Consider the following 65,958-nt stretch of genomic DNA (forward strand, 5'->3'; position numbering starts at 1 on the left):
TATAAGTCCAAACGAGGCAAAATGAGGTAATTAGTCTGGCAGGGCAGGAAAAGGAATTCCAGATGTGAAGGCACGGCAATAACTCAACACAGTTGGGAGGATGCCAGGAATGCAGATAACCAAAGTACACACAAGATAAACTCACGTTTGTTCCCAGCAGATGCCACACTCAGCATGCATCTCTTTTAAACTCTCTTCCCAGATGTGGCTAATGAAGGGAATCATGGCCCTCTCTTCCCCCATAAGCCATGCAACTCACGTTGCTCTCTCCTCTGTTCCTTCCTGTGTGCCCTAGGATGAAGAGAGGGTGGGCCTGGGTCTTCCTCTGAATTCCCTCTCCCTTGCTCTACCTTTCCCCTGTTCTGCTCAGCCAGATGTTGCCCTTCCCCAATTTCCTCCACAGCCAATGGAGCCACACTCCCACTCCCTGTCATCTGTTCATCTTCCTCCTCAGATTCAGACTCCGACAGGGGCATGACAGTTTGGCAATTGGTTCTTATTTATGAAGCTTGCAGTGCCCTGGGGTCATGGGTTCCCCATTTGTGACCTTCTGACAAGCAAAGTCAATGGGGAAGCTAGACTCACTTAACAACCATGTCACTAACATAACATCTGCAGTGATTCACTTAATAACCATGTTACTAACTTAGCACCTGCAGTAATTCACTTAACAACTGTGGCAGGAAAGGTCGCAAAATGGGATAAAGCTCACTTAACATTGGTCTTGCACAGGAACATAAATTTTGGGCTCCATTGTGGTCATAAGTCAAGGATTACTCGTAATGCACATTGTATTCCATGTGCTAAATAATTTGGGAGAGTCCAAGGTAACTGGATTTAGGAATAACATTTAGAAACGTCTCTAATAATTTGTCCCAAATCAGTTCCTCGATGAGAAAACAAAAATGTTAGAAGCTGAATTTCAAATTTAGGTCCTTTTTAAAAAAAGAAGAAGAAAAGGTAAAGTCTCTTTGGATACATATTCAGCTTTTATTGAATGGAAGGTCAAGACAATGAAAGTAATATGAAAGCAGTTTGCCACTATTTTTTTCTGGGATTTTTAAAATTATTATTCCTGGTAGTCACCCATCTATATACCAGTATTAATCATCTCCAACTGCGCTTAGCTTTGTAATATCAGTTAGGAACTCTTAAGCCACAAAGTGATTTGATTTTAATTTTCCTTCGGTGAACATTTTATTTCACCTTCATTGTTCAGTCACCTGATTCCTTGATGCTCTTGAGATTTCAAAATGATCTATTTCCTACGATAGTAAAAATTGATCAAGAACCCTAATAATTGGGCTATCCACTTGTAAGCATAAAATCAATATCGGTTTGGGATTGAGCGAGGTAATTACCTCATAACACTAAGATCAAAACTTCCCTGCTTTGAATATCAAGTGTAGCTTCTCGACATCTTGAAGAGATGTGGACTTCAGCCCCCAGAATTCCCCAACCAGCATTCTGGGAATTGAAGTCCACACCTTTTCAAGTTACCATAGTCAAAAAATGCTGCACTAGAGGGGAAGCAAATAGACACATAAAACTTTAACTCCTCTGGTCAACTAGTAGTTGTGCTGATTTTTGCTGCTCAGTTGGAAGTCATAATTTTAGGAAAGCATTGCAGATGTTTTAAGAGACAAATGGTTATTTTAAACTTCTATAAGGCTTATGATACTTCTTAAAACCCCTAATTCTAAAAATAATTCAAAATTCTAAAATTATTGTCGTCGTCCCCAACCTGAGTTTTCATTTTTTTTTTCAGAATAGAATAGAATAGAATAGAACAGAACAGAACAGAACAGAATAGAATAGAATAGAATAGAATCCTTTATTGGCCAAGTGTGATTGGACACACAAGGAATTTGTCTTGGTGCAAATACTCTCAGTATACATAAAAGAAAAGATACATTCGTCAAGAATCATAAGGTACAACATACCTGGTGACTACATACCAGTATTAATCATCTCCAACTGCGCTTAGCTTTGTAATATCAGTTAGGAACTCTTAAGCCACAAAGTGATTTGATTTTAATTTTCCTTCGGTGAACATTTTATTTCACCTTCATTGTTCAGTCACCTGATTCCTTGATGCTTTTGAGATATCAAAATATCTCAAATAGATATATTTTTTATATATCTCAAATAGATATCTAATAGATACCGTATTTATCGGCGTATAACACGCACTTTTTCCCCCTGAAAATAGGGGCAAATGATGTGCGTGCTATACGCCGATATAATGTTAAAGCCTTCGGTGAATGCTGCTGGGATCAGGGATCAAGGACACAAATGAAAGAAGGGGAGGGAGGAAGCAACCAAGCCTGTCCTTCTCTCTGGGTCAGCTCTCTCAGTCGCTCTCTCGCTCCTCCACCAGCACAGGAAGAAACTGCTTCAAAGAAGCGGGGGGGCTTTTCCTGTCGCCGCGCCCGTTTCTCCCCACCCCGTCCGCCCGCCGCCCGCCCGCAGTGCTCCGTTCTGCCTGCCTGCCTGCCTTCGTTAATGGTTGAATCGGAACAGCTTCGGCTGAGTAAAAGAGGCGAATAGTTATTATTCTCAGCCGAAGCTGCTCCCAAACAACCAGAAACTAAGGCAGGCAGGCAGGCAGGCAGAATGGGACACTGTGGATTGAAGCGCGAAATACGGTATCTATTTTTTTTCCTGATGTGTGGCTTATTGATTGTTGCACAATGTCATAGGGTACAATGATAGTCATAGGGTACAATAAGCAATCAAATCATACTAGGAAACAATCAATATAAATCGTAAGGATACAAGCGACAAAGTTACAGTCATACAGTCACAAGTGGGAGGGAATGGGTGATAAGGAGTGATGAGAAGATTAACAGTAATAGTAGTGCAGACTTTGTAATAGTTGAACAGTGTTGAGGAACTATTTGTTTAGCAAAGTGATGGCATTCGGGGGAAAACTGTCCTTGTGTTTAGTTGTTCTGGTGTGCAGTGCTCTATAGCATTGTGTTGAGGGTAGGAATTGAAACAGTTTATGTCCGGGATGTTAGGGGTCTGTAAGTATTTTCACAGCCCTCTTTTTTACTCGTTGCAGTATACAGGTCCTCGATGGAAGGCAGGTTGGCAGCAATGGTTTTTTCTGCAGTCCTAATTACTCTCTGAAGTCTTTGTCTGTCCTGTTGGGTTGCAGAACCAAACCAGACACTTATAGAGGTGCAGATGATAGACTCAGTAATAATAATATAGGACAGCAATGTCCAAATAATGACCTTCAGAAGTGTTGGACTTCAACTCCCATAGTTCTCAGCTGGCACATGGTGCTTAGATTGACCCTGCAAGAAATAAGGAGAAATTTCCTAACAATTAGAACAATTAATCAACGGCTTGCCTACAGAAGTTGTGCATGCTCCATCAGTGGAGGGTTTTAAGAAGAGATTGGATAATCCTTTGTCTGAAATTATATGGGGTCTCATGCTTGAGCAGGGAGGGGTTGGGCTAGAAGACCTCCAAGGCTCCTTCCAACTCTATTACTCTGCTACAACAAACATTTGCTTCCTCCAAACAGTGTTATTGATTCTCTGATATATGTTCCTGGTGGGAGTGGGAGTTTTTACTGTTTCCATGTCCAGAATTAAATTTCTCTCTATAAAATACCAGTTAATGTTGGTTAACTGTTCCTTGTTCTTTAATATTATTAGCAAGATATAGATGAGCCAGTGAAAATTTGTTTACCAATTGACCTTACCTTAACACAAAAGCAAATTTATTCACAGGCAAACATGCTTCCCGTGTAATGTTAATTAACAAATGCTGATTGCCAAGTCTATTTTTTTCCCCTGATGTGTGGCTTATTCATTGTTGCACAATGTTTGTGCACAACCCATGCTATCTCAAAATGCACCTGGTTGCTCCTGGCTTAGGCTTCAGTGCTTGGTCTTCTTTTGACATCCCCAAAGAATAACAGGTGAAAAACCTTGCATTCCTCCATGAAATACCAGACAGCACTGTCAATCACCAGCCAGTTTTACAATATATCTCATTGTACTGTCTGAATCTAGGCAATGGTGGCTTATTCAACAATCCATAGTTAAATAAACAAGGGTTTTGCATGTTGTCTAGGCCCAAGCAGCTGAGAGTATTGAACAAGACGGACCAATGGCTGATCTCAGTAGAAAGCAGATTCCTACTTGATTATGTTCATATGGAATGAAACTCTGAGAAGATAAGATTTGTGCTGGATTACATGAAAGATCTACATGGTCCATCAAAAGATTTTAATAGGAGCCACCAAATGTCCATTGCAATCCAGCAAGGGTATCTATCCAGGGGTCTTCAAACTTGACAGTTTTAACACTTGTGGACTTCAGCTCCCAGAATTCCTCCTCCAATCATGTTAGCTCAGGAATCCTGGGAGTTGAAGTCCACAAGTCTTAAACCTGCCAAGTTTGAAGACCCTAAGAATAGCCTTCCATTGCATGGGGGTGAGGGAACCAAATACAATCCTTGGTTGTATAAACAGAGGCATAGAATCAAAATCATGTGAAGTATTCGTACCACTTTATAAATCCTTAGTAAGGCCACACCTGGAATACTGCATCCAGCTTTGGTCATTACATTACAAAAAAAGATGTTTAGGAAAAGTGCAAAGAAGAGCAACTAAGATGATTAAGGGCCTGGACACAAAAACATATGAAGAATGGTTGCGGTTCTAAAAGGTATGGTTAGTCTAGAGCAAAGAAGGACTAGTGGGACATGATAGTAGTGTTGCAGTATTTACAAAGAAGAGTGGGGTCAACCCTACTTTCCAAAGCACCAGAAGGCAAGACAAGAAACAAGGGATGGAAACTGATCAAGGAGAGCAGCAACCTGGAATTATGGAGAAACTTCCTAAGTGAGGACAATTAACCAATGGAACCACTTGCCTTCAGAAGTTGTGGGTGCTTCATCATTGGAGGTTTTTAAGAAGAGACTGGACAGCCACTTACCTGGAATAGAACAGGGTGTACTGCTTGAGCAGGGGGCTGGACTAGAAGATCTCCAAGATCCCTTCCAGCTCTATTCTGATTGGTTGATAGTCCTTAGACTAAACACTAAACATATCTAGTTCTCTTAAGCATTCATCGTATGATTTAACCTCCAGATCCTTTATCATTTCTGCTGCTCTTCTCTGCACTCTTTGGTGGTTTTAATATTGAACAAAAGCAAAGAACAGACGAATTGTAGTTTATCTGATCTTGAATAGCAGCAACAGCGATCTGTGTCTCCATGCTCTTACTTACTCACTGGTTCTACCATTACCTATCCATGCTCTCTGGAGGAAACACAACCTCTCTCCTTTCCCATGTAAGGATCCTTTGTAATGTTATGCAATAAACTGGCAGCAAAAGTGAATGACTCATTGATTCCCGGTAGTATTTTATCCTCTGCCAGATGCAAAGATGCAGCCATAATGTCTAGCATTGATGCTGATGATGGATAGCAGAAAGTTTATGAGAATAGGCAATGGGAAGAGTTCTTTACCCCACCTCCCCTGTTCTCATATAGCAGAGAGGTTCAAGGTTGGCATCTTTAAGACTTGTGGACTTCAACTCCCAGAATTCTGCCTGGCTGGGGAATTCTGGGAGTTGAAGTCCACAAGTCTTAAAGTTGCCAAGGTTGGACAACCCTGCCGTTCAGAGGGCAGCGTGTTGGAGAAGCAAGATGTTGGAGGCCCAAGTACCAAGTAACACAGGGGTGGGATTCAAATTTTTTAACAACCGGTTCTGTGGGCGTGACTTAGGTGGTGGGTGTGGCTTGGTGGTCATGTGACTGGCTGGGTGTGGCCAACTCAACATCACTCACATCGAGGCACGCATCTCCTCGCCTGGCCTCTCAGGACTGTGGGGATGCTGCAACAGTTGTAAGTGTGAAAAACGGCCATAAGTCACTTTTTTCAGTGCCATTGTAACATTGAACGGTGACTCCACACAAGCAAAGTACCAGCAAAGGAGGGGGGGGGGGAAACTCCAGAGACGTTCCTGAGACAGGAAGCCTAGTCCTGCCAAGAATGTAATAAGGGTTAATGGAGAGGCAGTTTCTGTAAGCAACACCAGAATGTTTCCTTCCTGCCTTCCTTACAGGATTAGGCCAGTAATTTCTTCTAACAACCGGTTCTCCGAACTGCTTAGAATGTTAACAACCGGTTCTAGCGAATAGGTGTGAACCTGTAGAATCCCACCCCTGGAATAACAGAAAAACAGAGTTGCAAAGGACCTCAGAGGTCTTCTAGACCAACCCCCTACTCAGACAGGAAACCCTATACCATTTCAGACAAATGGTCGCCCAATCTTTTCTTTAAAAACTCTGGGGTTGGAGGAACCACAACTTTTGAAGGCAAGCCATTCCACTGATTGATTTTTCTCAATGTCAGGAAATTTCTCCTTAATTCTGGGTTGCTTCTCTCCTTATTTAGTTTCCATCCATTGCTTCTCGTCCTGCCCTCAGGTGCTTTGGAGAATAGCTTGACGCCCTCTCCTTTGTGGCAGCCCCTGAGATATTGGAACACTGCTATCATGTCACTAGTTGCCCCAAAGATGCTTTTTCAAGAGACAACTGGACTTTCTGGGGGTTTTCTTGGAAGACATTTTGCTTTTCATCCAAGAGGAAGAAGCTTCTTGGATGGGAAGCGAAATGTCTTCCAAGAAAAACCAGAAAGTCCAGTTGCCTCTTGAAAAAGCACCTTTGGTGACAGCCATGACCTGGATGACTGAGAATCTCCATAGACAATCACCGCTAGGCCTTCTTTTCATTAAACTAGACATACTCAGTTCCTGCAACCGTTCTTCATATGATTTAGCCTCCCGTCCACTAATCATCTTCGTTGCTCTCCGCTGCACTCTTTCTAGAGTCTCCACATCGCTTTTCTATCATGGTAGCCAAAATCGGATGCAGTATTCCAAATGTTTTATTATAAGGTGGTATTAACTTTCCAGCCTGCTCTGCCCCACACATGTTCTGCTTGTGCAGCCAACTTGATGGGGCAACCCGTCAAGAAGGAACCTGTTGGAAAGGTTTGTTGCAAAATGGCAAGAATTCTCCGTTCACGCTATAGCTTTATTACGTGAAACAAAGGGCATCTCAGCTTTCTGAGCAACGCAAAAGCTGTTTGGTTTTCGCTCTACTCTGTAACTGAAAGCTCTGATACTAGACAGATAATCCTTGACTTATGCCATGTTACTTAGAGGTTCTGGCGGTCACCTCCCTTCATGGTCACATGACCACTCTTTATGCATTTATAGCCATTTGCAGTGTCCAAGGGTCGCGTGACATTTGATGATGGTTTTGCCAAAAAAAACCTGCCTTTCTTTCCAGTTTTCAGCGAAACCGCACCTGTAATGAACCAATAATTCTCTTAACAACTGTTGAGGTCAGTCAACAACCAACAAAGGTCACAAAATCAGGCAAGTCATCTGACTCGCCTAGTTTACGACTGTCACAAACTACAACCATGATGGGCTGGTTCCATTACAGTCGTAACTCGAGGACTAACTGCGTTCTGAGAGAACTTAACACTTGACAAGGGGACTAATGAATCTCCAGATGATGTTGGACTTGACCATGTTGGGTGGGATTGACAGTAGTTGAGAGCCCAGCATCATCTGGAAGACCTTGGATTAATCAGAATTCTTAATTCTTCTCCCCACTATCCTATCAGAGCTGAAGAAGCTTCTTGGATGAGAAGTGAAACATCTTCAAAAGAAAAAACTTCAGTTGCCTCCTGAAAAAGCACCTTTTGGGTCTTGTGTAGATGTTTCCCACCGAGGCCGTTAGCATAAAATGATGGACATGCTTGAGACCTTATACCAGGCTTCCCCAACCTTAGCAAATTTAAGGTATGTGCACTGCTGGCTGGGGAATTCTGGGAGTTGAAGTCCACATATATTAAAGATTCTACAGCTGAAAAACCCTGGTTTATAGTAAGAAGCAGGAATTATAAAGAATGAGTGATGCCTATTTTGCAGCTACTGCATGTTACACTTTCCAAGCAACAGCACTGACTTAAATTGACACAGCTCTTTTTCCCTTCTGCTGAAATAAATTCCCTGGGTTTTTATAGGGGAAAAATGTTCACAATTTGTCCCAAACATCATCCTGATAATGTATGACTGTTCAAATATTCCTAGAAACATTCTGAACTGAATTTTAACATTCAGTTCAGTTTGATCTTGGCTATGACTAAGCGGGAAGAAAAGGAGGTGAAGCACCAACAGTTTGGAAAAGAAGCAAAATAGTCAAATCTCTCGAGTTTCTAGAATTTCATTAGAATTCCAGAAAAGATGTGTAGTCCTAAAATCACTATTCACGTTCCTACTTAACCATGCAAAGGCATTTTTTTTCCAAATGCAAATGCAATAAGAATGCTCCGAGGGAGCTAACCAAAATACTAAATTAGTACTTTGTACAAATTATTAGTACAGGTTTTATCATTCTTGGGAAAGATCCATTGGAATCAATGGGGCTGAATTTGCTCATTCCTACTTAACTGTGACAAAATTTGGAATCTACCCAGTGAATCTTGGTCTCAGAGAATTCTAGAATGCCCTGCATTGCATGGATGTTGGCTAAGGAGAAGAAATTGGACATTGGTTAAGCTACAGAAGATAGAAGGATGTTGAGAACAATCTTGGAAAGGCAAGACAAAACAATTTGGGGGTGTAGAAAGGGTGGTGCATTCGCAGCCCAGGGACTGGGGACTCCTGCTCAAAAATGCTGGCCAAGGCCCAAGTTTTGCCGCATCCCCTGTGGAGTGTCACTGGAAGTCACAAAATGCTGGTAAGACTTGTGAAGACTCTGCACTAGGCTGCGACATGGTTTGCTTGAATTGCAGGGGGGTTATGATTTATTTAGGATTGTGATACATTCACTGAATCTCAGGGACATGCTTGTTATTCATGGATTCTATATTTGTGAACTCATCTACTCTCTCAAATTGATTTCTAAAGCCAAAATCAACATGTGTGAGGCTTCCAGGATTATTCATGGGACATGCACAGCGTGGCAAAAATTCGAGTCACAATTCTTTGCATATCTGCCTTCCCTCAGGGATCTTGCTGGTTAAAATGGCCATCAAAAGTAAGATTAAAAAAAAAAACCTACAAATCCTCAATCTTTTTCTTTCTTTCAGGAGATAGACGGGATGGATGGATGGATGGATGGATGGATGATAGATAGATAGATAGATAGATAGATAGATAGATAGATAGATAGATAGATAGATAGATAGATAGATAGATAGATAGATAGATAGATAGATATAGATAGATAGATAGATAGATAGATAGATAGATAGATAGATAGATAGATAGATAGATAGATAGATAGATAGATAGATGATACATAGATAGATAGATAGATAGATAGATAGATAGATAGATAGATAGATAGATAGATAGATAGATGATAGATAGATAGATAGATGATAGATAGATAGATAGATAGATAGATAGATAGATAGATAGATAGATAGATAGATAGATAGATAGAGATAGATAGATAGATAGATAGATAGATAGATGATAGATAGATAGATAGATAGATAGATAGATAGATAGATAGATAGATAGATAGATAGATAGATGATGATGATAGATAGATAGATAGATAGATAGATGATAGATAGATGAATGATAGATAGATGATAGATAGATAGATAGATAGATAGATAGATAGATAGATAGATAGATAGATAGATAGATAGATGAGATAATTGTGTCTTTAAATTAGGCAGACTTTCAACCAGATTTCCAGCTGACAAGCTCAACATCTTTAACCGCTGAGCCCTCGCACCCCTTTTAATTGAATCTGGTTGATATCAAAAAGTTCAACCTACTGTACTTAGATAAGAAATTCAGTTTTCTTCTGGCTGCCTACTTGCGATCATTTGAACACTAAATCGGATAGAAATGAATAGGTCTTCCACTTCCTTCTACATAAAAACAGGTTTAATTTATTTATTTGTCAAAAATGTACAAGGTAACAAGTATAGGTATGAAAATAAACATGAACAAAGGGAGTAAATACAGATAAATGGGGACAGTAAGACAGGCATGGTAGGCACGCTGGTGGGCTTATGCACGCCCCTCTTTAAGGACCTCTTAGGAATGGGGTGAGGTCCAGGGTAGACAGTTTGAGGTTGAAGCTGTGAGGGGTTGAGGCTGTAACAACGGAGTCGGGTAGGGTGTTCCAAGCGTTGACCACTCTGTTGTTGAAGTCGTATTTTCTGCAGTCGAGTTTGGAGCGGTTTACCTTGAGTTTGTATCGGTTGTTTGCCCATGTAGGAGCTAGTGAAAACTATAATTTGGATTGGGAGCATTGGGCGGTGGGGACAGAGACAAGAGAACCATTTCGCCTCTCCCCTGAATTCAAGTAAAGCTCCAAATGTGGGTAGTTTAAAAATATTTAAATTCTGTCTCCCTCGGTATTTAATAGATTTCCTGTTTAATTTTTATTACCCTTGGGGGCTTCAAAAGCTGGAAGGAGTCCAACTCTTGCTCAAGAGTTGAGAAGACTGGTAACATGCAGTTAAAAACTTTAAACTGAGCAATAATGCAGACATATTAATTAAAGTCTACTACTCCACACTGAGTATTATTTTAAAATGTTAGCAACCAGCAAAGATTTATAAACAAAGTCATCAAAGGATGATTATAGAGGCCATTCACATAATTCTAGGTTTGCAAATAACTTATGGCCTGGCAAAGCTTTTCATGTGATACCATAAGATGTTTTTTTTTTCCCAAGGATGGTTCCTTCATTGCTATTTTTAAATGATGTTTTTTGCACGACGGAAGAGGCTGGATCAAGGCCTTAAATGGCCCCTGTTAAGATCTGGTGATTCCTCATTTTAAACAGAAGACTCAGCCATGATTGTGGTCAGTGTTAGCTGAAGGGCAATAGTTCATTTGCAAAACAAGAAGCTTTCAGAACTTAAGTCTGCTTAGGAACGATCCAGGCTAGATAGGAAATATCCCCAACTCAGAAAAAAGGAGGAAAACATCAAACCACAATCAGTGAGTCACAACACTGTGCGGAATAAGCAAGCCCAAGTTATCGGTCAGTCACCTTCTTTATTAAACAGGCAAGTTTTCCCAAAAATCTCTCTCCCTGCGAAATCCATAAATTGTATAGAAAATAATTTATCACAGAGATCGCAGATAGTCCTATCTGCTGAATATAACTCCGTACTGGCGACAGGAAGGGTATTCGGCCAATAAACACTCAGCTCCACTCACTTGCCCAGACTCCACCCTGCAAGGGACTGTGGGGTCATTAAAAGGAGATGATGATTGCAGGTAGTCCTCGCTATGCAACTGCCCCGTACAATGACCGCTCACTGTTAACGATGGTGATGAAAAGGTAACTTTACAAGCAAGCCTCACACAGTCACACTGATAACCTTCACAGATCGGTAAAGCAAAGGAAAGCTGGTCCGATCATAAGCAGTCACAGTCAGTTTCATTTATTGACTGCTTCGCTTAAGGACTGAGCTGCAGTCTCCACTGTGGTCACTAAATAAGGACCACCTGTACTGCATTAAAGTTTTTATTTTTGATACTCTGGCCTTCTGTGTGCAAGGATCATTGTTTTGCAGAGAACAGCACCCAAATCTTTGCAGCCTAACTGGCTAACCCATTCAATGCATTCATTTCCTTTTTTATTACTATTTTTTAAAAATTGTTTTTTTTATATACAACAAACCATTCCGTTTCAATCGTGCGTCAACTTGGGTACATATTTCAATTATTTGAACATTATAAATGATATTCTTCTTATCAAATCTAACAATACATCAAAATATTTGTGTGTATATATTCCCATATACATAATATCACACATAATTTTGCTTATATTTCTCTAATTGCTCTATAAATACATCAAATCTTTTTTAGGTTGTTCTATATCCATTGATAAAACATATTCCATACCATGTAATATTCCGTTTCTTCTTTTTCTTTAATTTCTAAGTGTCAATCTATTCATTTCTGCACATTCAAATATTTTTTCAATTACTTTTTCACTCTGTTGGTATTTTATCACTTTTCCAATTTTGGGCAAAATACAATCCTAGCCGCTGTTAGAACATGCATAATTAAGTAAATATTTTCTTTACCATAACCTTCAGGTTGCAGAACTATATGGTGTTTAATCATTTTTTCCAACCATGTGTGTATTTTAGTCCAAAACATTTTAGCCTCTGTGCAAGTCCACCACAAATGATGATACGTTCCTGGTGTTTGGTGACATTTCCAACATTTCGTTGATTTATCTTTAAACATTTTCGCTAGTCTTGCTGGCGCTATGTGCCATCTATAAAACATCTTATACAAGTTCTCCTTATATGCTGTCAATATTGTCAATTTATTATGTATTTCATTTCCTGATTGTATGGCTAATTTCCCTCACATTTATTCTCCTCTCCCACTCATCTGTGATGTTTCTTGTGGATAATGGTTCCTTCCTCGGAGGCCTCGAGGGAGAATGAGAGCATTCCTGGCATCTCCGGTGTTGCTGAGCCTGAGCTGCCAGCACAGCATGCCTCGCCTGGGGAGAGCTCACAGGCCAATGAGGAAGAGGGGGAGGAACTGCCTGCCTTGATGGATGCGAGAGCCTGAGGGCGGAGAGGTGGAGATCTGCCAGATTGATGGGGGGAAAGCCCCGGCCCTCTTAATGGGCTGCACCAGGACTATTTAGCATGGCAGGCAGAGGGAGGCATTGCTGGAAGCAACGTTTGTGGGTCATGCCAAGATGGTTGTTTCTGTTTCCAGGACTCCGCAGCTCGTGGATTTAATTCAGCTGCAGAGTGCATTTATGTTTGCGTTTGGAGCAGCCGGTTATCTGTCGAGTGGACTAATTAGCCATTGCAAGTCTGGAGCTTGTTGGTGGCTGTCTTCGCTGGAAATGACCCCCCAAACTCCTGGCTTGAACAATTCCTATGACTTCTCCTTGCAAGCCCTGAAACTCAGACCACTGAATTTGTTGATAAACTTAGTGGAGGACCTGGATCTCGGAGGAGAATTGGGCTGTTTATTTTTGGAACCTACCCAGGCAAAACTTTCATTTCCAAGACTGTTTTTGATTTGGCTGTGAGTTTGTTTTGCTTTTGATTATCTACTTGGACGTGAGCCAATTACTATGCTAAGCTTGCAGCTGGCGGGGTTAACCGAAAATCTAAAATAGTTCTGATGGGGGAACGGACTGAATAAAGCTCTCCACAGCAGCCCTGATGTGCGGGTGAATGGAGGCAGCACACCATCTCTAGATCGCAATGCATCACATAAGAGATTGGGATTTCCTAAAATTGGAATTAAAAAATGTGTCTGGAAATGCAGAGAGTGGAGACAACAACAATGGAACCCAAAATTTCTGTGGCTAAGCAAGAAAGTCGTTAAGTGAATTTTGCCCTGTGTTATGATCTTGCCACAGTTGTTTAGATTCACTGCAGTTGTTAATAGCACTTAGCAATAGCACTTAGACTTATATACTGCTTTAGAGTGCTTTACAGCCCTCTCTAAGCAATTTTACAGAGTTAGCCTCTTGCCCCCAGTAATCTGGGTTCTTGCGTGGAAAAATGCAGTGCCATCTGAGACTAATGACAGTCACATCCCTGACCCCGGGAGAAAGGGAGGGGAAGGGGGCCAAATAGCCACAGGCACTCAATCTTGCCCAGATTGACCCAAGCCTGTTCCTCCAGACCCACAGCCAAAGAGCCGCAATCCACCAGGCCACTACATCAAAAGCTTCGCCTAAAGAGGGGTAACTATGTCGAGTTGCATATTATCAGGGTACTAATGACGCTGAATCGAGAACCAGCAGATGACCTCATCCAGTGGTCCCATGTAGATAGTAAACAGGAGAGCATTGAACCCTGAAGAACACCTGAGGGGCCACAAACACAATCCACCCTCCCATTCAACACCAACTCCAATGTTGTTCCCCATTAGAATACAGCAGTAAAAAAAAAACAAGCTTCTTATTCCATAAATCATAGAAAAAGTAGAATTCTTCCCCAATCAGGAAATTTGGAGATGAGGCTGAAAGGTGGAAAGAAAAAAAAAGAGTCAGAAGTAACAGGTAACAGATAATCAGAGTTGGAAGGGACCTTGTAGGTCATCTAGTCCAACCCCCCGCCCAAGCGGGAGACCCTACACCATTTCTGACAAATGGCAGTCCAATCTCTTCTTGAAAGTCTCAAGTGATGGCGCTCCCATAACTTCCGAGGGCAACTTCTGTTCCATGGGTTGATTGTTCTCACTGTCAGAAAGTTTCTCCTTATTTCCAGATTGAATCTCTCCTTGTTCAGTTTCCATCCATTATTCCTTGTCTGGCCTTTAGGTGCTTTAGAAAATAGTTTGACCCCTTCCTCCCTATGGCAGCCCCTCAAATATTGGAAGACTGCTATCATGTCTCCCCTGGTCCTTCTCTTTACTAGACTAGCCAGGCCCAGTTCCTGCAACCGTTCATTGTATGTTTTAGCCTCCATTCCCCTAATCATCCTGGTTGCTCTTCTCTGTCGTTTTTCTAGTCTCAACATCTTTTTTATAATGTGGTGACCAAAACTGGATGCAGTACTCTAGGTGTGGTCTTACTAAGGTTTTATAGAGTGGTATTAGTACCTCCCTTGATTTTGATTGTATCCCTCTGTTAATGTTTTGGCAGCTGCTGTGCACTGCTGGCTCATATTTAGCTGGTTGTCCACTAAGACTCCAAGATCCCTCTCACAGTTACTGCTATTGAGCCTGGTTTCACCCAGTCTATATGTGTCCTTTTGTGTTTCTTGCCTAAGTTTATGCCGCTGCATGGCAATTCATTATATGCTTATTAATTAGCTATATCTAGTTAACCATTTAATTTCAGGTGTGTACCAAGAGGTCAATTTTCCTGGAAATGTCCCTTCTTATTCTATCCAGATAGGAAAGCACGCTTCATGACGTTTCCTGTAAGTGCTATAAGCTTTAATTTAATGAGGAAGCCAAGACTATTATTTCTCTGAGGTTCATGCTTCAAATCTGTTTTTCCAGCTAATGCAACTGTTGCAAGTCACTAGTTTATATGGAAAAAGTAGCAGTGTGAGTCTTCCAATCACCTTTTAACTCTTACCTCTGATATACTGTACAATACAGGATGTAAGACATCCCTGCCTTTGGGCACCAATGTCATTTCAAAAGGCAATTATCTATCTGCTGAGATCCTTGAATTGTGCATATAAAACGTGAGCCACTAAAGGTCCTATTTTCCAGTAAAGAGTCTTTTCTTTTAAAAAGCACCTTCCCAAAAATGCCAGTAAAGCAAGATACTCTCATACTCAAATCAGTCCTAAAATCCAAGTGAAATAAATTCCCTTGTGCTAATAAGTGTTTTATAACAGGGGTCCCCAACCACCAGTCCGCAGACCGGTACCGGTCCGCGGAACAACTCCTACCGGGCCGCTGGCTTGCTGGGCGCCGCCATCTTTTTTGATGAAAAAATGCTTCCGGTGAGCTTTTTCGGGTAGAAAGCTCACCGAAGCACGTTTTCATCAAAAAGATGGCGGTCAAGCGCTCGTGAGCTTTTCCGGGTAGAAAGCCATTTCTACCCGAAAAGCTCATCGAAGCGCTGTGCCGCCATCTTTTTGATGAAAACGTGCTTCCGTGAGTCACCGGAAGCACTTTTTCATAAAAAGATGGCGGCGCCCAGCTGATGCCGGTACCGGGCCGCGGCGCCCAGCTGATGCCGGTACCGGGCCGCAGCGTCAAAAAGGTTGGGGATCACTGTTTTATAACATCATGAAATGCACAGCAAAATCAAGATGCCCATTTGTAAAAGGTAATTAGATTTCATTTATTTTTGCATCTGTATTTCCCCTTCCGTAGCACACCTTTATGGGGGGCAGCCCCTTAAAAACTGAACTTATTTTCCAAGATATTTGCATCAATAGCTTTTGTCCTGGATCCTATTATCCATGGCATTCACATATTGGTGTTTGGTTTGTGCAGCTGTTGGGACACAGCAATGAGCAATGAAAAGAAGCATTTGCAAGATTGGCATGACCCTAAGGAGTATGAAGTCTACAAACATTTTCTCCGTGGAGACAGCCCTTCTGAACCAAGGTAAGACATTAATCTTACATTTAATTGGCTCCAGTGTCCTTGGTACAGTACAAGAAAGGAAAGGGGGAGGGGGGAAACTAATGACATCAGAAAGTGGAAGTTTGTGAGTTCAAGTCCTACCTTAGCCATGAAAGCCAGCTAGGTGACTTTGAACTAGTCACTGTCTGTCAACTCAAATCATCTCATAGGGTAGTTGTTGTGGAGAAAATAGGAGGAGGTGTGTTGGATATGTTCATTGCCTTAAAATGTATTTGTAAAAATAATGAAGGCGAAATATCAATGAACAAATGAAATGAAAAGCATTTGGCTCTATCTAACATAGGACATCCTGCTCTCTTCCCGCCCGGTTGGCCATCAGTCACCACTGGCAAGATTATAGTCTTATTCTTAAGCCCCACATAGTTTTTCAAAGTTTATTACCCATTAATTGAACGTACATAAATTCACATTTTTATTTTTTTTTTTATTAAGACTTTTAAAAAGATAAAAAACAAATGTAAATCAATGCATATTAAGGAAGAAAAAAGAAAGAAATCAAAGGGAAAGCTAAAAGTACAAGAAAAATAGAAGTAAATGCTGGTTTCTGGCAAAAAATCGTATCATAAATTGCAGTCAAGTGACATGGAAAGCTGCAAACACCTGTAAATATGGCCCAGGTGACAAGCGCTCAATATGCAATCATATGGTCATAGTGGGGTGTGGGGGAGCCAATGGAACTTTGAACCCAGGTAAGTATATTTTCGGGGTGTCATAACTTCAAATGATTGCTAAGGAAAGAGTCAGATGTTGAGGACCCGCCCTCAAGATTAGCAAAGATGTTTAAGGATAAATCTGTAAAATGTTGGAAATGCCAGCAGATACCTGGTATGTACTATCGTATGTGGTGGACATGCCAGAAAGCGAAAAAATATTGGACTAAAATTATATACATGGCTGGAAAAAATGATAAAACAGCATATTGATTTGAAACCAACGACATTTTTGTTGGGCATTTTACCGGACAAATATATATCCTTTATTAAGGGTATATATATGTTTCTACATGTAAAATCAGACTGCAGCTAGAATAATTTTTGCACAACAATAGAAAAGTGAAGAGATCCCAATAGACGAAAAGGTAATTTAAAAAATACTAGAATGTGCAGAAACAGATAGATTAACACTTACAATTAAGGAAAAGGAAGGAATTGAATATTTTTTGACTTGGGACTTACTTTATCAATGGTTAGCAGACAAAAACAGGAGCTAGAAACAGGGAAATAGATGAAAGGATCAGTGATACAAGGAAGGTGTCAAATTGATTTAAATATTATTGTTGTTATAACTGATATTAATGTAATGAATGTTGTTGTAAACACTTTATTTCCTAAAATGATTTGTACCCAGACAAGACACTGTTCAATTGAAACTGGAATTTATTGATGTTATAAAATGAAAACATATTAAAAAAAGATGAGGACTAGTGTATTACATTTTGCCCTATTTATTCCTCACTAAGATGTAAATGCATGATAAATAAAATTGCAGTTACTACATATGCAAGTAGTCCTAAACTTACAACAATTTTGGGTTCAATCTTCATAAGTCAAGGACTACCTCATATGTAGTAACTACAATTTACTGTTAGAAATTTTGTCTAGAAATTAAGACAAGATGGAGCTTTCCCCCATTTTACAACTTTTCTTACCAGTTGAATGAATCACTAGTTACAAATGGTTGTTAAGTGAATCTGGCTTCCCCATTGATTTTGCTCGTCAGAATGTCACAAAAGGGGATCACAGGTCATAAATATGAGCCAGTTGCCAAGCGGCTGAATTTTGATCATGTGACCACCAGGATGCTGCAATGGAACAATAGCCATAAGTCACTTTTTTTCAGTGGTGGTGTAACTTTGAGCAGTCAGTAAACGAATGGTTGTAAGTTGAGGACTACGTGTAGCCCATTGTATGGATGCTGCTTGAAAATATAGCGGCATGCAAGCTGCTGAAGATGTAAATTGTCTGCAAAGCCCAAAACACCTGCAAGCATTTTGGTATTCAGGATGCAACAGCTTTAATACGTGCAACACAATGTTTAAAGCCAGACTGGCCTTAAGAGTGTGTTGGTGTTTATCCAAGAAATTTTTAAGTATAAAATTACTACAAAAATTGCTATCTTTTGAAACTATATTAGCATTTAATCTTTTTTTTTTTTTGGTCATCCCCCAATGGAATATAATTCTTCTTTTCAAAATCTGGCTATATGCTTGCGTAGAATGAACAGAAGTGTGACTCAAGTCCATATAATTCATATTAGCAATCTCTTAGATCACATTAGATATCCCTGAGCAGCTAATTCAGATGTCTTTGACAACGAGAAGAATGTGGGCATTGAGCCTCTTGGTATACATGGCAACTATTATGTGATCATTTAATCACATGCCCAATTTTTGAGGCGAATTGGCATGCCATCAAGCAGTTTCTGAAAGTTAGTCTGTGAAGCCTGGTAAATTGCCAACGTCTACTGAGCACTAACCAGTAATCATACGGTGGCAGGCCATGCAAAACAAAGGCAAATTGTTAGTGTAAAAAAGTATATAGTATATCATAAAAATGTAGCACGGTTACCAAAACCTTTTTTAGACTTAAAAGATTAATTTGAACTCTTAAAAGATTAATTTGAACTCTTACCAAGAGTGTTACGAGCTTGGCTTATTCATTCAATTATTTATATGTGAATTGGGAATAGTAAACTCTGTAAGTTCCTGTATATCCAGAAAGCAACTTGCTTTTTGGATTTACATATTTCAACTTTGCGTAATTCGTATCTCCTAGACCCTTATCCATCCCCACTGCCTCCCTGTTTATTGCCAAAACTCTGGAAATATTTTTAAATGTGTACACCAATTATTTGTATTCATTTCAAAGACTGTGAATCACCGTTCAAAGCAGCATACAAAACCCATAACAGTAAATAAGTCCACCCAAAATGCTTACTGAGAGCAAGAAAAAAGGGCTGAATTCATAATTCATAAGTTTTGTTTAATGAACAACCCCACCCCCCAAAAAATTAAGCTACTCCCCTGTGTTGAAGACCAATTTGGCAGTGGGGGTGTTGTTCCCTTTTTTTAAAAAACCTGATCAGATTTGGGCAGCTAAAGCATGGTTTAAAAACCAAGCAACTTAAAGCCATGGTCTAGCCATTAGTTTAAATCACCTGCATCCTTTCCTATTAAAAGAAGCAAGATGACCAGACACTATATATGGCTAGATTTTAAAAAATAAAATTGTCTAAAAGATAAATGATTTTATTTCCCACTTCTCTTATTTAGCAGCTCACAACACAGTGAGACATGTATGTTATTTAAACAGATGCAAACTAATTATCTCTTGTTTTCAGTTGATACGATACATTAAAAGAAAAGAAAACCTTGCCGAGGACATAGAAACAGTGCAAAGAAGAGCAACTAAGATGATCAAAGATCTGGAGGCTAAATTGTATGATGAAGGGCTAAGGAAACTGGGTATGTTTAGCCTAACAAAGAGAAGGCTTAGCGGAGACCAGATACAGACTTCAATACTCGAAGGGCTGCCACAAGGAAGAGGCATCAATTTAGTCTCCATAGCACTTGAGGGTAGGACAAGAAGCAATGGATGGAACCTTGTCAGAGGGAGATCCAATCTGGAAATATAAAGAGGAATTTCCTGAGAGTGAGTATAATTAATCAGTGGAATAGCTTGCCCCTTCTGGAATTGTGGTTGCTCCATCAATAGGCTCTTTTAAGAAAAGATTGGACAACCATTAGTCCAGTATATGGACTCCTGCCTTGAGTAGGGGGTTGGACTAGATCAGTGATCCCCAACCTTTTTGACGCCACGGCCCGGTACCGGCATCAGCTGGGCGCCGCGGCCCGGTACCGGCATCAGCTGGGCGCCGCCATCTTTTTGATGAAAAAGTGCTTCCGGTGACCTCACCGGAAGCACGTTTTCATCAAAAAGATGGTGGCGCCATGCTCGGTGAGCTTTTCTGGGCAGAAATGGCTTTCACCCGGAAAAGCTCACCGGAGCGCATAGCGCCGCCATCTTTTTGATGAAAACGTGCTTCCGGTGAGCTTTCACCCGGAAAAGCTCACCGGAAGCACTTTTTCATGAAAAAGATGGCGGCGCCCAGCAACCAGGAGTTGCCCGGACCGGTCCTCAGACCGGTGGTTGGGGACCCTGGACTAGATGATTTCCAAGGTCCCTTTCCAACCCTATTATTTATGTTCTAACATTGGAGATAACAATCTGGGAAGAGCTTTATATTGGAAAGGGGCTTGGTTAGTTGCCTCTGAGCCTACTACCTTAGAGAAGAGGAAAGCTCAAAACTCTCCTAGATCAAGATCAAGTTGAAAATAGGAGAAGGTTCCAGAGACATTACCAACCTAAAGAATGACTGAAGTAACTACTCTCTGATAACTCAATCCCTGTTCAGGCCTGCCAGTGCTGTACTGTAAGTTGCATGGATTTCACTGCTATCTGACTCATACACATAAGCACATACAGGTAGTCCTCAAATTAACGACCAAAATTCAAACGACCATAATTTCTGTTCTTAAGCAAGACATTTGTTAAGTGAGTTTTGCCTCATTTTACGACCTTTCCTGCCACAGTTGTTAAGTGAATCCAGCTTCCCTACTGACTTTGCTTGACCTTGCGGCACATGACCTTGGGGCACAGGAAGTGTCATAAATCCAGGTGCCAAGCCCCTGAATTTTGATCACATGATCACTGGAACGCTGCAAAGGTCGTAACTGTGGAAAAACAGTCATAAGTCACATTTTTAAGTGCTGTTGTAACTTAGAACCATCAGTAAATGAACTGTTGTAAGTCGAGGACTACCTGTACATACAGACACACAGACCCACAACCCTCAGGTAGCATTCTAGTAGCCCTGGCAAAAAGCAGAACCAAGTGGTTTTTCCTAACATCAACCCAGCTGCCCTAGGCTTGGAAACAAGTGGTGGTATTCAACCGGTTCGGCTCGGTTCTGGCGAGCCAGTAGCAACAAGCCGAACCGGGTCTCTCCACCGCTTTGCTGTTGGGCCCAACCCACCCACCTGGGCTCCCATATTCACTTTTATCCTCTGAATTTGAGCGCAGCTGCTTTGCGCAGCACGGAATAGTGCCGAGTGGCAGCTGCTGAAGCAACCGGGATCGTGCAGGCTTGCAGGAGGAGAGTTAGAACGCCTCTGCGCCTGCGCAAAGTGCGTGTTTGGCGTGCGGGTGCACGCAAAGTGTGTGCATGCACGCAAAGCACGCCCACCAAGCCACACCCACCGAACCGGTGGCAACAATATTTGAATCCCACCACTACTGGAAACCATCATTACCAGTTGATGGATGGGTTGTGGAAGGAACACATAGGGATCAGGAGAACGTGTTCAGAGCATCTCTTGCAGGGGGGGGGCTTCTCCCAGAAGCCCCCCCTCTGAGCACCCAAAGCTCAATTTAGGCACACACAAAAAAATCGCCTTTTTTAACGTGTGTCTTTTTCAACCCTTTGAACACACCTTCCCCATACACTCCAACAGCTCCATTCCCACAACCCACTGAACCTGATTCACGCTTAACCATTGCTTGGGGCGCAGAAGGTGCAAACCCGCCCAACCAGCCAGCCAGCTGAAATGAAGAGAGTTCCCTGCCTTGAAGCCTGCAAAAGAGGCCGGTTTCGGCCTCCAGGTCCACGGGGGCCGTCTGAAGACCGCCCCTTTCCGCCTCCCCGACCTCCACAGGGCCGGTTCCGCGCCCGGTTTTCCCGCCTTTGCGCCGCTTTTCCCTCTCCCCGGTTTTTTCCCCTGGCGCCCCGTCACAATACCCGCCGTGCCAACCCAACAATCCCGGGCCGCCGCCGCCGCCGCCCTCCCCGCAACCGAGATTGGGCAGAGCCGGCAGGGTGCGCCGCGTGTGGATGCTGCCCGCGGGGACCGGACCGGAGGCGGAGAAGGAGCCCGAGAAGCCTCCGCCGCCGCCGCCGTCAGTACCACCACCCGCCGCACTCGCCGCTGGCCTCGCGCCCGCCCGCCAATCCCAGGCGCCGCCGCCGCCGCTTCCCGCCGAGCCCCGGCCCCTGCTGCCCCCGCGCGGCCGCCACCCAATCGCCCGGCTGGGGGAGCGGCGCGGGGCGGGGCTGGAGTTGCCCGGGCCGTCACCGCCGCTGCTGCCTGCGGCCGCCGCCGCCGCTGCTGCTGCTGCGGCTGGAGCCGGCGGGGAGAAGCAGCAGCAGCAGCAGCAGCCGCCATGGAACAAAAGAAGCGCTGAGGCGAGCGGGCCGTGGCCGTGGCGGCGGCAGCAGCAGCGCCATCAGCGTCGCCGGCGGCGGCGGCGGCAGCAGCAACGCCCAGGCCGCCCCCAAGAGACAGCGGCGGCGGCGGCAAAGGAGGAGGACGAGGAGGAGGAGGAGGAAGCAGCGGCCGGAAAGCCCGCCGCCACCGCCGCCGCCACCACAGCATGTCTCCCGGGCCCGCGTAGCCGGAGCGCCTCGCCGCCCCCTTCTTCTCCGCCGGCCATGCCGAGCGGCAGCGCCTCGCCGTCGCCTCCCGAAGAGCCTCCCGATCTGGGAGCGCGGCTGCTGCTGCCGCCGCTGCTGGCGGCGGCCCCGCCCAGGCCGCCGCCGGGCCTGCTGCTCCAGTACCACGCTCAGCCGCCGCTTTCGCCTTCGCCGCCGCCGCTGCTACTGCCGGCTTCCCCTCAGCCGCCGCTGCTGCCGGACACGGGGCTGCTGAGGGAGCGCCTGGCAGGCCTGGGCCTGAGGAGGAGGGAGCGCGGGGACGAGGCCGACCGGGAGCCGGAGGAAGAAGAAGACGAGGAGGAGGAGGAGGAGGAAGAAGAAGAGGAGGAGGAGGCGGCGCCTGAGGAAGGAGAAAGAGGCGGCGGCGGCGGCGACTTGGAGCTGGATTTGGAGGAGCCGCCGGAGGACGAGGAAGACGAGGCCGCCGAGGAGGAGGAAGAAGAGGAGGAGGAGGAGGAGGACGGCGGCTTCCTGGAGCCCCGGGGAGGCGGCGTCTGCGGCCCGGCCTCGCTGCTGTTGCTGCCCCCGCCGGCCTCCTCCTCGCCGCCGCTTCTGCCCCCGGGACTGGGCTCAGTGCTGCTGCCGCCGCAGGTCTCTGCTCTGCCGCTCGCCGCCGGCTCGGCCTTTGAGGTGGCCGAGGCGGGAGCGCTGGGCGGGGCGCTCTACGGGCCCGGCGACGATGTCCACGCCGGGGTGATGGCGGCGATGCTCTCGCAATCCTACGGGCCGCCCGGAGCGGCGGCGGCGGCGGCGGCGGCGATGGTGGCCGGGATGCCCCCGGGTCGGTCTTGAACGGCGAGCAGGCGGCGCTGCTGCGAAGGAAGAGCGTCAACACCACCGAGTGTGTCCCGGTGCCCAGCTCCGAGCATGTGGCCGAGATCGTGGGCCGGCAGGGTGAGTTGAGGGCGGGCGTGGGCCTCGGGGTCGATCGGTCTCTGGGAGGGGGAGTCGGAGGATCACGCAAGCCGGAATGGCGAACTTGGGACAGCGATTTCTCCCAGAGTGGGGACTTCAACTCCCATCGATCGCAGCTGGGGAGGAAGATGGGAGTCCGATCCCAAAGCACTGGACGGGCACTAGATTATTTTAAAAGGCGGTGATAAAAGAGGAGCGGGTGGAGGAGAAGGGATGGCAGGACAGCCCCCAAAAGAAAGTTGGGAAATTGGAATTCCTTCCCTTACGCCTGTTCATTTTAGGAGTTGTAAAGGTTTGGTTTTGAGTGTCTTCTCGCTGTGAAAAGTTTGGGGAAAGGGTTGGGTCTGAATGGGTGAAAATAGGGTGCCCTTGCAGCGATCTGGAATAAATGAGAGGCGATCTGGAATAGAGAAAGAAAGAAAGAAATGCGCTGCCTCTCTTTGGGGTTTGGATAATGGTGTTCAAAACTTAGCTCTGGATTGCAGCATTGCATGCTGAATAACAGGAAGTTTTGGCCTGGGATCGGGACTGTTAGGTTGGGAATGTGGCCGGGAGAAGTAGAGAAATAAATGCCCTGCCTGCAGATGGGATCAACCTAATTTGACAAAAGGATTTTTAACAGAAGAACATATCTGGATAGGAGGAACTGGAGGGGAAACATGTTGAAATTGTAGAGGAAGCTTGGTTTTTCAAGGGATGAGAAATGGTCTTGCAGGTAGAACAGCTAAGAGCAGTGACACTTTGAAAAATGGGTGTGGTTTGCAAGGAAAGGTCTGGGAAACAAACCTTTTTTATCCAGGAGGCTTCCACCATGTTGAGCAACATTTGTTTATTGTATTTTCAGAACAATGGTTATAGAGTGCTAGGGAAACTTGAAATTTCACTACCAAATAACTGTTCAGTTAAGTGGTCCCATGTTTTGGGGAGGAACAGCCAGACAGAATATTCACAATCCATCCCATAAACATCAGCACACAAAGGCACAGAAAATAAATAAGAAATATACGGTATGGGATATACCAAAGATTATGGTATATCCATATTCTTTGAATGGATAGAAATGAATGGTATGGACTAAGGAAAGGATATATAGCTAAATAAGTTTACACCAACACAATTCACTGTACTTGGAGTTGTCATGTAGTGACCACAATTGAGAGTGGCAACTGGCAATTGAGTTGTTAAGCAATATGGTCGCTAAGTGAAACCATGACTGCTTGTGATCTGACTTCAGTTTCTTTTGCTTAGAGACCTGTGAAGGTTATAAATGTGATGTTTGAACTGAATTGAATTGAACCTTAATTTGGCCAAGTGTGATTAAACACACAAAGAATTTGTCTCTGGTACAAAAACACTCAGTGTACATAGAAAGCAATAGAATAATCATAATCATAATACAGTAAAAGGGGAGGCAGTAAGGAAGATAAAAAAGATAAATAATAATACTAGTTTAGTCGTAAAGTTATTTTTTCATTACTATTGTTAACTGTGAACAGTTATTATATGAGTCAGTTGCTAAGGGAAAACTACCTCTAATAGCTATGGTAAATTATTTTCTGTGCACAATGGTTTCAGAAGCACCAATTCAGTGAAGGGAATCTGGGGTTGAGAAATTTTTGGGAACTTGCTTGTTTAATTGAGAAGCTGACCTATAACTTGGATTTGCTTATTCTTTACAGTGTTCTGACTCACTAATTGTGGTTGGATGTTTTCCTCGTTTTTTCTGAATTAGGAATGTTTTCTAGCTAGCCTGGATTGTTTCTAAGCAGACTTAGGCTCCTTGTTTGCAAATGAACTATTCTTCTGTTTAAAATGAAGAATCACCAAATCAGAAGAATTCTTGCTAGGCAAACAGCCACTAAATGAGGCAATCACTAGAGCAGGGGTGTCCAACCTTGGCAACTTTAAGACTTGTGGACTTCAACTCCCAGAATTCCTCAGCCAGCTTTGCTGGCTGAGGAATTCTGGGAGTTGAAGTCCACAAGTCTTAAAGTTGCCAAGGTTGGACACCCTGCACTAGAGGGAATGGGAAAGGAAAGAGGGAATTTAATTTTCATGGGACCTATCCTTGGATTTTCTTGATAGAAAGCACCCTACAGATTGGGCCAGGTGATGGTTGAGCAGAGCAGAGGGACACAAGAAGAAAGCGCTTTGTGAGATGCTTCATGGAGTATGAAGTTTCACCAAAAGTGGCTGTCTAGCTCATGAATGGAAATCTGGGAATTGATTCAGACCTCATCCAAATTCCTAGCCCCTCTTCTTGACATATATGTGAAGTACTTGTCCAGTAGCACTAAAAGTAACTTATTCTGATGCAGTCCATCGAGAGAGCCAGTTTGGTACAGAGGTTAAGGCACCAGACTAGAAACCAGGAGACTGAGTTCTGGTCCCACCTTAGACATGAAACCTTGGGCTAGTCTCAGCCCTTCTCAAATATTTCTGCCAAAAAACCTGAAGGCACTACTATTGTGCAGATACTGTTGTGCAGGAAAGTACGCTGACTTGAAGACACACACACACACACACACAGTACATATAAAGCAGAATGCTCAAACACTAAAAATAAAAGAATAGACTTAATATAAAGTATCTCCTCATTTTTTCCACTTTCATCACAATTTATTTATTTATTTCTTCAACTTCTATAGCTGCCCATCTTAATCCAATTGACAAATATAGTTGAGCCAACATAGAAGAAAAATTCTAAACACACCTGTGCTACTTTTATACATTATATATGTAGTTCTTGAAATTACAGGAGCTAATCACATCCAGCAATTGTGGGGAATGAAAACCTATATTTAGCTGCTGTTATAATGGCCTCGTCCTCTCTAATGTTTCTGAAAGCACCTAAAATGATCCAGGGACTGTGGCCAGTAAGATCCCTCTGCCCTTATACAGTGTAAGAAAGAAATGAAACTACATGAGAAAACAAGAAGTAAGAGATTTGTCATATACTGCTAACATGAATATACTGGTAACATGGAAACTGAGTGGCTAAATTAAGCAGTGGCTAAAAATTGTGATAAGGCCCATATTACAAGTAAAAGCAGAATGTCAAAAGAATGTTAAAAGAGAAACAATAAAGAGGCCAGGGTAGAAATGTAATCTGAATAGAATTTGTTCTAAAAATGAGGAAACTAGCATTTTTTTATGTTTGTCCATTTTTAGCATTAAGTTGTATTGTGAGGGATTGGGTGGCTAAAGACATAGGCTGGTTGCTTTAACTATAGTTAGAATATTTGTTAAATCCCTTATCGAAACTTGCCAATCTGTTGGTTTCAGAGGAAGGACTCACAAATTTTATTTTTATAGTAAATAATATATGCCACTTAGAAATATATCTTTTAATGGCTTAGTGAGAGATAGTATAGAATTCTTTATTGGCCAAGTATGATTGGACACACAAGGAATTTGTCTTGGTGCAAATGCTCTCAGTGTACATAAAAAAGTCAAGGGTCAAGAATCATAAGGCACAACACTTAATCATAGTCATAGGGTACAATAAGCAGTCAAATCATACTAGGAAACAGTCAATATAAATTGTAAGGATTTTATTTTAAAAAGGAGATTAAAAAAGGACTTTCATGGCAAATTACATTACATAATACATATTCTGCTACAGACACAAGTACAGAATACCAGGCCAGAGTTCACATCAAAGTGGAATTACAATATTTGGCAGGAGCAACTTCATTCACTTGGTTATGTGGGTGGAGAGGGTCTGTATCCAGTCACAGCATTTCTAGCAAAAAGAATTTCCAGGAAATGGGATAGACCAGTGATTTGACTTTATATAAAAATTCTTCATATTAGTGTGGGTTCAGAGGAGCATTCGTAAATCTAGAGACCACTCATACCTTGGAAATTAAGGTGCTACTGAAATCATAAAAGAAATCTCAGTGGAGAAAGTGTAGGCCTTTTTCACCCTGAGTCCAAAGATACCTTTAAAGGTACAAGGCCTTTTAAAAACTTTTTCCTGAAAGGTCATTTTGTCTATGGCAAACTAATCTAGTTCTAAAAAAAGTCAGTACAGGAAAGCAAAGGTCCCTGTTTCTAAAGTTCACTGATAATTTGAAGTAAGTGTTTCATGAAAAACTAATGTTGCTACCAGTACACCTGACATGCTCTGGAACCTCGATGTTGGACACAGTTGAGGCATATGAACTGTTTTTTTGTAGCAATTCCAGTGGAAATATGTCTTGCCTGTGTGCACAAGAGCCTCTGAGTTGTGGATTTGAGAGGACAATTTATAGTTCGAATGGAGGCAAAATGCCTGGCAGCTTTTCTAAGAGCCCATAATGAGTTCTCCATAAAACAGATGAAATAGGTATGGCTCTTAATTTCTAGTTTCTCACAGGACGATCCTATGAAAAATTAGTTCATTCCAGTCATATTTAGCTTATATCATTACATTTTACCAAGTCCTTTTGTTCACTTTTTGGGGTAGTGATGGTAAACTTAAAATTCTACACAGGGCATTTCAGAATATGCTTTTAGGCTAGCTATAATCCAATAGACCATGGTGTTCTATCTATTACAATTGTCTAATTCTATTTCCTTGTTATTAGATGTAATTAGAAAAATTAGGGAATCCTGTGCCGAGTTAAGAAGTGTTCAAATGTAAATATCTAAAAATTATGTACATTTAAGGGAGCTTTGCATTACAGGGAAATTTGAATAAATATAATAATGGAGGAGAATTTGCAAAAAGAATTACTTATTCATTGCCGATATCTGCTTTAAGCAACATAAATGACGATTCTACATCTGGATATCACCAGATGGACAACATTAGCTAAATAATAGGAAACAGGAGATGGAGAAATACAGTTCAGTCTGAATACAACATTTTCAGATGATGAAAACAAACATGAATTATTGGGGACATATATGGACTTAGAGATATGATATATATGATGTATATGAAAAAAAGATATTTGGTCTTGTGCAAAATAGAACTTGAGCTATGGAAAAGTAAAAGTCAGATTTTTTAAAAATCCTAAAATTTCAAAGGAAGAAAAGATCCAAATAGTTTTCAGAACATGCTATACGCTAGTTAGAAAAGGTGGAGGGTAAATCTTGAGCAATAAGAATACAGGCAATTATCATTATTCACAGTAATTACATTCTGGGAAAATGCAGCAAATACCAAATTAATTGGGCAATTCCAGTGTTTTGTTTCTCTGCATGTCCACAAATAGCAATAGCACTTACTTATATACCACTTCACAGTGTTTTTACAGCCTTCTCTCTAAGCAGTTTTACAGAGTTAGCATATTGTCCGCAACAAATTGGGTCCTCATTTTATCTACCTCAGAAGGATGGAAGGCTGAGACAACTTTGAGCCTACTGGGATTTGAACTGCCAAGTTGCAGGTAGCTGGCAGTCAGCAGAAGTAGCCTGGAGTACTGCACTTTTAACGACTGCACCATCCAGGCTCTCTCAAATAAGTGTGACAGCCCCAGAACTGTACATTCAGGAACAAATTCCATTAGAGAACTTATGACCATAATTGAGCCCAAAATTTCTGTTGTTAAGTGAGATATTTTAAGTGAGTTTTGCCTCATTTTACGACCTTTCTAGCCACATTTGTTAAGTGAATCACTGCAGTTATTAAGTTAGTTACATGGTTGTTAAATGAATCTGGTTTCCCCATTGACTTTGCTGGTCAGAAGGTTGCAAAGGGTGATCATATGACCTTGGGACACTGCAGCCATCATAAATATGAATCAGTTGTCAAGCATTCGAATGTAAATCACATGATCATGGGGATACTGCAATAATAAGTGTGAAAAATGATCATGTCACTTTTTTCAGTGCTGTTGTAACTTTGAATGGTCACTAAATGAACTGTTGTAAGTCGAGGTCTACCTGTATAAGAAGTAAGAGACAATTGGCCAATAACAAAAGCACCATAGGGAAAATAATTCCCATTGTTGGAGAAGAAGCAGCTGAAGTGCTGACGCCTCAATGTGGACAAGGCTGAATTGCAAAAAGTCAAGAAATCCTAAAGCACAGGTGTCAAACTTGCTGTGTCATGTTGCGATGACATGACATATCGCAATGCTTTTTCCCTTCGTGGAGCTGTGGCCTGTGCATGACGCATCTGGCCCATGGGCCGCCAGTTTGACACCCCTGTCCTAGAGAATGTGCTAATTATCAAAATATTGCACAAAGTCCTCATGCGAACCAAGTTTTTGTTTCCATTCTTGCAAAGAAGACTAGAGCCATACATGGAAAGTTGAATGTCAAATGATCAGGTAAATATTAAAAAAGGCATACTCCAATTTGGTGTAGCGGTTTAAGTTTACTGGCCTAGAAACCAGGAGTTCTAGTCCCACATTTGTGATAGTCACTCTCTTTGACCAGGCCACCTCACAGGTTGGTTGTTGTGGGGAAATAAGGAGAAAAAAATGTATTTTCACCACCTTAGGTTATTTATAAAAATAATAAAGGTGTGGTAAAAAAAAATCTTCAGAAATTGGATATGGTAGTAGAAAACTGGAATAAAACTAGGAATAATGGAGAAAACAAGAGAATTTTAGATTTACCTTTCCTTTACTGACTCCAGTATGGTCTTTAATAGTACAGTTCATACCAGAAGGAAGATCATATTAAAGTTAATATGTATATTGGAACACTTGGTTATTCTTTTGAGGAATCTTTACACTGTAAGAACTGAATTTGAAGGAACAGTGATTCAGGATAGGGGAGGGAATGAAACAAGGATGTATTTTGTCCCCATAGCTATTTTCATTTACAGTGAATATATTGTAAGAATAGCAGGTCTGGAAGAACTGACAAGTGAAATTAAAATTCGATGTTGAAATGCTAACAATATGAGATATGCAGACGGCACCGCTTGATCAGCTTAAAAGCTTAGAAGAGCTTATTAAAGAAGTAAAACTGGAAAAAATGTTAAATATTAAAAAGACAAAGGTAACATCAACTAGCATGCTTTGTGAGTTCTTTTGAGTTAATCTTGAGTTATTCTTGGGCTCAAGAATAAATGTAGAGTAGTGTGCTGGAGAAAACAAAATAATTTTAGGCAGGAAGAGAATTGTAAACTTAGACTAGATAATGAAGAATGAAAGAATTTCTATCACAACAAGGGTCATGCTATCTGAATAAGTCCATGCAGTTTTCTTGGCAATGTTGGAAGTGGCTTGCCCTTGCCTTGTTTTAGGGCTGATTGAGTGACTAGCTAAGGTCAACCAGATGGCTTCCATGTCTAAGACAGTGCTAGAACTCATTTTCCAAAGTCCAGTATCTTACCTATTAGATCAAACTGGCTCAGAACAGTTAAAGCAATGGCCTTTTAGTGGTAATATATAGAATAAGGATAGATCTTGACAAGGAGCAAGAAGATAAATGCCTTCATGGATTAAGAGAGGGTTACCAAAGAGTTCCACGAACTGCAAGAAGAACCAGTTGGTTAGTCCTGAAAGACTGTCTGTTGCCTTCTAGCAAGCAGAAACTTGAATACTCCAGACATATGATGTGAATGGATAATGAAAATACTACTTGCTTTGCAAATTTGAGGGGTGTAGAATAAGGGTAGATAATAGATAAAGGTTTATTGAAAGATGTTGCAGGGATATCTATGGGAGAATCACAGCTTGACATTGGGAATAGGTTTAGACTCTAGATGAAGGACATTTATCTACCAACAATGCTGGCCAAGTTCCCAAATATTTCCTCATATAGGCATTTTTCGGCTTATTTCTGACCAGAAGTTACTATATCTCCTTTCATCCACCACATTTCTTTTACGTGTGTGTGTGTGTGTGTGTTTGTGTGTGTGTGTATATACACGTTTACAGGCGTAGCTTGTCCCATACTTTTTCTTTAAAATACCTGAATTTCTCATGGTTATTTTATCATTGATTCCATCATCCACGTCCTTGTTGTCCCAAAGCTGCTTTTTCCATCCAAGAACATTTTCAAAGAGGAAAAAAAAACAAAGTCCAATTACCTTTTGGAAAAATCACCTTTGGGATAGTGTTTTTCAACCTTGGCAGCTTGACGATGTGTGGACTTCAACTCCCAGAATTCCCCAGTCAGCGGAGTGAGGCCTCTGCTTTTGGTCTTTTATCCAGTAATGTAAATTTGGCTTTCAGGAGTTCGCACCTGTATTTTCCGCAAACTACTGGCGCCCAGCTACACTTTGCTGCTTGACTCCATCGCATATTTTACACAAGCCTTTCCATTTCACACATGCCTCTCCAACCTTTGGCTCGTACAGACTTTCCCCTTGAAGCCTTTCCATCACAAATACAGTAGTTTGTAATACTTGCATTACCCACCTTATGAGCCATTGTAGCTCCAAAGGAATATCATGGTTTTGGCAAGAGATTTGTCTTATCTCCAAGAAAAGGACCATTTTTCAGAATGACTACCTGCTTTTCTGATCCCCTCCCACTTGATTCCTATTACCATTCAAATCCATGGCTGTTGGATAAAGCAAAATTGGCTTAGTTTGGATAACATACAGAGCTAAAACCAATCCTTAATATGAGCGCCAGCACAATCTACTGAACCAGCCCGAGTGGCATATAATTGTCATATTCTTGTAGTTTTATCTCCCAACCTCTCTGTCCCTCCCAGATTATACAGGTCAGCTATTCTCCTTCAAAGGAACATCTTGTAACTGGATTTGTATACACTGAGCGCAATTTCTATTTAACAGGAGGATCGTTGCACATGTAACATTCTGGGTAAAACACCGAGTGCTCTCATATCACCGCTGGCTTTCTAACCTCATAGCTTCCCACTCCTCTATCCAGTTTTGGCTCAGGGAAACAGGTGCTCAAATCCTTCCGTTTTCTCTTACAAAAATGTTCTCATCTGAGGCTAAAATGTGGCAGCTTGTGCATTCTTCGATCTTGGGACAGAACTAGAGATTGAAACTAATCTGAGAGGGATACTTGCTGCAAAATTGTGGGGAGGGACAACACAACACAATGAAAGCCTGGTGAAGGAAAAGGAGGAGGTGAAAGATGAGGTTAACACTTTGAGACAAGAAGACCGGCTACAGCCTGCGGTCTGGGCTAAGGAATTGTGCTGATTGAGGCAGTTCTACCAGTGATTCCTGCTCAGATTATCTCTGGTTTCAGAGCCTTTTGGCACATGCTGGCTGTAGGTGATACTGCTTTTGTTTGGCAGCTGGGAGAGCTCAAGATGGGACTTTCTGCATGTTTTTAAAAGTGAGGCATATTTTATTGAAAGTTTTTTTTTATTTCATTATTTTTAGCCCAGTTATTTTTATTCCATCTTTCCTGTTTTGGAAATAACTCAACCCTTAGAACATACATTTTTTCCTCCTCCTCTTTTCCACACAACCTAACTCTGTTAGGTTGATGGAGCTGAGAGAGGGTGACTGGCACAAAAATCAGTTTTCTAACACTTTCTGGCCTGAACATCTGGTCATAAGTTATTGCAGTCATAAATTGAGGCACCCACAGACCTGGGGGTTTTTTATACTTTCTGTGATGGTCATTCAGCAAATCACCACGGTTGTTAAGCAAACCTATTATTCCGATTAGACGTGGTTTTAGTGGAAACCAGCAAAAAAAATGCTGGAAACTAGGAAAATATATTGCAGATTATGGCCACATGACTGCAGGAAGTCATAAAGGCAAGCATCCAAAATGTTGTAAGGTAACCACAAGGGGCATGAATTTTAAAACAGATGGAATGCTTTACGGGCCCTAAAGCGTACCCATTCCACAGCCATGGTTACTCCAAATAATTGTAAAATGATGGTCATAAGTTGAGGACTGCATAAAAACTGTTCGTGCCTTTATGCTTCACTTTATGTATCAAGCTATAACTTTTCTTTAAAAACTGACATTGTGTTGTATGTTGATTGAAAATGATCAATAGTAGACTCTCAAAAGTGATTAGTATGGGTTTAGCTCTAAAATATGTTTGCATTAGTTATAGACTTCTCTAAAATATTTATACTCTACACTTTATAGCTGATTCTTGTTTTTTAAACATTTACAGGTGAACATAACTATGTGGTCTAATTTAAGTTTTGAACTCTAGTTAAACAATTTCAGAATTGTTCTAATTCGCTTCTGAGGCTAAGATAGATTGAGATTAAACTAAATCTAAAAAAACCTGTGCTGTTTTCCTAAATACTATTAAATGTAATGCCTACATCTGTCTCAGTACAGTAATTATATGCTTCTGTGTCATTAAATTTTCAAATATCTGCAGTTTACCACCTGCTCTCGAATGGTATGTCTACATTAAAATAAGTCATTGACTCAGAGATCCATTTTAAGTTACAGATTTCCACAACCAATCTAGAGAAGTGATTCATAATTCAGAAACAGGTCTTTCTGCCAGAAGGATTTCTTCACTTACAGTCAATGAATAGTATTCCCAAATCAGAAGGCATAAAAAGCCATACTTTGCTTTTTTTTAAAAAAAAAATATATATTCCTGCAGGGTCAGCTCCAGACCACATAGAGGCAGCTTGGGGAGGGAGTTGGAGACCCATCCAGCTTAATTAATTATACCAGTTCCAAACATGGAATGCCACAGAAAATGCTGAGAAGCAATGGGGAAGGAAACCGTAACACATGAAAATAGCACAGACTGCTCCAGCCGCCAGGATGCAAAACCCACAACTAATAAAAGATTGAAGATTGAGGTTGTGCTCATCAGTGTGCTAGGGAAGTAGTGCTGGGGAAGCCAAGAGGTCAAAGAAAGGAGACCCTGAAGCCAGGGGCTTCTCATTTCTGTGGTACGTGTTTGAAGTCTTCCCCCTTTTGCACGCGTAGAAAATCACCGTGCTTTTCACCAAATTGTGCTCCACCCCATTTGTATAATCAAGGTTATAATTACTTCAGTACTTCTTTTTGCTCATAATAATTGCATTGCAAGACTAGCCAAGCCAGTGTATCCTTGTATCTGGCATTCAGATCTGCAGAAAATTATGCAAGTTCCTTTTTTTTTAGAGCAGGGGGATTTAAAAAAAAAACCTGATTCATCTTGTCTCCTGATATCAGTAGGAAGTAGGCTTCACAGGGTTTTGCTGTGTAAATTTTGTTCAGCCCTTAGGTATAGAGGGATCTTCACTTGAAAGAGAATTTGCTGAAACATTCGTTCTTTTAAGCGTTAGCATAAGGATAAGTGTGGTTTAGTAACTTGGTGTCTTTCGGATGTACCAGCAGATGAGCCTTTGGCATCTGTCATTGTGGCTAGGATGTTTGGGAATTACAGTCTGAATAGCCGAGTGATGTGTAGGTGGGTGCACACATGCTTTTGAGTCGGTCTTGATCCCTGGCCACGACCTGGACAAGTCTTTGCAATTTTCTCGGCTAGATTTCGGAAGTGGTTTGTCATTGCCTGTTTCCTTAGGCTGAGAGAAACTGGCCCAAGATCACCTGGCTAGCTTCATCCATAAGGCAGGAGTAGAGCCTCGGTGGTTGGAGTGCAGTACTGCAGGCTACTTCTGTTGACAGCTGCCTGCCTGTAATTTAGCAGATCAAATCTCACCAGGCTCAAGGTTGACTCAGCCTTCCATCCTTCGGAGATGGGTAAAATTGTTGGGGACCGTATGTTGACTCTGTAAACCGCTTAGAGAGGGCTGTAAAGCACTATGAAGCAGTATATAAGTCTAAGTGCTATTAGAGCTCATGGCCTCCCATTTTCTAGTCTGGTGCCCTAACGACTGCACCAAACCGGCTCTCATTTAGTTGCACAGTAGTAATGTGCAAAGTGTTCTTTGTATGGAACAAACACTTTAAGGTAATCCATGCCTGAACCAAAGTATGCAAGTGTTGTCAGGTGTTTTCATTCCGGCATAGAAAAACAATGCGCCACTCTTCCTGTTTTGGGCAGAAACAGTTCAGAGGAGCGAGGAAAAATCTAAGGACGTTAGCAAGTGAGGGAAGAAAAGTGCAGGGAAATTCAGGAGCAGGAAGGCCAGAGAGATGGGCCTTGCTAGGAACTGCAGCAGGAACAGTGTACACCAGCGGTCTCCAAACTTGGCAACTTTATGACTTGTGGACTTCAACTCCCAGAATTCTTCAGCCAGTTGCCAAGTTTGGAGGCCCCTGGTGTACACCAACCTTACCACTTACCTGTGCAGTTTCTGTTTTATTTGAAACCCGAAACGAGCAAAGAACTATCGTTAATTCTAAAAGTTTGGTACAATGTCCAGAATGTGATAACATGTGACGATGTCCATGTTGCATGGCTTTAAATTTGCATGGCTTCGACATTACTTCCCAAGTCAGGAATTTCATGTTAGCCAATGAGTTGAGTGACAGAAGAGAGGATGCTCATACCATCCCTGTTTGAATGCTCCATATGGAAATAAAACTGGCTAGTGGGGGTGTGTGTGAACCTCTCTGCTTTTCCTTTATGGGCCTATCATTCAAGGCAGTGGCATTTTCTTTACTAGGCTTTCCTCAAATGTATCATTCACTATGTCTATGGAGATTCTCAGTCCTTTCATTCCCTCACCATCCGGTCAGAGCTGAAGAAGCTTCTTGAATGAGAAGCGAAACGCCTTCAAAGAAAAAACAAGAAAGTCCAGTTGCCTCTTGAAAAAGCACCTTTGGGACTGTCATTCGCTACCTTGCAAACCAGCATGTTTCTGGCTTGGTTTGGAGTGTTTCCGTGGGTCTTCAGCACCTGTGGTGAAAATGACCTCTCCCTAAAATGATGAGTTAAATCTAAGAGATACTTACATATTCTATTGTCTGTCTGATCATTATTTCCTTGTATGCTATACTCCCGTAATCACATCTGTAAAAACGCACACATTTCGTTTTGGAGTCCGTCATAGTAGCTTGATTGCAGAAACAAGCATAGACTTGTTTGGGGCTACAAGATAGAGAGCAAATGCTAGACATCTTTTGTTTCTTTGTTGGGTATCTCAGACGTGCTAAAGTGGAGCACATAGTTTTAGTCTGCTTTAAGACAACATGCTATAAAACCGTTAGCAGAGTCAAAGCAAGGTGATAATGGTAGAACTCAGACAGAGCCTACGGAGTCTTAAATATTAAGGGCAAACAAGCTTTGGTGCTGTTTATCTTACAGAGACGGGACCTGATATATTGGCTGAGAAACAAATCTTGGGTAGGATGTTGGTTCCAACCATTCCTGATAACAAGGCTTGTGCACTCTTCTAAACTGTCTGAGGTCCATCTTAGTCCAGCATTTTGCTTTTCATCGTGACCAACCAGATGTTTCTAGATTTCTGACCCTTCCACGTGGTTATTGTGTTCCAGCTGGTACTTGGCGGTACGCTGACCCCAGTCCATCATTACTAGTGAGTCTTCAAGACCTAATAGCTTCGGATAAATGTACATTCATGATTTTGTCCAATCATTTCCTCTTCCCATTATTTTAATATGATTTAGATTCTAAACAGGAAGTCTGTCAAGTTTTGGTATGTAGATAATTAAGATAGTAAGTTTTTTGTGTCAGGCTACCAAATCTAGACTGCCAAAATCTAGAAAAACCAATGGATATCAGCAAGATATGTACAGATAGTCCTCAGCTGAGGACCTACCTATTACAGTCATAAATTGTGACAATTGTAAAGCAGATCATCCATATTACCAAGTGCATTTTACTCCCATTTTTGCAGTGGCTGCTAAGTGAATCCATTGTTTGCTCCGGGGCATTTTTGCCGAAACCTGGAAGTAAATACCGCTTTTCTGTAAAAACTCTGCAAATCAGTCCCATGGCCACGGAACCATAAAACAGCCATAAATGTGGGCTGGTTGCCAAAATATCATATGACCATGAGGGACAACCATTGGAATTGTGTTGTAAATACTTTTTTTTTGGGGGGGGGGGTCCATCATAACTGTGAAGGGTCAGTAAGCGACCAGTCCTAAGTCAGGGAGTACTTACAATAGTAGTAGTCCAAGCCTGGGTATTGCAGCTCAGATCTGGTCATCATAGCTTTGCAAAAATACAGACAAGACAGACTTAACAGATCTGTATTCCACAGATTATTTATCATTCACATACCCTATTCTATATACTGGAGTCACCTCATTTGAATTTTAATTTATCTTCATCAGTGAATGAATGTGAATGATGATCCAGCTGCTTCTTTTTCTCAACTTTGGCAACTTCATAATGTATTGTAAAGTATAAAGTATTGTAGCCAGCATGGCCATTGCAGGGAATTCTGGAAGTTGAAGTCCATACATCTGAAAATGCCCAAGATTGAGAAATGCCATTCCAGAGGTTCAATGTCTTCACTCTCTAAATATAGCCCACCTTGAAGGAGATGGACAGTCTAGAATAGGGATGTCAAACTCAAGACCCATGGGCCGGATCCGGCCCGTGGAGTGCTTAGATCTGGCCTGCAGGGTTGCCCTGGAAACAGCAAAGGATTGGTTCGCAGTGCCTCTGCCAGTGAAAATGGAGCCCGCAGCCCTCCCGAGTTGGCAGAGAGGGTTGCAGGAGGCCGTTGCAGCCAAAAACAGAGTTAGGGAGTCCGTTTCCGCTGGCAGTGCGCTTAGGCCACCAGTGGCGCCCCCAACACAAGTGAGGTCGAGCTGGCCATGTCCATCCTGGCCACGCCCACCCCGCCCCCCTCCCCCAAGATCAAACACAACCCTGCTGCAGCCCTCAGTGAAATCGAGTTTGACACCCCTGGCCTAGAAACATGAAATAAGGTAAATTAAAATAATAAAAAAAAAACAAATGATAAAAGAAAATACATTATCTGCTTTTCAAGGAAGCCAAAAAGATTTGCTATTTCTATTCAAAAGTTAAGAAACAACAAAAAGTAGCAGCCATTCTGCTTTAACTTGAATTGTTTCTCTTCCTTCGAGGCGACTAAAGAGATTTTGGGTCGGTTGGTTTCACTTTGTTTGCTCTCAGGAAATCAACAGTTGCAGAAATGGAGTCAGTCTTTTTTGGGGGGGGGCTTCTTTTCCATTTAAGGTGGACTAATCTGGCCAAAGGGAACAGGTGGATGTGGCTGGGTGGAAAAGCTGTGCATTTTAGCAAGGAGCATGATGCCTGCACACAGCTGCAGACGGGATGCAGAGCTTCTGGAGCTTAAAGTGGTGGCTGAGAAACTCTTAGCTGGGGTATTGAAATGACCTTGCTCGCTGCAAATGTTTACACTGAGGTTTTTATTCTCATGATGAATGAAAAATAGTTCCTTGCTTGCCCTTTAACTGCTCTGTAAGTATCCTAGACAAGGGATCTCCAACCTTGGCAACTGTAAGACTTGTGGACTTCAACTCCCAGAATTCCTCAGACAGCTTTCCCGGTTGAGGAATTCTGGGAGTTGAAGTCTACAAGTCTTAAAGTTGCCAAGGTTGGAGACCCCTGGCCTAGACAGCAATTAGTTGGCTCAGGATATTATTAGCAGTAGCTGTAAAAATGTTCGTTTATGTCTTCACAAAATGATAGTTTATGTCTTCACATGTTGTGGGTGTTTTGAAACACTGCCAAATTGCATACCTGGGGGGGGACTTTATTTTTTAAAAAGTGGACTATCTTCAGTACAAAGGAATGGTTATTTTAAGTGGTAGTAAATTACTCTTCTCATCAAGCCCTTTTAGAAAGAGGTTATTTGTAAGATAAATAAGTGACTATTATGGAAAAACAAACACATTCATAGCAGCATATGGAGTTGAGTCAGTGTTTATACTGTATTTTCCCATACCTTAATGAAGATTGAGGAACACTGTGTTCACGAGTGCCAGATAGGCAAAAGGCATTTGATATGGAGAAACCAAATCGTCCAACTCCCTAACTATCTCAAATATGAACATTTCTGGTGGTAATAACAGCTGTGCTATTAAGAAAAATAAAAGGTTTTAAAACAGATTAAACAATGTTTCCAAGGAGAGAATTTGGCTTTCCTAACCTCCTAGGAGCTGTAGAGATTATCCAATAATATAATTTCTGGATGGGGGCAAAACTGAAATTATTCCACGTTTTTATTCTGTTTTATTGGAGGTAAAATTTAAGGGTGACAAAGAGCAGCAGAAGCCATTCCTATTCTTTTCCTTAAAGTCCTTTAACTATGACCCAAAGTTACCATTTAGGATGCCAATTTCATACCATTTTTGGTGGCTTGGCAAAGCTTTAAGGCTGAGAAAAAGAGCATTTTGTATTTCACAATCCAGGGGTGGGATTCAAAAAATTTTTACTACCAGTTCTGTGGGTGTGGCTTGGTGGGCATGGCAGGGGAAAGATACTGCAAAATCTCCATTCCCTCCCCACCCCTGGAGGAAGGATACTGGAAAACCGGATTCCCTCCCCAGCCTACTAACCTGCTTTCCAGCTCCGTTCTCCTGTGCAGGGCAACCAAAGACGAACCCAGCCAATCAGCTGGGACTCAGGAGGCAGAGAAGAGATGGGGACGGGGCCAGTCAGAAGTGGTGTTTGCCAGTTCTCCGAACTACTCAAAATTTTTGCTACCGGTTCTCCAGAACTGGTCAGAACCTGCTGAATACCACCTCTGTCACAATCCCACTCATAAATTAAAAGGTATTTTAAAATGGCATCATCTTAGGATGCTGGGGAACACTTGCTTGTTAGCTTATTGAGGCATTGATTTTCCCACTCTTGCTTTTAAAGAAGCCAAAGATACTATTGGCTTATGTACAAGAGTTTGCCTTTTTCTGTAGCTGAAGAAACTGCTGCCTTTTGTAATACTTAACAGAACATATACAAGTTACGCCCATAATTGAGCACAAAACTTAGGTTGCTAAGTGAAACATTTGTTAAGTGAGTTTGCTCCATTTTATGATTTTTCTGCCCCTCTTAAGTGAATCATTGCAGCAGACCAGTTAGTAACCTGGTTGTTAAGTGAATCTGGCTCCCCCATTGACTTTGCTTGTCACAAGGTCACAAAAGCTGATCACATGGGACACTGGGACACTGCAACCGTCATAAATATGAACCAGTTGCCAAGCATCTGAATTTTGATCACGTGATCTTGGGGAGGCTGCAATGGTCGTAAGTGTGAAAAATGGTGACTAGTCACTTTTTTGGGTGCCATTATAATGGTCACTAAATGAACTGTTGTAAGTCAAGGACTACCTGTTATAACTTCCACATCTCCAAGACTCAGCCCAGTAATAGGCCCATGTCTGCCATTTTCCTGAAGTTAGTTGATATCATAGTGTTGTCCCGTTTCTCCCAGTATAGATACTCCTCGAGTTAATACTGGTTTCTTAGCAACTGTTTAAGTTATGAGAACAACACACACACACACCCAGTTACTTACAACCTGATTCCAAAATTTCCCTTCTCACGATCCCATGATTTCATTTCAGGCCCTTGGCAACTGGCCTGCGTTTACCGCTGTTTGCAGCTTCCCACAGTCACATGACTGCAACTTCCGTTTTTGCTGTAAACTGGAGTTTACTTTCAGTTTCCAGCTAAAATCACCCATAGCAAACAATGAGTTTGTTTAACAATAGCTGCAAAAAAAAGGGGGTGGTCCCAAAATTAGGTCAATCACGTGCTGATCCTTTATGGCTCAATTGCAGTCATAAGTCAAGAACTGCCTGTATAAAAAGAAAGATGCGGCTTTAATATGTCCTCCCTCCTGGCTAGCATATTATTAGTCTCTTGGCAGGGCATATTTGCAGCAGGGGTGACTCCAGATTGGTTAGCTCTCAGTTATGCATTAGTCTACTCTCTCCTCAAGATGTAGCACTAGTTTAGCCTTCAGTGAGCTTCTACAATCAGCAGGCCCCAAAATTTAGGCTAGGAGTTTAGTTTTATTTTGCTTCATGCTTTTTGTTGTTGTTCAGATTGGTGGGTTTTAAGGAGCAAACTGGAAACTTTAAATCTGCAATGTGCATTGTTCATGCTGCTTATAGAAAAGCAAGTCACACAAAGTTCACTGCAGCCTTTAAAACCAACAGAGACTGCATATACTGTATTTGACTTACTCAAATTTGGCCTACAAAATCCTTCTTGAGAAAGTTATTGGTAACAACCTATAAATATGATCCCCTCCTCTGTTGCTTTAGGGTTCAAGTTATTTTAGCGTTGCTAGCTTGAAACAAATGCCTTATTTAGAGCATTGGTTCTGAATTGTTCCTTTAAATAAGTTGAAACCTTTAAAAATATTCTTTAAAAAGACCATATAAGACATGAATATTTTTCTGAGATGCCATTTCATATTTCATTCTCCTTTACAGCTTTATTTGGGGTAGAATTCCTTGTTTCCTGAATTTTTAAACACTTCATGTGACTGCAGTATATTTGTATCTAACCAGTAAAAAAGATATACCGTATATGCCGGCGTATAAGACGACCCGGCGTATAAGACCACCCCCAACATTTCCACTCAAAATATAGTTTGTTATATACTCGCCCTCTTCTGCACGCCTTCCACTTTTGCACTTTTTTTTTTTTTGAGGCACTTTTGTCTACCGTGGAATGAATCCGTGAAGCCAAAGGAGCAGCCAGCCTTCTCCCAGCTCCCAAGGAAGCGAGGCTCGCACCGCCCGGGCTCCGCTGAGGTATCCGGCTGGGGCTGTCAGGAGTTGTTACCGCTGGCGCGGCTCCCGCAAGGCTCCAGTCCGCGTTGCCTCGGGAAGGGAAAGGCAAAAAGGAAGAGCCGCGGCGGCGCTTTGCAATGGCAGCAGCGGCTCCTGGTTTTGCCTTTCCTTCCCGAGGCAACGCGGGACTGGAGCCGCGCCAGCGGTAATAACTGACAGCTCCAGCCGGATACCTCAGCAGAGCTCGGGCGGTGCGAGCCTCGTTCCTTGGGAGCTGGGAGAAGGCTGGCTGCTCCTTTCGGCTTCACGGGATTCGCTTCCACGGTGCGCAAAAGTGCCTCAGCCGCGGCAGCCGCAGTGCTTCCCAATTACTATTTGCCGGCGATAAGGCGACCCGGCATATAAGACGACTCCCCAATTGGAGGCATCTTTTTCAGGGCAAAAAAGTCGTCTTATATGCCGGCAAATACGGTAGTTGAAGCAAGTGTCATTTTGAATCATGTGAAACACTTAAAATGTGTATAGATCTAAAATATACGTTTATCCAATTCATAAGTAGTTACGATTCTAGCAGCTCTGAAATTAACAACTATGGAAATAATGGGGTTCTTAATTAAATGGACACATATTTGCAGCCACTTCATATAATGCTTCTCATATATTTTTCCCCTGAGGTCATAGCCAAGCCCGGGGGGGGGAAACTGTTCAAAATCTAAACTAATTCATAATATGTTTATATGAATTCCATTGCACTTGGCTTTTAATTCCATCAACTATCATTTCTGTATGCTTGAATCTCATATGACTCATAAATTTTGGAAGATTATTGTCATGTATTTCACACAGCAGTTCATCTTCATAGTTCAGTGGTGACCTATGGTTCCATTTCAAAGATGGTTGTGTTAAATGTTCGTATTTTAACAAGGAAGGACTTGACCATACTCAGGTCCTACTTGGTAAATCTGATGATCCCATGAATCTCCAATATATATTATTTCAGGGTTCAATCAGATCCACTTGAAATATTGAAAAACATAACATTCTGTGAATCTCAGCTTTCAGCAGGTTAGGAAAAGCTTTCTAGTTGTAGTTGTGGAAAATACATGACATCTGTGAGCTGTATTTTCAGTGGCCAGCAATCTGATTTCTTTCACTGGCTTACATTACCATTTCTTACACTGGCTTAAAAAGCCCCTATGGGAAGTGATTGTAGAGACTCCGTGGGTTCCTATGAATAAAAGTTGTCTGGGAGTGGAAAAACAAAATGATTTCTGAATTATGGATATCACATACCAAACTGTTAACTTCGTTTAGCTATTTACAATGTTACTTTTGCACTTGCATGTAGAAGAATAGGGTTATCTGTGATGGTTGGTAAGGCGGGCAGTTCTGCAAATGGAAAGGGAGTTGAAAAACCTTGAATTTATCTGATTCTGTGCAGTGATTTTGATACATGAATAACTTGTGAAAATTCTCCCAGTGGACCTGTTTTGTGGAGCACATTAGACAACTTTGGTTGATATTCTTGAGTATTCTGCGTTTTCAAAGTTACTCCATGTTATAGAGTACTAGCTCTAAACTCATGCCATGCTACAAAAGTATGTGATCGGGCTAAGTTTTGGGGGAGGAAAATAAGTGTGGGGGGGAATTGTGCCTCTGCCTACCAGCATCCATCGGTATTCATCTGGCTAGCGTGTGAGAGAGTTGATGGCTGTTTGGACACTGAAGCAGTATTTGCTGTGTGAGCAAGAAGGAGACAGCAAGGAGCCTGGGCATGGCTTAGCTCAAATGATCTGTACTAAAGCTGGTTGCTAAACTGAAACTGAAACTCATCTCCTCTGCTTGTGTTTTGAATTTGGAACAGATTTCTTTTCAGGTGGGGAGGGGGAGTAGAACTCCTTAGCATCAGAGCGTGTTAATAATAATATAGGAAATACTAATGCTCTGATAGCCATTTCAAAAAATCCTGTCTTCGTGAGCACCTAGAAACCAAGAGGAACATAGGTGCCAAATTTCAAGTTTGTAGGCTTTACGGTTCTGGAGATTTTGTGATGATGCATGAGTGGTATTTTGCTTTTATATATCTAGACTGAGTGATGTAGTCAAAGTGTTCATTTATGGATTTTCATCAATCATAGTAAATTTCTGTTCATTTAAACACAGCGATACAGAAAGTTAAATTACAACAGAAAAATGGCCTCATCAAACCGGATTTCTGAAAGCGTCTGTTCAATTGGTGGGTCAGCTTTTTTTTTTTCTTAAGTTGACTTTCTGAGGCACCATAGACGACAATTATATTGCTTATCCTCTAAGACCACCTACCTGTATTAACCTGCAGCAATTGATGATCCCCTTTGAGGGGGAGGGGCGGTTTAGAAATATGTAATATAAATAAATTAGTGTGTGATGCCCATCAGTAGTACCACTGTCCCTCAAATTCATGTTCTTGCAAGAATGTAATCCTTAAAACTATCTAGTGGTCAAGCACTTCAACTGCCACCTTTAGGTAACCCACCTAAGCTTTAAAAAATGTCCTGAGAGATTAAAATAAGAATTTAGGAAGTGTAACTATTCTCCAGCTCAAGAGGGATAAAGGTAATGTGGCGCTGCTGCTGCTTCTATGTTGTATATCTTATGTAGGGATGATGATGGCAAAAATGAATTTGTCAGCTCAGCCCCAATTTGCCTTTCATCAGACACCAGTAATAACTTCATCTCTTAAAACCGGAAACAAGACTTCCCTTGTTAGTTAGCCTCAAGATTGGCTGTCTTAGCAAGGAGTGAGTTGGTAATAAGCAGGTTTATGTTAAACGTTGTTATTCCCTTTCATAACACCTCCTTTATATACTATAGCCTGGAATCTGGGAAACGAGCTGATGTTATCTGGTAGAGAGCAACACTGCAAATGGGAAAACATCATCAAGTCTTCATTAGGAGCAACTGCTGTGTTTAGACTATATCTGAATTTTTTTAAAAAAAACTTTGAGAAGTTGTACAAAAGGCCTATGGTTTTTTTTAAAAAAAAATTCCTTTTAGGATTGTTGAAGAAGCCAGAGAAGAAATTATACATTACATTTCAGAATGAAAGCGATGTTTGTTTGCTTTAGCATCTTGGTGTCCCTTGTCTTAACATTTCCTTCCCCTCTTTTCCTGTGGGTCATAGCTCTGGAATCTGTTTCCTACATGCTTGAAATAATAAGCTAACCATGGCTTTGAGCATGCACAGAGAAGGGACGTCATGATTGTAGTCTGACTCAGCTGCTGTGCCATTTAATCCCCAGCATCCTTCCCAAATCCCCTGGTATGCTCAGTGACTGAGGAGGAAATAAAGGCCCCATAAACCTTGGATCCTTGGTGCCCTCTGGGCTTGGTTGCTTTCCTGGAGACATTTCATGACCAAAACTAGTTGACCAACACTCAACTAAGCTCCGAGAGCATCAAGGACCCTCTCATTTCAACCCTGAGCTACAAATCCTCTCCTCCATCCACTCACTGAGGCCAAAGCAACTTTATGTGGAGTCTGGTGGAAAGGTAATTCCAGCCATGCAATGGGAGGAATCTGTTGTAACTTTGAGCAGTTGCTCAGCGCCTGGTCGTAAGTCAAGGACTATATATGGTTTGCCAAGTTCAAGTCAGCTATACTATTTGTTTTAAGCACCTTTATGCAACTGTAAGAAATAATCACACAGCTACATTCACATTATAAGTCTTGAGTAAAATGTAAAAGCGGTTCGCCTCTGGAGCTTGGTAGAAAATAAATGAGGTGCCGCTTCACATATTGTGCTTCTCAATTCCACAGAAGTCTCAAGTAAAATATAGCAGCCTTTAGCTGATACAGATAGGCTGAGAATTTCTATTCCAGTTTTCTGCTTGGAAACAGTGATTTACACACAGCAAGAAAATAAAATAAAATGGAACAATTCAGAAGCAGTTGCTAATGCTTTATAATGTCTTTGATAGTGTTGTGTATTTTTGGAGCTATTATTGAGTGGGTTTCCTCTCTTCTCCTGGGTTTCTTCTTTTTGAGAGATATAGAGCATGGCTCCTGGCATTAAAAAAAAAAAAAAAAGAAAAGAAAAGAAAAAAGAAATGGAGTATGTTTCTGCAGAGATGAGCAATTCTTGAATTAGGGCTTTAAAAGGCTACGGTCAAATTGCCAAAGTAGGTGGAATGTTTTGTGTTATGATTAACAAGCATAATATCCTTCTGAGATAGTAGAATATGTCCCTTAGTTTTACGGTATTATGCTCTTTTATTAGCTCAAATGGCATTAGGACTTAATCTGGACCAACATTTCTGGCGCAGTTCCAGAACTACTTCCGGTGGTAGAAGTCAACCACAGGAAGATAATACCAGGAAAAGAGTGAGAGAGTTTCCTTCCAATGAGTAATCCTAGCCAGCAACAATGATGTACTTCCAAAATGTTGAGCCAATCACACTGACAGCCCCAGCCGGACACCTGAGCGGAGCCGGGCGAAACTGCCTCTTGCTGCTGCCGGAGCACCGCCCGGGTTGCCTCCTCAAGCAGCCTGCCCGCCCACGGGCTTCCCTCTGCCGTGCGGCTCAGGGCCAGGTGCAAGCGCCCACGAGTTAAAGGAAGCCGAAAGTTGCTGGGAAGTTGCTCTGGTGCTGGGAGCAGGCTTTAAAGTGCTACCGAGCAAAGTTTAAGCAGCCCGCCCCACCCGCCCGGGCAGAACCCTTCCTGCTCCTCGGCGGGAAGACGGCCCAGCCTGCAAACTTTGCCTTTGCAAAGTTTAAGCCTGGAAGCCCGGAAACCCAAGCAACTTCCCAGCAACTTTCGGCTTCCTTTTAACTCGCAGGCGCTCGTGCCTGGCGGAGGGGAAGCCGGAGCCTCCTCCAAGCAGTCCGCCCGCCCACCCGCAGGCTTCCCCTCCGCCGTGCGGCTCGGGCCAGCGCGCGCCCCGAGTTAAAGGAAGCCGAAAGTTGCTGGGAAGTTGCTCGTTTTCCAGGGCCTTGCAAAGGCAAAGTTTGCAGGCTGGAGTGTCTTCCCGCCGAGGAGGCGGAAGGTTCCGCCGGCAGGCGGGGCGGCTGCTTAAACTTTGCTGGCGGCACTAAAAGCCTGCTCCCAGCACCCGAGCAACTTCCCAGCAACTTTCGGTTGACTTAACCTCGCGGGCGCTGCGCTCGCCCGAGCCGCACGGCAGCCCCCTCCAAGCAGCCCACCCCACCCGCCGGGCGAACCCTTCCCGCTCCTCGGCGGGAAGACGCTCCAGCCTGCAAACTTTGCCTTTGCAAAGCCCTGGAAAACGGAGCAACTTCCCAGCAACTTTCGGCCGTTTTAACTCGCGGGCGCTCACGCCTGGTGGAGGGGAAGCCCGGAGCCTCCTCCAAGCAGCCTGCCCGCCCGCCTGCCGGGCTTCCCTTCCGCGTGCTTGGGGCCAGGCGCAGCGCCCGCGACTTAAGCGAAGCCGAAAGTTGCTGGGAAGTTGCTCGGGTGCTGGGAGCAGGCTTTTAAAGTGCCGCCGAGCAGGACCGCCGAGCCGGGAAATGGGGCACCAAGGCAGGGCAAAGCTCCATCAGCAGCGGCCTAGCTTTGGGTGGCTCCAAGCAGCCCGCCGCTGCCGGGTGGAACCCTTCCCGCTCCTCGGCGGGAAGACGCTCCAGCCTGCAAGCTTTGCCTTTGCAAAGTTTAAGCCTGGAAGCCCCGGAAAAAAAAGGGGATCGGCGGGGACTCACCTTCGGAGAGGTCGCACTCGAAGGTGATTTCGAACTCCCAGCCGAGGCCTTTGCAAATTTCTTTTCTTTCCTACCCCTAGATTGCTCCGCACTGTTTTGCAGCTTTGGGGCCACGCGGCACAGGGCAAGATACGCCACGGCCAGCGATTTTTTTTCAGGGGTGGGCCGCATTGGACAGACCAATGGCAGCGATTTTTTTTCAGGGGCGGGCCGCATTGGACAGACCAACGGGCCGGATGTGGCCCACGGGCCGTAGTTTGCCCACCCCTGCTTTAGCTGATACAGATAGGCTGAGAATTTCTATTCCAGTTTTCTGCTTGGAAACAGTGATTTACACACAGCAAGAAAATAAAATAAAAATGGAACAATTCAGAAGCAGTTGCTAATGCTTTATAATGTCTTTGATAGTGTTGTGTATTTTTGGAGCTATTATTGAGTGGGTTTCCTCTCTTCTCCTGGGTTTCTTCTTTTTGAGAGATATAGAGCATGGCTCCTGGCATTAAAAAAAAAGAAAAGAAAAGAAAAAAGAAATGGAGTATGTTTCTGCAGAGATGAGCAATTCTTGAATTAGGGCTTTAAAAGGCTACGGTCAAATTGCCAAAGTAGGTGGAATGTTTTGTGTTATGATTAACAAGCATAATATCCTTCTGAGATAGTAGAATATGTCCCTTAGTTTTATGGTATTATGTTCTTTTATTAGCTCAAATAGCATTAGGACTTAATCTGGACCAACATTTCTGGCGCAGTTCCAGAACTACTTCCGGTGGTAGAAGTCAACCACAGGAAGATAATACCAGGAAAAGAGTGAGAGAGTTTCCTTCCAATGAGTAATCCTAGCCAGCAACAATGATTACTTCCAAAATGTTGAGCCAATCACACTTGGCTTGCCACTGTCCCAAAGAAAGAAAACAGAAGAAGAAGAAGAGAGCTACCGAAAGGCCAAGCAGAGCTTCTGGCTTCCACACCATCTTCTAATCTCTCTCTTTTATTTTACAAGGAGACTTACGACTTCGGGAACTATTAGTATGCTTGTGTGTAGTTAGCATGCTAACAATTTGGTCTTTCCTGCTGTTATGCAAGCAGAGAAAAATGTGATTGAATCGCAGGGCATGTTTATCTGTTCTCGATTAGTACTTTTAAAGAAGGTTTTAATAACTCATCTGCCCACATACTGCCGGGTGTTTGGTTTTTTAACCTGTTCACTGCTGTCCTAGCTTCTGTCACAATGTAGAAACAGATGCATCTAGAGATTCAGCACTATATAGCCAGTATGATATTGAGGTTACTGAGGACAGACCCACCCACCCCCAAAAAGTACCATTATCTTCACCCTCTATGGACCAATTGCTTCAAGATATTTCACAAAAGTTATTTTATTTTATTGTTCGTAACCACAGATCCTAATACGGCACGCCATAAAATCCAATCACAAGAGTACTCAATTATTTATTATCTCTTTGTTGCCCCTTGTATTCTACCCCAAAAAAGCTTTGGCTATTATAAGATTAATGTATAGTTATTTTAAAAAAATATTTGGCCCCATTTGGACATTATCACTTAGTGGTATACAGTGGAACTTCTGGTCACAACCGTAATCTGTTCCAGGACTTCGGTCACAACCCAATTTGGTCGTGACCGGAAGCAACACTGACTGTGCATGCATGGACCCCAAAAAAATGGTGTGGAAGAGGAAATCGCCATGGCAGGGAAAATTGCCGCGGCTGTGTTTGGCCGCCACCTGAAGGTGTATTCGCGACCAGATGCAAAAAAAAATTCCGAAATTTTTGTTCGTCACCCAATTTGGTTGTGGTCAGAAGCGTTCACGACCCGAGGTTCCACTGTACTCACTTTTGTTGCCAGGGGTTTAGGCTTTAATGGCTGTGTGTTGCGTTATTTTGAGGGGACAGCACATTTATACTGTTACACAAGCTGTATACCCACTACTTTGCATTGTAGCCAAGTGTCATTTCTTCAGTGTTGTCACATGAAAAGATATACTTCAATATTTGACAGAATTGTGAGCGGGTGTACTCACTTCTGTGATATAGTTTCATAGAGGAAGTTGCTTACAACTGATAGATTGTTCCTAGTGTGACTTCAAAGGAATTAATTGCACACTCCTCTCTTCTCCATTCCATATGTATAATTGGCAATATTTCATTTTGTTTAGCTTAACAAAGTTCATGTTCAGAAAACTGATCCTTTTTACCTAGGTTCAGCTGACCCTACTCTGTATAGCTATAGTGTAATAGGCCACAGAAATATAACATCTGCTAGCTAGAAAGTAAAGTATTTGAAATAAATAACTTTGCACGTATTTGTTTTTGATGACTCCACTTTCTACATGGAAGCTTTCAAAGTATTTGACATTTTTGTGGCAATGATTTGGAGACCAAGGATGATTGACAGAACAGATGTTGTAAATGGGCCATAGCTGATGGTTGGGTAACATCCTCCCCTCCCCAGAAAAAAAATATTCCTTAAGAGTTATTTATAAGTCCAGACCTGAGTAGCACTCAAGATCTGTTTTTCAAAGTTTCTATCGTGTTGTAATTTTTTTATGTCAGAGTGATGGAAGCTTAAATGGAAAGAATCAAAGTCTCTACATTCACCAGATTTGAAAAACAATCTCATCCAGAAAGAAATCAGGCAGAACAGAACAGTGTGCAGGGGTGAGATCACTAGGCTGGCAAGGTAGTTTGTGCCCAGTTTCAGCCTTCAAACTCATTTTCTCCCCTTCCTCCTTCTGTTCCAGTGGTTGCATCCCTTAAAGGAGGCTATATATGAATCTAATTAGTCATGCTGGCTGGTTCTGCTGGGAGTTGTAGTTTAGTGGGTCAAGGAATGAACATTCATCATTGTAGCTTGTATGTGTCACATAAGTGGGTGATATGCTTGCACAGGACTATCATCAAGAGCTTAAACAAGCATTTTGTTTACTTGATTGAATCCTATCACTTGACTTCTCCAAGGCTTCTCAGAATTCATGTTGATGACACAGATGTCATTTTGATATGTGCATTTTCTGATTAATACCCACTTTTATTTGATCCTTGTAGCTTAATTCTGTTAAGAATTCTTCAAGCACCTTCTTCTCATCTTCGGTTTAGTATGTCAGATGGGTCTTCATTGTAATCCTGTCAACTAATATCTGTGTTTGTTCAACATCTTTTCTTTCAGATGACAAACCACCAGCTCTCGGGGACAGTATCCTTTGTTAAGGCTGCACTTTCACTAAGTTTTTCCAGACATTGCGGTTTTCATTTGGCCACCAGGGTGGTGGCTCTTTGGCGCCAGATTTAGGCCAACTCACTGTGGCCAACTCATCATGGGTCAATTCGATGTATCAATTGTTTCATTTAGTTACTTTTACTATTAGTGACCACCTTTTTTTTTTTTTGAAATTATTGTATTTTTGGATTGACTTGATGTTATTATTACTGGTCGCAGTCCTGTCGAAATTAATTTAAGGTTTGTATCTGTTTGAATTGTCCCACAGTGAGTTGTCTCATGGCCAGTTGTCCCATTCCGCTTCTGTCATTTGTTTCTCTCAGAGTTACATTGTCTGACTTTGCCTGTGCATTCTGGTCTTTCAGTCACTTCCGTTATGGACATTCACCCCAAAATCTGGTTTAGGACTGCTCCTTCAGTCCAGTGCTGCCATTGGCTCACTGTGATGACAGACGCCTGAAGACTAAGTTTGGGAGCTCATTGGACAGATTGCTCAGTCTAAACTCATTAAGCGTATTACAACTATTGGCTGCATGTAAATGGTCTTGAGTTAATGTTGTTGTAACCAAAGCAATGCAGATTTTTAAACCCTCTCTGGGGCACTGATTCTTGAGATTATGTACCATTTCTTTTCTCTGACCTTAAAGTTTTGGAGATAGTAGTTGGGCCTGGTGCATTATTTCAAAGCATAATGTCAATATTCTTGTAATCCAGACATCACTGCTAGCTTCCATAGCAGTTGGATTGAGATGAAGATACTCTGGGAGACATATTTCTCCTTGCATGGACAGCACAGCCTCTAGGTTTTTCAAATTTTCCATTTCTGCTCTTCGGTGGAAATGTCACCAGGTGCACATTTGCACATTGTTTCCATGAATCCCTTGAAGGCCAAGGTGAACACCTTTTCATCTTCCCTCACTCTTCCCCTTTCTTAGCTCACGCTTCTCAATGGGAAGGATTTCTCCTCGTGGGACAGGAGATAGAAAACAGTCCTGCCTCTCTTGCACCTGCTTCTTCCCTACGGGTCTTTCCCCGTGGAGCATTTTCAAAGGAACTCTTGGCAATTATATAGGCTGCACATTGCCTCGGACCCAGGATTCTTATTCCTGTAAATAGAATTAAACATTAGCTTGTTTGAAGTTGTTGTTTTTTTTGTCCCGGCTCCTATCCATCAAAGGTTGCATTTAATTTTTTTGTTTTCTCCCATGTCTCAAGGCCTTGCTCTTGTTTCTACCCATTCCGTTCTAAGGCAGTTTTTGGTTTGTGTTCACATTCGATTGAGCTTTTTGGTCCTATCATTAAGTGCTTTAATCTAATTAACACCTGTTAAGACCTTTCTGGTTTGTAATCTCTCCTCTCATAGGAGTCCTGGTAGTGCAATGGTTAGAATGCAGTATTGCAGGCTGACTCTGCCCATAACCAAGGGGTTCAGTCCTGACCGGTTCAAGGTTGACTTAACCTTCCATTCTTCCGAGGTTGGTAAAATGAGGATCCAGATTGTTGGAGGCAACAGGCTGACAATGTAAACCTCCTAGAAAGTGCTGTAAAGCACTATGAAGCGGTATATAAGTCTCAAGTGGTATTGCTGCTGCTATGCTATCTCTGTTTTGAGACCCATTCAAACGCATGCCTCCTCTATACAGTCCTCACCCTGAATGTGTCATTCTTTCTTGCCCTATAGCAGAAAGCCAACCCCATAAGTTTGGTCCTTGGGTCACATATGCATTCATGCCAAACCCTGGAAATGCCGCATTGATTATACAGAATTGAACCCAAAAGTGGAGATACAATTAGGACCAAGGTGAATCATGCTTTCCACCAAAATGTCTATCCAGAAAGTTCTAGTACTAGAAAGTTCCTGGTTTCACATAGCACTTAAGACTTCACATGACGGCAATGTGACACGGCGCGTTTGACACCCGTATTCTGTACCCTTCAAGCTTTGACCATGCATTTGCCTATTCTTCCAATTAACCCATTGATGCTCATGTTTTATTCAGCCTTACATTCTATATTCAGCCTTTTGTTTTGGGCAGCTTTCCTTGATTGACTTCCGTCAGAAAAGGTTCCTGGCTTTACTTAATGTAGTCATTAGTTGTTTAATTAATTCAGCCATTAATTTTAACATAGTCAAATTATTATTAATATGCAGTGATTAAAAGTAATGCTTCATGGAGAGAAGGACATTGTAAAGATAGAAGAAATTCAGGAAATAACAGTAAAATGGCTTCTATGTGATCATTTGCTTGTAAATAATTATTTTTAAGTAGCCCACCTGTCAGGTTTTTCAAAAGCTGTTTTATTTGTACAAACCACAAGTGAGTAACTTGTTTAGGTGGGCCAGGAAGCTCCTAAAGCTACCTTCAGCTAATTAATCGTCACACCTGATATGGTATTTATTTCCCAGAAGCTTCAATTTTTGCAGAGAATGGGATGCCAGTCTCTATGAAGTTACTTGACTTGACAAGGAAAAGACTTCTGTTGGATTTAGCTTGAACATATTGTGGATCATAGGGACTGTAAAAATACAGGCAATCTTTTTTTTCAGTGGTCATTAAGCAAATTGCACAGTCATTAAGTAATCTCATTGCTCACCGTGGGGAGTTTTTGCCAAAAACTGAAAGTTAATACCGGTTTTAAGCAAACAAAACCATCCTAAATTGTGGTCATGTGACTACAAGATGCTGAAAACAGTCGTAAATGTGGGCTGTTTGCCAACCACCCGAAATGCGGTCATGTGACCACAGGGAGCAGCGTCCATTGGAACTTCAGAAATGGGTCATAACTACCCTTTTTGGGGAGGGGGCGTCTGTTGTAACATTGAAAAACTACCAGTCATAAGTTGAGGACCACCTGTAATTTAGGAGTTGGGTTTTTTTTAATGCTAAAAAAGAAATTAAATCTATTAAAGTGTTTGTTTTGTTTGTTTCTGTCTCCTTGCTGCAGGTTGCAAAATAAAGGCCCTAAGAGCCAAAACCAATACGTACATCAAGACACCTGTGCGTGGAGAAGAGCCTGTTTTTGTGGTCACCGGACGCAAAGAAGACGTCGCCATGGCCAAAAGGGAAATACTTTCTGCTGCTGAGCACTTCTCCATGATAAGAGCTTCGCGCAACAAGAACGGCCCTGCTCTGGGAGGGCTGCCTTGTAACCCCAACCTGCCAGGCCAGACTACAGTCCAGGTCAGGGTGCCTTACCGTGTCGTCGGGCTGGTGGTTGGCCCCAAAGGCGCTACGATCAAAAGAATTCAGCAGCAAACCCATACCTACATAGTTACTCCCAGTAGAGACAAAGAGCCAGTTTTTGAGGTAACCGGCATGCCTGAAAACGTAGACCGGGCCCGGGAAGAGATAGAAATGCACATCGCCATGCGCACTGGAAACTACATTGAGCTCAACGAAGAAAACGATTTCCATTACAACGGTACAGATGTCAGTTTTGAAGGAGGAACCCTTGGATCTGCCTGGCTTACTTCCAACCCAGTCCCACCTCCCAGTCGCGCCCGGATGATTTCCAATTACAGAAACGACAGCTCCAGTTCCCTAGGCAGCGGTTCCACCGATTCCTACTTTGGAAGCAATAGGTTGGCTGACTTCAGCCCAACCAGTCCATTTGGCACTGGCAATTTTTGGTTTGGGGAGACTTTGCCTTCCGTGGGGGCAGAGGATCTGGCCGTCGACTCCCCCGCCTACGATTCCTTGCCAACCCCTTCTCAGACCATCTGGACACCTTTCGAACCCGTCAACCCACTCTCCAGTTTTGGTAGCGAACCTGCTAGTAATGTGAAATCTCCGCGGAAAGGGAGCCAGCCTTCCACCCCTCGCTTGTCGCCGACCTTTCCCGAGACCTTGGAACATCCCCTCGCCCGCCGAGTGAGAAGCGACCCGCCCAGCACCGTCAACCAGGTTGGCCTTCCCATCTATATCCCTGCCTTTTCCAACGGTACCAACAGCTACTCCTCTTCCAACGGTGGCTCCACATCTAGTTCCCCTCCGGAGTTAAGACGGAAGCACGACTGCGTGATCTGTTTTGAGAACGAAGTAATCGCTGCCCTGGTTCCATGTGGCCACAACCTTTTCTGCATGGAGTGTGCCAACAAGATCTGCGAAAAAGAAGCACCATCTTGTCCAGTTTGCCAGACAGCTGTTACTCAGGCGATTCAAATTCACTCTTAAATATATAGAGATATTATATATGGACTTTTTAAACTCTTAATGGCTTGGATGTAATGGTACCCCCTAAGTAAACTTATAATGAACTCAGACTGTGATTGGGGCTTTCTTGAGATTAGGCTAACAGTTGTTTGAAAAGCATGTACTCTTTTCCCAAAAAAAAAAAAAAAAAGGCTTTGTTCAGTTAACCTTATAGGCCTAAGCCAATCTTTCTCCATTTTGGTTGCAGTTGTGGTACCTCTAGCAAAGTCCTGGAAAGGAGCCGTGGTGTTGTTGGAAGGTCTTTAGGGCCTTAGGTCTGTTTTAAAGAGCAGGGAGCGTACAGTGAGCATTTGCAGTCTGTCCAGATCTTGGACAAAGTATTTCTAGTAACGGCAGTGAAAGCGAAGTCTCGCATAGCCCCCGAGTGTAGAAATTCTTATTGGCGGGAGGGAGGGGGAGAAACGGTGCAAAGGATCATGAATGTTTCAAAAATAACTTCCAGTGCTGCCTTCTTTACACTGCCAGTTTTTTCAGAGCAGGTTTGGGGGGGATGCGTTAGTTGTTTTTTTTCCCCTCCCTCTTTACACAACAATAACAGGCTTCATTTATCTAACGGTTGCAAATACTTTTGCCGCCCGTCAATTGGTTTCCTGCCATTTGAGCGAGTAGTCGCCTAGCGAGAAGTTTTTATTAACCGGATCATGGTTCATGGAAGGAGGATGAGCCTCTTCTCATCCAGTAGTATGCAATTTGAGGCATGGTTAAGCGAATCAGGAAACGTGTGGGTCTTCCATTGCTGAAGCCTGGGAAAAGCCTTCTCTGTTTCAAATCATTGCCAAGGGACACGGGAGCTCCGGACGCGGGAAGTGGGGGGAGGAGGAGAGGCACCCCATTTGTAGCAGTTTGGTTATTTATTGGCGGGGAGCATCTTGGATGATGCTCTCCACATGTGAATTGCTACTACCTTCCATGGAAGGGAAGGCCTCCCTTTGTGCCCTCCGTGTTCATCACACCCGATGCAATTCATGCTGTGAATTGTCATGCTGTGGCGTGTCCGTTAGGGATCCCCTTCCCCGCCCATTTCTGCTTCTTGCGGATCCACCCCCGCTTTGTGGTGGGAGGAAGGGGAAGTCGAGAGGGGTTTGCATCCCTCATGTCTAGAATGAGGGCTCTGACATTCCATTGGCTCACGTGATCAAGGTGTTCTTAACTATTTTAGCGAATATCAAGAGTATAAGAAAATGTGAATCATTTTTGTTACAACCACACTTGCACATTATGTGAAACTTGTCTTTTTAGTTTTAATCATATGGGGGGGGGGGAATAACATCCACCGTTTTGTATCGATGATAAATAGCAGTGACTGAGACCCAGCAAAACGGTTTATTTCATTTCAAAACTATACTTCCCTCTATCAAAGGGGGGGGAAAATGACCTTCTCTATTGATTTCTTTAATGTACATTTCACCCTGTGGATGTTTCTCCTTCCAGCACTTCATCCTCAGAATTTCCCCAAATCTCTGCTGGTGTTTTTAAAGAAACACTCAGATGTTCTGATGGGTTTCATTTTTCTTCTTCTTCCTCTTCCCTCTTCCTCTCTTTCTCCTTTAAAAAAAAAAAAAAAAAACCTTCTGTCTGTCCTTCCTCTTATCCCCTCTCTTTTTTTGAGCAATATCTTCCCAAGATGAAATAATTTTTTCTCAGAATAGCAAATTCTATGCGTATTGAACTAGTGAATATACAGAAATCTTTATTTTTTATTTTCCACTTGAAAGAGTTACATTTCGTATAAAAAAAAAGTTTACAGATAATGGTTTTTATTTTATGATTTTTTTTTCAGTATAAAAGTTGCCTTGATGGCATATAATATTATGACATTATGAGATGCATAACTTTAACGCTAATAGCTTGTAGGATAGTTAAATGTCAGTATTGAAATCTTAATCTTTAGCCGAGTCTTGTAGATATGAACAATCTCATTTACCAAGCATGTATTTTGTATATTGTTGCATTGTACACTGCAGCTAATAAGCCAAGGATTCAACATTAGATGCGTGTACTGTTTCTATAAACCACAGACTTCAGAATGACAAAGCTCAATATGGTTTAGTATTTGCTAATTTTACTACACTCTTTTTGTTATGTATATGTAGAAAGGTCATAGGGATTATAAATTCAATTTGAGTAAAGTTTAAAAAAAAGCATATATTTTATGATAAAGGGCCTTTAACTTATGATGGCCAAAGCACTGATATTATATATTTGCTGTAAAGAGAATTATAAGAGTTTTATTTTTCTGATATTAAAAAGTTACTTAATAAAGACTTGTTTCCATTAACTCGAACTTTTTCTTGATATTGCACTTTTCACCATGAGTGGTTGTCAAGGAGGTTTTATATGTGAAATGGTATCTAGACCACCGCATTTACTAATATGTTACAACACAGGATATTTAGATAATTGAGGTGTCAGGATTCCAGCAATCGCCCTTATTAAATCATGAGTCTTGAGCCAAACTTCAAAAAGCTTCAAAGAATTCATTAGGAGCGACATATTGGCATGACCTGATTCTGAGACACGTAATTCACTGTCATCCTTGACCCTTGTTTTCCCCCACCCATCTGGGTGGATCATAATTCATATTCTCCAACAAAACACGTCCATAGCCAAGAGTCATCAATCATGTTCTCCAGTTAGAGATTTGTGTGGCAGAAACTCCAGTCAGTTAGTATAATCTTTTTTTCGATTCCAAACTGCTGCGCTGCTCTTTCAAACTCCTCCCCCCCTGCCACCCTTCTGTAGTCAATTATAAAATGGGCATAGAAAATGTTTTATGAGTTGACATGAGGGATAGGAAATAGCAATAGCACTTAGGCTTATATACCGCTTCACAGTGCTTTTACAGCCCTCTCTAAGCAGCTTACAGTGTCAGCCTATTGCCCCCAACCATCTGGGTCCTCATTTTACCCACCTCGGAAGGATGGAAGGCTGAGTCAACCTTGAGCCTGGTGAGATATGAACTGCCAAATTGCAGTCAGCCGGCAGTCAGCAGAAGTAGCCTGCAGTACTGCATTCTAACCACCATGGCTCATAGAGGATCTAAATTTAAAGGCAAATAAAATCTAAATCAGAGAATCTAAATTTAAAGGCAAATAAAGCAAAGAGACAAAACAGAAACCTAAAAGATAAACATAAGAACTTTTTGCTGGTGAACAGTGGAGTGGGACTACAAGAATAGCTTCATTCTATCTGGATGAAACAAAAACTAAATTATAGCAATTTAAGAATATTTGATGGTAGAAGGCTAACGTTACAGGCAAAGTAGAGGGAGAAAAAGATTATAGGGAATATGTCTATGGAGATTCTCAATCATCCAGGTCATGGTTGTCCCAAAGTTGCTTTTTCAAAGTGGTGCAACTTAGTTCCCAGTCATGTAGATCCCTAGGTGACAACCAGTATCATGACTAGCTCTCAGAAGCTACTGGAAACCAGTGCAATTCACATAGAGGTATTGTGGGCATACTATGGTGTGACCATACTGTAGGTGCCTATGAATTGTGAACTGAATCTTTCAAATGGTCTTCAAGGGCTGCCTCACGTAGACTACATTGTAGTAGTCCAATTGGGAAGTGACTAAGACATGAGTGATGGTCAGTAGTGTATCCTAATTGAGCAATGGTGCATATCCCCACCTGGTAGACCAGATAACAAAGATAATTTAGAATAGGAATGGAATAGAATAGGAATGGAATAGGAATAGAATGGGAATAGAATAGAATAGGAATAGAACAGGTTTGTTAAGAACAGATCATGCCAAACCAATCTTATTTCATTTTTCAACATAGTGACTAAATTAGTAGACCAGCAAAATACTGTAGACATAATATATTTAGATTTCAGCAAGGCATTTGACAAAGTAGACCACAACCTACTTCTTAGTAAGCTAGAAAAAAGTGGAATAGATAGCACCATCACTAGATAGACTTGCAACCGGCTGACAAACCATACTCGATGAGTAGTCCTTAATGGGTCTAAGTCTACATGGAGGGAAGTAAGCAGTGGGGTGCCACAAGGTTCCATCTTTGGCCCAGTACTCTTCAATATCTTCATTAACAACTTAAATGAGGGAATAGAAGGGGAACTTACCAAATTTGCAGATGATACTAAGCTGGCAGGAATAGCTAACACCCAAGAAGATAGGCTCAAGATCCAGATGGAACTTGACAGACTAGAACACTGGGCCATATCTAACAAAATGAAATTCAATATAGAGAAAAGTAAAGTCCTACACTTAGGCAAGAAAAACCAAAAGTACACTTACAGACGGGGAGAAACCAGGCTCAATAGCAATAACTGTGAGGGATCTTGGAGTCTTAGTGGACAACCAGCTAAATAGGAGCCAGCAGTGAGCAGCAGCAGCCAAAAAAGCTAATGCAATCCTAAATTGCATTAAACAGAGATACAATCGAGATCAAGGGAAGTACTAATATCACTCTATAAAGCCTTAGTAAGACCACACCTAGAGTACTGCATCCAGTTTTGTTCACCACATTATAAAATAGATGTTGAAACTCTAGAAAAAGTACAGAGAAGAGCAACCAGGATGATTAGGGGACTGGAGACTAAAACATACAAAGAACGGTTGCAGGAACAGGGCATGGCTAGTCTAGTGAAGAGAAGGACCAGGGAAACAGGATAGCAGTCTTCCAATATTTGAGGGGCTGCCACAGCGAGGAGGGAGTCAAGCTATTTTCCAAAGCACCTGAAGACCAGACAAGGAATAATGAATGGAAACTGAACAATTAATGGTTCTAACTGTCAGGAAATTTCTCCTTAAAGATGAAAAGTACCTTTACTGTGATTGGGTACAATCAGAGAACCCCGCTAGTCTAATTGTGTTGTACCTCTCCCGTTTTTTATGTCAAGAACCCGGCTGCCACCTGCTCTTCAAGCAGGAGCTGTAAGCAGCAGAAACCTCAGATTGCACACCAACACCAGGGCAGTGTAACCCAGTCAGGGTGAATGACGGAAAGTCACTGAGCAATGGGTTTCTTCTTCATCCAACCCACAGCCTCCAGTCATTCTGAGAAAGTATCTCAGTAGCATCACTTGGTTGGCCCAAGACCAAGTTGCACAACTGATATCGTCAGCACACTGATCTTTAACCTGAGGCTGACACCCCAACCCTCAGCAGATTCACATTGAAGTCAAGTCAAGTAGGAATGGAGAAAGAGTCAAGCCATAGGAAAGGTTTAGGGCAGGACTTTTCCTTCTGTACCAACATCAAGTGCAACCAGCCTTGGAGGCCAGAACTGAAGAACAGTGCTTTTCAGTGCTTTTTAAATGCTCTTCAAGGACAGCCCTATGTATAGTGCATTGCAGTAGTCCTATTGGTACGTGTCTAAGATGGGAAGAATGGTCAACAGTGGGTCCCAATCGACAACTGATAACCATGACCTGGATGATTGTTTGACCTCGGAGGGCCGGGGGATGGGTGTGGATGGGGATGGGTGTGGCCATGGTGGGAATGACACAGGAGTTGTGTTGGGGGCACCTGTGGTGGCCAACTGCTAAGGCAGGCCTTCCCTGAGACTCTCCCTCACTCCATAATCTTCCTTCTTTTCTCCCACCCACCTTGCCTCCTTTCCTTCCTTCTTTTTCCTTCCCTCTTCATTCTTTCTTCTTCCTTCCCCTCTTTCTTTCCCCTTCTTTTTCCTTCCTTGCTGTCTTCCCATCTTTCTTTTTTTTCTTTCCTCTTTCCCCTTCTCCATTCCTGTCCCTTCTTGCATGCTCAAATGCAAAAGGGACATAATCTCCCTTCCTTCTTTTCTCCCACCCACCCTGCCTCCTTTCCTTCCTTTTCTTCTTTTTCCTTCCCTCTTCATTCTTTCTTCTTCCTTCCCCTCTTTCCTTCCCCTTCTTTTTCCTTCCTTGCTGTCTTCCCATCTTTCTTTTTTTTTTTCTTTCCTCTTTCCCCTTCTCCATTCCTGTCCCTTCTTGCATGCTCAAATGCAAAAGGGACATAATCTTCCTTCCTTCTTTTCTCCCACCCACCTTGCCTCCTTTCCTTCCTTTTCTTCTTTTTCCTTCCCTCTTCATTCTTTCTTCTTCCTTCCCCTCTTTCTTTCCCCTTCTTTTTCCTTCCTTGCTGTCTTCCCATCTTTCTTTCTTTTTTTTTCTTTCCTCTTTCCCCTTCTCCATTCCTGTCCCTTCTTGCACGCTCAAATGCAAAAGGGAAAACATTCTTCTTTTGTTTTGTTTTTAGTTTATGTTGATAGCCCTCTGCCACTGGTGGAAATGGAGCTCAGGGGAGCGCGGCAGCCCCCCAAGCTCCATTTTCACTGGCAGAGTCACCCTGGGCCGGTCCTTTGCTTTTTCCAGGCAGGCACTGCAGATCAGATTCGGCCTGCGAGCCTTGAGTTTTGCATCTGTGATAACCAGTCCAGATGAATGAGCCAGCAGTGTGCAGCAGTAGCCAAAAAGGCGAATGCAAGCCCAACTTGCATTAACAGAGGGATACAATCTAGATCAAGGGAGGTACTAATACCCCTCTATAAAGCCTTAGTAAGACCACACCGAGAGTACTGCATCCAGTTTTGATCACCACACTATAAACAAGATGTTGAGGCTCTAGAAAACGTATAGAGAAGAGCAACCAGGATGATTAGGGGACTGAGACTAAAACATATGAAGAACGGTTACAGGAACTGGGCAAGGCTAGTCTAGTGAAGAGAAAGACCAGGGGATACAGGATAGCAGTGTTCCCAATATCTGAGGGGCTGCCACAGAGAGGAAGGGGTCAAGCTATTTTTCAAAGCACCCGAAAGCCAGACAAGGAATAATGGATGGGAACTGAACAAGGAGAGATTCAACCTAGAAATAAGGAGAAACTTTCTGACAGTGAGAACAATCAACCAATAGAATAGCTTGCCCTCAGAAGAAGAAAGATACCATGGTATTGATGGAATTGAAAACCACTGAAAAATCAGGGGCCAGGATTGATGCACTACCCCACTCAATGCATTCCCCAATCTGAACTCTGACTGCCCTGTGTCCCAGATGATCCATTTCTTCCTTTAGAGCTGTAGGCCTCAAACATTTTCAATGACCTTCCTCTAAAAAGAGAAGGTTGGAGATTTTCCAAACAGCCGAGTCCAGTGATAGGCTCCCGTGGAGGGATGCTACTTTTCCTTGAGAATTTGTATAATGAAAATGTTTTGTGATGTGGAGGGGGGGGGGCAAAGCTCATGAGATTTATAAAAAACACAACTGTCCCAAATTGGCCAAGAAGTTAATGAAATACCTCACTCACTCTATTTATTGCTTTAAATCGGAGTTCTCTAAACTTGGGCCAATTTAAGACTTGTGGATTTCAACTCCCAGACTCCCTCAACCATGCTGGCTGAGGGATTCTGGGAGTTGAAGTCCACAAATCTTAAAGTGGCTACGTTTAGAGAATTCTGCTTTAAGTGAACTGGACAGAATTATTTTATCTCAGTAGCCCAATACACCGAGTTGAAGGCTTTGTTTATGAGGTAAAACAAGCACCAAAGTTCAATATTGTTCATTAACTCAAACTCTTCCGTGTATTGGCAGGAGCCCCATAATCTTTGACAAAGCTCAGTGGCAAAATAAGCTTTAAAAAAAGAAAAAAGAAAAAATTCAAATATTTCACAGAACTGTCTGTAGAAAATGAGTAAGAGGAACTTTTGGTCTGTCTTGCCTTTAAAAGAATGACTACTGTTTTTCAAATTAGGAGACTGATAGGAATGAAGTTAAAGGGAAAGAAAACAGTCAATTTTTTCCAAGAAGGATTATCCAAAACCACAACAATGCAAGCTCAGCAATAATGCTTAGTCCAAATCAAAAAAAAAAAAAAAAGAATCATCACCTTAAGGTCAATATGATGAGTCACAAATAATGTCAAGGAAATTATTAGAAAATGGATTTTTTTTAAAAGGAACATTCATTGACACAAGGAATTTAAGTAGAAAAGGATTTTAAGGAGCTTAATGGCAGTAATAACAAAGGTTATTACTTCAGAAGCAGGAAAGAGGTGAGGAATATGGGAATTAACTGCCTTAAAGAAGGGAATTAAGGGGAGATTAATTAAAAAAGAGAGAGATTGCAGAGACATTATGGCCTGTATATGCCATTGAGGCAGATCGTTCGCTGTGCCTGCCCAGAAAAGAGCGGGAGAAACCAAGCAAAGGAATGTGATTAAGAAATTCTAAAAATGTACAGATTAAATTACTGAGCCTCGATCTGTCCCAAGAGTTTTGTAAAAACCAAAAATGTCTACGGAAATTCTCAGTCATCCAGGTCATGGGTGTCCCAGAGGTGCTTTTTCCAAAAGGCAACTGGACTTGCTTGGTTTTTTTTTTCCCCTTGAAAACATTTCACTTCTCATCAAAGAAGTTTCTTCAGTTTTAAATAAAGAGCAAAATGTTTTTGAAGGCAAAAACCAAGAAAGTCCAGTTGCCTCTTGGAAAAATGTCCTTCTCCATTCCTCTGAGATGCTGAAGAATATTCCTAAAACAGCTTGTACTCACTCACTCACTCACTCACTTTTTATTTTATTTACTTACTTGCTTATCATATTTAGGAAGAATATTCCTAAAACAACTTGCACTTACTCACTCACTCACTTACTATCACATTTAGGAAGAATATTCCTAAAACAACTTGCACTTACTCACTCACTCACTCACTATCACATTTAGGAAGAATATTCCTAAAACAACTTGCACTTACTCACTTACTCACTTTACTTGCTATCAAATTTAAGAAGAATATTCCTAAAACAGCTTGTACTCACTCACTCACTTACTATCACATTTAGGAAGAATATTCCTAAAACAACTTGCACTTACTCACTCACTCACTCACTTACTTTACTTACTATCACATTTAAGAAGAATATTCCTAAAACAGCTTGTACTCACTCACTCACTCAGTCAGTCACTCACTTACTTACTTACTATCACATTTAGGAAGCACCTATCTCCTTTATGGAGTTTCACACATACAAATAGAAAATGTTTGCACTTGGGACTTCAGTGGCAGTGCTGTCTAGGAGTTCTGAAAGTGATGATTTACATATTTGGTCTGAAATGCAGTGAGAGTCTAAAAGTGAGAGTCAAATAGATGCTGTGATGACCCAGAGTATATCAGAAATATAACAAAAACCAAAACGAAAATAAAAGTCCTTTAATGCCTTCAATTTGGCCTCGCTGTTTAATTGTTCACAGTGGAGGAGTAAACTATTTTCAAAATAACATTTCAAAGGAAAGAAACACAGTTCACATTCAAAGAGCCAATAACGAAGCAAAAACCAAAAACAAACTGTACTGAATAAAGTTCCACGACAGACCAGGATAGATAATTGCCAACTTCATGAAGATAACCAGGTACAGTCCGTTGGAAGAACGCCAACCAAGATAAACCTTCTTTAGGAATAAAACACTAAATTGTCTCCAGCATCTTGTTAACACGCATATCCAAACTCTTATGCAGATCTCACACTTGCAACCCATGAAGAGGATCATGGCCCTCGCCTCCCAAGTAGACCACATTTTACCCTGATCCTCTCCTCCCGAATAGACCATGTTTTACCCTGATCCTCTCCTCCCTACGTATCCTAGGATGGATAAGGGATGGGCCTGGGTCCTCCTCTCACTGCTCAGAGTCAGTCTCCACCAGGGGCATGACAGATGCATAATTTGTATTCCAGTGATCCAAACAGAAGAAGATCCTGCCTGAAGTGCAGGATTGGGTAGCACCGATTCCAGGGGGCCATGTTCCCATCTAGCTTCAAGCACAGAAGCTCCATCGTGTGCCTCAGATCCAGTCAGGCTCTCTGTCAACTCAACGACACCTCGATGTTGTAGTTGTGAGGTGGGAGGAAGAGGGGGTGTCACACATATTGCTTTGAACTCCTGAAGGAAACACAGGACCTCCATCCAATAAATAAAAGGCCAAACGAGAACTAAGGGCATCAACAGTTCTTCAGTGGTTGCTGGCTGAAGTAAGTTCTTCAGAAGGTGTGTTGTGTTAGGCATCATCCAGAGGTGGTATTCAGCAGGTTCTGATCAATTTTGGAGAATCGGGAGCAGAAATTTTGAGTAGTTCAGAAAACCAGCAAACACCACCTCTGACTGGCCCCGCCCCCATCTATATTCTCCGCCTCCCGAGTCCCAGCTGATCGGCTGGGTCTTCTTTGGTTGCCCTGCACAGGAGAACAGAGCTGGAAAGCAGGTTAGTGGAGTGGGGAGGGAATCAGATTTTGCAGTAACCTTCCCCTGCCACGCCCACCAAGCCACGCCACACCCACCAAGCCACGCCCACAGAACTGGTAGTAAAAAACTTTGAATCCCACCACTGGCATCATCAACTTGTAACTGCTCTTATAAAGTCAGGGGTTTGCACACAGAAATGTCCATATGCGTTATTAACGCAGATGCCAAAATTGCCATCCAATTTTAAGCGGTTTTCTTTATCTGAAAACAAGATTTCAGTTTCTCTTATTTTATTGTCAGGGTGCTTTTTAAAATGTTGGATTTATTTCTCTTGGTAGGGTTTATTCTTTTTTTTTTTTTTTTAGCTTTCTTGTTGAAATTGGCAGTGAGACGTGTTGTTTTCGGTGTTTTTGACAGAACAGTTGGAAAGGATCTTGGAGGTCTTCTAGTCCAACCCCTCCTACCCAGGCAGGAAGCTTTATACCCTTCCAGACAAATGGCTGTCCGATCTCTTCTTAAAATCCTCCAGTGATGCAGCACCCACAACTGATTAATATCAAGGAACTCTGTATTTCTGAGTTTATTACAATGGTACCTGGGCTGAATTTCATTTGTTTCTATATTACTTGCA

At 42.3% G+C, this 65,958-nt stretch overlaps 1 protein-coding gene across 1 annotated transcript; it reads left to right on the plus strand.

The window, feature by feature from the left end:
* The first annotated feature begins 22,469 nt into the window (after nucleotides 1-22,469).
* Nucleotides 22,470-57,427, plus strand: MEX3C (mex-3 RNA binding family member C). Its single transcript, XM_026666347.2, is given in 3 exon segments — nucleotides 22,470-23,406; nucleotides 23,409-23,519; nucleotides 53,882-57,427. Coding segments are annotated over 3 exon segments (2,124 nt in total). The 5' UTR covers nucleotides 22,470-22,622; the 3' UTR covers nucleotides 55,111-57,427.
* Nucleotides 57,428-65,958: the final 8,531 nt, after the last annotated feature.

This window comes from Notechis scutatus, chromosome 2 (assembly GCF_049901735.1).
Source record: "Notechis scutatus isolate UNSWTSFEM ecotype Mainland chromosome 2, rNotScu1.2, whole genome shotgun sequence".
Taxonomy (NCBI): Eukaryota; Metazoa; Chordata; class Lepidosauria; order Squamata; family Elapidae; genus Notechis; species Notechis scutatus.